The 71,601-nt window shown below is 47.6% G+C and overlaps 2 protein-coding genes across 2 annotated transcripts; both read right to left on the bottom strand.

Annotated features, from left to right (window-relative positions):
* Positions 1-824: 824 nt before the first annotated feature.
* Positions 825-27,620, bottom strand: LOC117708781 (large ribosomal subunit protein eL42-like). Its single transcript, XM_034502629.1, has 2 exons — positions 27,581-27,620; positions 825-1,135 (listed from the first exon to the last, which is right to left on the bottom strand). Exons 1-2 carry the CDS (start codon positions 27,618-27,620, stop codon positions 825-827), a joined length of 351 nt encoding a protein of 116 aa, XP_034358520.1.
* A 1,449-nt stretch (positions 27,621-29,069) lies between these two features.
* On the bottom strand, positions 29,070-31,162 carry Foxe1 (forkhead box E1). The gene has a single exon (XM_034503999.2). It carries the CDS (start codon positions 31,160-31,162, stop codon positions 30,047-30,049), a length of 1,116 nt encoding a protein of 371 aa, XP_034359890.1. The 3' UTR covers positions 29,070-30,046.
* Positions 31,163-71,601: the final 40,439 nt, after the last annotated feature.

Below are 71,601 nucleotides of genomic sequence, written 5' to 3' on the forward strand. Positions count from 1 at the left end.
TACTCTTGTAAAAGTTAAAACGCGGATTGAACAGAAGCAGAGGTTGGTGAACACTCAGAAGGGCATGGGGCAGGTGAAGAAAGAGGGTTTGGATACAAGAAACCAACATATAGGCACAGAAGAGGATGCTGAAAGGAAAATCTACCACAAACCAGCTCACTCTGCAAGGCAATGCCCCTCCCACCCAAGCCTCCCTTGGCAGGCGCCCTGACTCCAATATCACAGAGAAGGGAGGTCACCAGGTTCCTGGGGAAAGTGTCAGGTAGGCAAGGAGGTGTACAACCATACTCACGTCCCCAAGGAAGCTGAGGCAGGAGGATCTTAATCACTGAGCCATCTCTCCAGCCCAAGGCAGGAGGATCTTAAGTTCCCAGTCAGCTTAGGCTATTTAAGGAGACCCGCTTTCAAACAAAACAAAACAAAACCTATATTGCCAGACACATTGGAATTCTGTTAAGAGCATGGCAAACAAATTCTTATTGTTTATGTAAATGGGGTCACACACACACACACACACACACACACGAACATGCAAATACATATGTACACTAAAAAAAGCAGAGAATATGGGGAGATGGCCCAGTAGTTAAGAGCACCCATTGCTCTTCCAGGGGACCTGGGTTCTATTCCTAGCACCTCCATGGTGGCTTACCACTGTCTGTAACTTCAGTTCCAGGGGATCTGACATCCTCTTCTGGCTTTCTGGGGGCACTATGGTCATGTGGCAATTCTGGCAAGGCACTCATACACACAAAATAAAAAGGGCAAAATATTTTTGGGTGGGTTAAAGGTCAAGATTTTATTGTCTTCATAACACAATCAGCTTAGAACTGGATCCCTTGGCTCTTTCTCTTCTTGTCACCTCCCAGTTCAAAATGCTTGCATCTCTTCCGAGCCAGCATTCCCTCACATCTGCAGCTGGGCTCCAGGCACTCCAGGCTCAGCACAATCTTCATTGCAGTTTTAACCTTTTTGCGGAAAAGACTTAGCCTGCCCACCATGCCTCTGTTTCCTGTCATAGCGCGCTTCCCCTGGGCAGACAGAGAATCCTTACCCTTCTTGTACTGGGTTACCTTGTGGGGTTGGTGCTTGCCACACTTCTTGCAGAATGTCCGGTGTGTCTTAGGAACATTCACTATGTTCGCAAGAGCGCTATCAGCTCAAAAAGAGCGTTTTTTTTTTTTTTTTTTTTTTTTTTTTCCTGAGACAGGGTTTCTCTGTATAGCCCTGGCTGTCCTGGAACTCACTCTGTAGACCAGGCTGGCCTCAAATTCACAGAGATCTACCTGCCTCTACCTCCCAAGTGCTGGGATTAAAGGCGTGCGCCACCACCGCCCGGCGGGAAAATATGGAGAATATGAGCTGTGGACGTATTGTAGAGTGAAAAATTATAAAGGCCATCTTATGAAATATGTGTAAATTTTTCGCCTTAGACCTTGGGCAGAAAAGCACCTGCCAGCAGGTTTGGGTCCATCTAATTAGTTACAGAGGAGGGGGGAGTTACAGTACAAAGGCCTGTTAAGAACATCCCAGAAACTGACTGGCCAAGGGAAGAACTACACCCTGCCCCATGGTACGGCCTACTAGTGTTCAAAAGAGGTAAAACAACCAATCCTGTGCACCCGCGCGAAAGTTCGATTTTTCCCTACCCCGCCCATATATAAGCGCTATGCCTCTGAGCCACGAGGTCAGTCCCTCTATCCCCTATGTGAGATATGGGGTTATGGGCTGGCCCAGAGCTCTGATTTAATAAACCACCTCATGTGCTTTACAGCAAGACGGTCTCTCGTGTGTCCTTTGGGTGCGTGCTATCCTGTGACTTAAGTGGACTCCTTTCTGGGGAGTCCCGGACCTTTCATCTTGGTTCCCTGACCGGGAAACTTTCGTCCAGGCTTACGCAGCTACCCCAGGACTTTCGAAGACCCCTTGGAGGTGGGTTTAAGTCTGTGTACTGTCTGTGTGTCTGTGTGAGTGAGGTATATTTGGGTGCACCCGCCGCTGCTTCTGTTTTCTGTTCTGGTTCCGTTTTTCTGGCAGCTGCCATTGTGTGATCGTGAGGTCCAATGGGTGTGCTGCCGATTCTGTTTTCTGGTTTGATTCTAGTTTCTGTCAGCTGCTGTTGTGAGACCGTGAGGTCCAATGGCCTGAAGCTGCAAATATCTGTGAGATGTCCCAGTACGAAGGAGCTGGAGTGCTCCCTGCACGGGAGATGGTTGTGGACGCTTTTCCCGTTGTGACTCGAGTTTAGCTGGTTGTTTAAGTCTAGACGCGGATGACTATGTTTTAATGTTAATGTCCTTTGTCTATATGTTGTCTATATGTTGTTTTGAGTTTCTTTTTAATGCGATGTGGCAGCCTCTCCCCGCGGCTGCACGCTGGGGAGTCCCGGACCTTTCAGTATCACTCCTGACCCACTATATGGCTGAGAAATGTAATAACAACTTATCTAAGAGGCACACAAGCTCTGGCCAGAAGAAGCTTTTTTAAATGCAATCTTATTGAAAACAAAACCACCAAAGACCTTCTTAATGGTATTACTTTGAAAAAACACTTTGCCAATTTCTAAAAATGAAGCCAAGAGAAAACAGACCCGCATTTCCTTCTTGTGCGCCTGTGTCTCAAAGCATCTATTGCCCCAAGGAGAAGGTTTGGAAATCGGATCCGCCCAGCACTTTCTCAGAGCCCAGCGCAGGGCAGGATGCAGAGTAGCACCGAGGGAGGGAAGCTTGAAGCGGCTTGCAGCGGGTCTGTTCTCATCCGCGGCCGCTCATCCCTCCCACGTGTCCAGCCTAGTAGGTCTGTGCTGCAGCACGCACTGCTTTAGCCCTGAGACCCTGGCCGCGGTCCAGCCGGTGTAGGCCCTGCTGGAAGGAGCCAGAGGAATGCCTGCAAGGCTGAGCGCATTCCCGGGGCCTTGTGCAAATGGTGATGCAATCCTTGCAGCTTCCTGGGAGGGGGTGTGCGGAGGGGGGGGGGGCGGGCGCTGTATATAACCCCAAACCCAGCAGGAAAGTACTGGGGGGGGGGGGCGGGGCAGGGTTAGAGAAGCATTTCCACGACGTCTTTGGCCTTTGTCTCCATCAAGGGCATTCTCACTGGAGTAGAAAAAACAGATTTATCGCTCTCTTTGATTTTCTGTGTGGTTGAGGATTTTTATTTATTTATTTATTTATTTTTAAGATCCCTGTGTACCCAGGGTTGGAATGCACTGCTGCCGTGGGAAGTTGTGGGTTCCTTGCCTGGGGTGCGGGATAACTAATTGGCAGCGATGTTGTGGAGGCGAAGAGGACTCCAACACCAAGATGCTATGAGTCTTTGGTGCCCATTGTCCCTAAGACGCTGTCAGAGGTACGCAACCTGACGTGGATTTCACAACTGTCTTCCCAGGTCGGTGATGCAAGCTCCTTCAGGAGAAAGTCCTGGCTGCTGAGATGGACCTTGAGCTGTTGGGGCTGGGAGTGCCTGACTCATGCTTCTTAGCCCATGCCAGCATTTCAGAGGGAAGCGATGCCATCTTCCCCACGGCTTCCTCTGCTCGCCCCCTGAAGGCAGGCGTCTCCTCTCCGGTCCTCCCCCTTCCTTTGACTGCACATCACTCTCTGGGAGATCTCAGCCACACCTCTGACTCCAAACCTCACCCCTGTGTATCTCAAACTGTTTCCAGTCTTGACTTCATTCCTGAGCCCCTCCTCGCCCACAGAGCCATCCAGGAACCCAGTCTCCTCTCTACTTCTCAAACATGGCGTATCCGGAAGGGCACTGTTTATTCTGCCTTCAGATTGGACACTGCTCTCCCAACTTAGTTTGTTTCTATGTGTGTCCAAGCCTCCACGTGCCCCCTCAAGGTGCAGCTTTTTTGGCCTTTCTCATTCTAACTCCATCGTAGTCAATTCCACTGTTTATGCATTGGTCACGAATGTCTGGTCACGTGACTAACCTCTTTTTCCGGCACATCCCTTTTCTCCAAACTCTGTATTCCTCACTACCACCAAAAGGATAGGGATACTGCCTCCACCAGCTGGTCATTCCCTTATGAACAAGTGGAAAGCATAAAAAGACAGATACTACCCAGTGTGGGCAAGCACACAGGGCAACCCAACCCCTGGTGCCGGTTCTTTAAGTGTGTGGAAGGGCAAAACAACTCTGGAAAACTAGGGGCATCTATCCATTCAAGGGGGAAACGCATAACCCACGATCCGATGAGGCTGCCGTGAGATGTGAACCCAGCAGATACACAGCCACTAGAGCAGTGGTTCTCAACCTGTGGGGTGTGACCCCCTTTGGGGAAATGACACTTTCACGGGGGTCACCTAAGACCATCAGCAAATACAGATGTTTACATTATGATTCATAACAGTAGCAAAATCACAGTTATGGAGTAGCAATGGAAATACTTTTATGGTTGGGGGTCACCACAACTTGAGGACTTGTATTAAAGGGTGTCAGCACTGGGGAGATTGAGAACCACAGCTCTGGGGCACCACAGGGCACTGCTGAAAGGCGCTGCTCATGGATAGGGTATTATAGAGCAGTAAGCAGGAACTCAGCTTGTGTGTAGCTGGGTTCTAGAGTCCTGGGAACATTGAGTAAAGGTCATACATTGTAAGACAGAAGGAAAGTGGCTAGGATGGTGCTTTGTCTGTGTGTACAAAGTTTTCGAGAGGGGTCACCGTGGCCTTCTGGAGTTTTAGCAACAATTTGTATATTTTACAAATTATTTTTATTATTTAAAAATCATGTATATATGTGTGTGACTATGTGCCCAGGAGTGCAAATTCCCTCTGAATCCAGAAGAGGGCGCAAGATCCCTCAGAGCTGGAGTTACAGGTGACTCTGAGCTGCCTGACATGGGTGCTGGGAGCCAAACTCAGGTCCTCTGCAAAAGCAGCAAGTGCTCATAACTGTAAAGCCAATCCCTCCAGCTCCAACAACTGTATCTTGTGTGTGTGTGTGTGTGTGTGTGTGTGTGTGTGTTTAAAATTATTTATATGTATGGGTGTTTTGCTGCATGTACATCTGTGCATTGTGTGTCTGGTGGCATATCATAACAGGGCATCAGATCCCCTGGAGTTTGAGTTACAGATGGTTGTGAACCACCATATGGGTGCTTGGAACTAAGTCCAGGCCCTCTGGAAGAGCAGTCAGTGCTCTTAGCCGCTGAACCATTTCTAGTCTCAACATTTACTTTTTACTCTTTCCTCCCGTCCTTTCTCTCCCTCTGCTTGTCTTCTTTCCTTTCACAGAGTCTCACTATGTAGCCCAGGCTGGCCTTTAACTTGAGATCCTCCTGTCTCTGTCTCCCAAACACTGGGACTCCAGGTGTGCCTGGTGATGACTGGTTTCCGTATCTGGATGCTATTTCCATAGGTATCAGTTTCCAAGAAGTTTTGTCAGATATTTATCATACTTCCGTGGAAGCTCACTAAACTCCCCTCCCCCACATACACACGGACAGAAAGCCTCCTCCCTGTGCGCATGCCCAGAGGAGAATCCTGCAAAGCCGGCAGCACACATGAGCTCTCCAGGATGCTCAGAGCCCTCCAGGCCACCTCCTTTCCTCCTGTGACTTCTCTGTCCACCACCTAGGCCACTCCTGGTCCTGCTGGCTGGCCTCCGTGCCTTCAGTTTGCACTACCTCTTTCTACCTGGTTCTATCTGAGGATGCCTCAGTGAGATTTCGCAAACCTCTCTGGTGGCATATCATCTTCTCTCCATGCTACACCTCCCTGTCTCCCAGCTCTGGCCTCTGCCTGTCTGTAATTCCCTTAAAGAAGAGAAACCTGAGGGATGGTGTGGTAGGAATGGTGTCTCTTTCACCTTTGTAAACCCCCCTGGGGCCAAACCTGTGCCTGGTACTGTGCCCCAGCTAATGAGTGTTTGACAAATGATCCCATGTGCGTTCACGGTTAAGCTGTCATTTGTCCTGCCAGAAAGCCAAGGCATCCAGCAAAAAAAAAAAAAAAAAAAAAAAAAAAAAGCCAGAGCTAAGCCCCTTTAAAAGTCAACACATCCTGCTTGAAGGTCCTTCACGGGCTGCTGACAGCCCAATAGAGGGAACCATGTTCTGCAGCATTGTGGGCGTGTCCAATTAGACTCGGTGAGACCGAGCTGCCCTCCTCTAACATGAATAAGCCGTGCAAATATGTGGTTAATGACCATGTCGCTCCGTGTCAGTTCTTAATCCCAGATAATTAGCAGATAGATAATTGGTGGAAGAACGGGAGGTGCTGACAGACGCCCCATCACTTGGGTGAAGTTAATGATCCTCTGTGGATTATGACCCACCCTCTGGGAGTGTTGATGGCTGCTATTTGACATGCTCCTTTTGAAAGGGCCTGAATCCAAAAAGAGGTGTCAAGGGCTCCAGCTCGGGGCGTGGCATCAGAACTAATTCCCTGGGCTGCTTCCCGGAAGGTGGGTGGATGGATGCAGGACTGCCAGTCTGAGACAGGCAGCTAGGGGTCCTGTGCCGAGCCCACCTTCTGACACCCCAGCTGAGCTTTCTCCCTGGATTTGGCCTTGTCTGTAAGGGTGCAGGGTGAGCTGCAGCATGAGAATGGGGAGCAGACACTTTTCCTAGGAGGCTTCTGACGTCAAGGTGGAGTGTTTGCTGCTGTCAAATATTTGCGCAGTCTGACTGACCTGGATGACAGCACCCGAGGAAGGAACACTGAAGGGATGAGAAGAGATATCTGAAGCTAGGCTGTGGGGCCTCATCCCCTTAAGCCCAGCTCTCAGGAGGCAGAGGCAGGAGGATCTCTAAGTTTGGGGCCAGTCCGGTCTATAGAGTGAGTTCCAGGATAACTAAGGTTACATAGTAGAACCCTGTCTCTAAAACTGAGAGAGAGAGAAAGAGAGAGAGAAAGAAAGAGAGAGAGAGAAAGAAAGAGAGAGAAACAAAGAGAGAGAAAGAGAAAGAGAGAGAGAGAGAGAGAGAGAGAGAGAGAGAGAGAGAGAGAGAGCGAGCGCTCTGGCCTCTTCATCTTTCTTTCTTGGAACTCAATTCTCTTTGCTGCCTGATTTTCTAAACAGGGAGCAAGGTCCAAATCACTGCACAGAGCAAAGGGGACCCCAATAAGCATCCATCAACATGGGTGGTCCACCAGGAGGCAGTAAATCCCATTAAGTCAAAAATGTGAAATTCTCTTACAGCAGTTAGAGATGCCCTGGTTGCCTGGATAAGCAGGAAGTCAGTTTGTTTCTGTGGGGCTGATTCTGAGAAAGGGAAATTCGGGTGTGGACCAAGTAAACAAACAAGGACTGTCTCCCCACCCCCCAGGGTTTCTCTGTATATCTCTGACTTTTCTAGAACTCACTCTGTAGACCAGGCTGGCCTTGAACTAACAGAAATCCATCTACCTCTGCATCTGCCTCCTGAGTGTTGTGATCAAAGGCATGCACCACCACTGCCCAGCTGAAGGTTGGAGGTTTTTTGCCTTTTGTTTAGAGAGTCGGCTTTTATGATGTAGCCCAGGTTGGCCTTGCACTCACTATTCTCCTGCTTCAGTCTCTCCAGTGCTAGAGACCCACACGTGTGCCGCCACAACTGACTGTGAAGGGGAAAAAAATCACATTGTCAGACAAGTGTCAGAATCAAAGGAACACAAAATGGTTGGGCACTGCTCCACTCTGGGAGGCTTAGGGACGCAGTGTCTGGAGACCTTTGCCACGTCATCTGTGTGTGTGTGGGGGGATCAGCAGCTAGAGCACAGCACCAGAGAGGCTGCCGTATGTCCTACAGAGCATAGACTCACTCCCCAAACTGTTACCTGGCCCCAAACACCAATAGTGCCGAGGTTGCAAGCTCTGGTTCCATGGCTTCTTGAGAACCACAAGATATCGCTGTGATTCTCCTCACCAGACTTCCAGAGACGCTGGGCACAGTGCAGTGCTGTCCTGGTGTAGGAAAGAGCCCATCTGAGGGGGATTCTGCAAAAGCCCTGGGGTAAATGAGTATTTGCAAGCAATAGGTCAGACTGTTCCATGGGTAACACTGGGGGAGGAGGTGAGGGTGGGAAGTGACATGGGACAACACGTTATGGAACCTCTGAAGCTGGAGGAGACCGGTGGCCAGTGGCAGGTGTGGTCAGGGCAGGTACTGACCTGCAACTCTGGGGAACAGATGTGCAGATCTTTGATAATGTGAAAGGTAAAATCCATCCCAGGACAAGAGAGGAAGGTATGGATAGGAGCTGGGTATTGTACTGGAGGGTGGTTTTGATTCCAAACTATCCTTTAAATTTTTTTTAAAAAATAGTATCTCACTCTGTAGCCCAGTGTGGGCTGAGACTTGTGGCAATCCTCCTGCTCCAGCCTTCCAAATACCAGAATTATAGACATGAGTCAACATGCCTGGCTGAAATTTTGCAGTTTTGGAAAAAGATTTGTTCTTATTTCTATTTGACTGTGTGTGTGTGTGTGTGTGTGTGTGTGTGTGTGTGTGTGTGTGTGTGTGGTGTATATGTGTGTGGTGTGTGGGATGTGTGGTCTGTGTGTGTGTGTGTGCGCATGTGCGTGCCTTGAATGTTATCCCTCGTGTGCCACCCATTTATTTTTGAGATAGGTTCTCTCGTTGGCCTGGAGCTTGTCCACTTGTCTAGACTGGCTAGCCAAAGAGAGATCCCTAGGAACCTGTCTGTCTTCACTCCCTCCATGCTAGAGCCATAAGTGTTTGTCCCTACACCTGACTCATTTTACATGGGTCATTCAGGTTCTTATGTGTGACCAACACATCACTGACAGAGTTATCTCTCCAGGCCTGTAAATGTCTTTGAGGAGCTGTATCAACTATATAAGTCAGGGCATAGACACTACATTCTTGATCATCAATGTAAATTGTAGTTCCCAGAGAAAAAGCCTTACGGATTGAAGACTCTACTCCACTGATGGATTAGAACTCTGAGCTTGTTGAGCATTAGAACATGACAGATCCAGGCATCTTGGCCATCTTTAGTCTCACCAGTAGCTATTTAACACTTGCCTCCTGGATCTGTCTGACCCAGTATCCTTTCCACTCTCAGGTAAAACCTTTGGGACGTAGTATCTTAGCAGACACCAGCTTCCCTGACCCCCAAAGCTAAAATTGTCACCAAATAGGATCTGAAACCCACAGAGAGTGACTCCTCTGCTCTGACCCACCTACCTGCTGTCACCTCCAAGGCTCAGGGGGTACACTACCTCATACTCCCTTTGAAGATTACAGCTGCGTGCTGGATGACAACTACCATCATATGAACCTCCTTTTTAATGATATATTTATTTTATGTGTGTCTGTGTTTGCCTGCGTGTATGTATTGTACCACATGCATGCAGTGCCCATTGAGGCCAGAAGAGGGCACCAGATCACCTGAAGTTGGAGTTAGATGGGCGCTGCTATGTGGGTGCTAGGAACAGATCCTGAGTCCTCAGTGCTCTTAACTGATGAGCTGTCTTTCCAGCCCTAAAAAAAGGTCTTGAACTCACCACCCAGTTTAAAGGCTGACACCATAGACTGACCTCTTTGGTTTCTTCTCCCATAGTTCTTTCTGATTCCTCTCTGCCTGACATAAAGAACGACTAGTTTGGAGAACAAATCATCTTTTCTTTTTAATTAATTACTTATTTTTATTTTATGTGCAATGATGCTTTGCCTGCATGTGTGTCTGGATCCCCTGGAACTGGAGTTACAGACTGTTGTTAGCTGCTATGAATGCTGGGAGTTGAAGCTGGGGAACTGAGAGCAGCCTGTGTTCTCAAAAGGCTCACCCACCTTGCCTGCCCCTAATCAGTGTTTTCTTTCTGCTGTCTGCCTGTGTTTATTGCCATCTTCATCCTTTTTATTTTCTCTCCTCCCCTTCTTCCTCCTCCTCCTCTCCCTCCTCCTCTTCTTCCTCCTGTTCTTCCTTCTCTTCCTCACCTTCCTCCTCATCCTCTTCTTCCTCCTCTTCTTCCTCCTCTTCTTTCTCCTCCTCTTCCTCCTCTTTCTTTTTCTCTTCCTCTTCTTCTTCCTCCTGTTCTTCCTTCTCTTCCTCCTCTTTTCCTCTTCCTCTTCTTCCTCCTCCTTTCTCTTCCTTCTCCCTCCTCTTCCTCCTTGTTCTCCCTCTCTTCCTCCTCCTCCTCTTCCGCCTCTTCTTCCTCTTCATCTTTCTCTTCCTCCTCTTCCTTTTCCTTTTCCTCTTCCTTCTCCTCCTCCTTCTTGTCCTCCTCGTCTTCCTCTTCCTCCTCTTCCTTTTCCTTTTCCTCTTCCTTCTCCTCCTCCTCGTCTTCCTCTTCCTCTTCTTCCTCCTCCTCTCCCTCCTCCTCTTCCTCCTCCTCCTCCTCCTCCTCCTCCTCCTCCTCCTCCTCCTCCTGCTCTTTATTGTCATTATTTGCAGTGCTGGGGATTGATTCTAGGGCCTCCACAATTCTGGGGAAATGCTCCACCCCTGAGCATTCTTCAGAGTTGTACCTCAGGGTGTGGAGAGCAGACATTCTTCAGCTCCTCAGGCACTGTGCTGTTTACAGCAGGTGCCCACTGACTGCCCTGGAGCTGTGCTGGACCAGCAAGCAGATCTTTCTGACATCACTCGCAGGCATGAGATCTCTGGGGTCAATTTGTTTCGTCCAGTTTGCAGTTTTTACTAACAGAATCCTAACCTTCTCATGCTCACTGCTTATCCTTGGTGTTTTTATGATTTGTAGGAAGCAATGCACAGAGACCCTGTGTGTTCTGTACCCAGTCGTGCCCAGGGTAACGTCTTATAGTGTGATAACACGGGTGAGGCCATGGTCACCATGGAAAGGGATCTCTTGGGTCACCTTTTATTTCTTAAATATTTATTTATTTTTATTTCATGTGCATTGGTGTTTTGCCTGCATGTATGTCTGGGTGAGGATGTTGGATTCCCTGGAACTGGAGTTACAGACAGCTGGGTGGGAACTGGAATGTGGGTGCTGGGAACTGAACCCAGAGTCCTCTGGAAGAGCAGCCAGTGCTCTTCACCACTAAGCCACATCTCCAGTCCAAGTCACCCTTTCTATCCATCTCTACTTCCCGCCACCTGCATCCATTCCCACACCTTGGCAGTCCTTAAATGGTTTTCCATTCCAAAAATTTGTTTGTTTGTTTTTCATGACAGTTTCTCTGTGTAATAGTCCTGGCTCTCTGGACTTGCTTTTTAACACCAGGCTGGCCTTGAACTCACAGAGATCCACTTACTTCTGCTTCCTGAGTGCTGGGATTAAAGGCGTGTTTCACCATCATCAACCTTCAGTAATTTTTTCAAGGTAAAAATGTTATGCGCTGGGCAGTGGTGGCGCACGCCTTTAATCCCAGCACTTGGGAGGCAGAGGCAGGCAGATTTCTGAGTTCGAGGCCAGCCTGGTCTACAGAGTGAGTTCCAGGACAGCCAGAGCTATACAGAGAAACCCTGTCTCAAAACAAAACAAAACAAAAGAAAAAAAAAAGAAAAAAAATATGTTTAAAAATGTTATGTAAGTGCTGGAGAGATGGCTCAGCAGTTAAGGGCATTACTAATCTTGCAGAAGACCTGAGTTTGGGTCTCAGCACCCATGTTGGGTCACTTACACAGCTATATATAACTCTAACTCCATGGGCATCTGACAACCTTTTCTGGCCTCCACAAGCACCTTCTATGTGTGTACACCTACACACAACATATAGACAAACAATTAAATATAAAATCAATATGCTATGTAAAGCCGGGTGTGGCACTGTAATCCTAGAACTTGAGAGGCTAAGGCAGGAGGACTGGTGAATCTAAACTAGCCTGGGCTACATATGGAGAGAGCGTCTCAAACAGGTGGACAGACAGACATACATACATTTTGTAAACATACTCATGAAGCACGTGATATATTGATATATTGTAACTGGTCTTTAAAATCATCATTATTAACCATAAGTCACAGGCAATTGTGTCTCAATACTTCATTCCTTTCACTCACTGAGTAATGTTTCGTGGCATGGCTGTGCTATGGTTTATCTAGTCTGTTTAAGAGCATGAGTTCTTTCTTCCAGTTAAAAATGTATTTATATTTTTTGTCTATATGAAAGCACATGTGTTTGTGAGTGCTTGCCACACGTGTGCAGATGCAGAGTCCAGAAAATGACGTCAGAGCCACGGGGCTGGAGTAGCAGAGACTTGTGAGCCATCTAGTAGGAGTTCTGGGTACCAAACCGGAGTTTTCTGGAAGAGCAGCTTCCATCTCATTTCTTTTTGCTGTGGTTTTGTTTTGTCCCCCACCCCCACCCCTGCCCCAGGCAGGTTTTCTCTGTATAACAACACTGGTTGCTGTGGAACTGACTTTGTGGACCATGCTGGCCTCCAACTCTGCTCCCAAGTGCTGGGACTAAAGTCATGTGCCACCATCATCTGGCTACTATCTTGTTTTCTTTCTCATTGTTATTTTGCTACTATGAATAAAACAAATGTAAACACTCGTGAAATGTTTTTAGTGTGAACATATATTTTTTTTTTTCTAGAAGGAATGCCCAGGAGTGTTAACGTTGAGTCACATGGCGGTTCCATGTTTGGTTTTACAGGGAGCCGGCAAGCTGAGTGGCCGTCCCACTCTGAACTCCCACAGTCGGGTCTGAGTGAGCAGTCTCCGGCTCCTTGCCAGCATCTGTTGGCGTCACTGTTTTTATCTTAGCTGTTCTGATAGGTGTGCAGCGATGCCCCGTGGTTTCAATGTGCCCTTCTCGGTGGCTGACAGGGCTGCTACTCTCTTCACCCACCCTTTGTGGTTCTCATGACAGAAAGTCTGTCTGTCTTCTACCTGTTCTCCAGTAGGAATGTTTGTTTTCTTGCTACTGAGTTTTGAGCGCTGTCTGTAGATTCTAGAAGGGAATCTTTAGTCAAGTGTGTGGTTTCCAAATGTTTCCTCCCATTTTGTAGCTTCATATTTCTCTCTTTTGAAAAGATTTAGTTATTTATATTGTGTGTGTATGTGTGTGTGTATACAAATGCCTGCATGTATGGATGCCCCGTTTGTCACCCATGGAAGCCAGAAGAGGGTGTTAGCTCCCCTGGAACTGGAGCTGTGAACCTCCATGTGGGTGCTAAGAATGGAACTGAGTCCTCTGCAAGAGTAGCAAGTGCTCTTAATCACTGGGTCACTTGGTTTTTCAGGACACGGTTTTTCTATGTAGCCCTGGCTATCCTGGAACTCCCTTAGAGCAGGCTGGCCTCGACCTCAGAGATCTGCTGGCCTCTGCCTCCCGAGTGCTGCGATCAAAGGCATGAGCCACCACAGCCTGGCTTTAGACTTTATTTTTAAAGAGTGTTTTGCTGTGTAGCTCAGGCTAGTCTGGAACTCTCTGTGTGGGCCAGGCTAGCCTCAGACTTTTAGTGATCTTCCTGCTTCTGCCTCTTATACACTAGTATTACAGGTATGTGCCACCACATCTGGCTAGTTATAGTTTAAAAAAAAATTTTTATGTCTTTTCTTTGTATCTTAAAACTTTCTGGACTTAGTTATTAGTTCTCTCTCTCTCTCTCTCTCTCTCTCTCTCTCTCTGTGTGTGTGTGTGTGTGTGTGTGTGTGTGTGTGTGCACGCTCAGGTATATGTGCAAGTGTGCATGGGTTCTGGGGATCTGAACTCAGGCCTCATGCTTCTTCAGCATTTCACCGACTGAGCAGCTCCTCAGCACCACCTGTTAAAGGCATTCATTTACTTTGGAGACAGAGTCTCTGGGTAGCTCTGGCTAGCCTAGAACACTAGGCTGACCCCAGCCTCCTAGTAATCCTCTTTCCTTGGGCTCCTAGATGCTGGGAACCATCGTGCTTGGCTTTATGACCAACTTTCTAATCTGGATGCCATTTTTTTTTTTTAAAATCTTTTCTCTCTGACTAGATGGTTGAATGCCATGTTGGAGAACAGTGGACATCTTTGCCTTGAGACTCTGATGCTGAGAGAAAGCTTGAGTCTTTCACCACGTAATACAGCACTGTCTGTGCCGTTTGTGTCTACTCTCTATCAAGCTGAGGAAGTCCCACCCATTCCTTGTTTCCTGAGAGTTTTTCCCCTTCACAAATAAGCATTGCTTTTGTGAAATGCTTTTCCTCAATTAATGGATATAGTCATGTAATTTTCGCTAGCTGCCAATACAATAGATTGTATTGACTGTTTTTACATTATGGATGTCTTGCTTTAGGAATGGAGTAGAGAAAAGTATTGACCATAATTAATTTAAGTCTAAGTTTTCAGGACTGCATCCATCTTTGTACTGAAGACTGGCTGTAATTACTGCTTGAAGTCTATTATTGATCTGGCCACACACATCACAAGCCAGTGAGTACCAGATCCTGAGGAACCAGGAACTGATTGATTATTAATTTTTTTTAAAATACCGAGCCAGCCTTTCATCTCTGAGATAAGTTCTGATCCGTCATAGTGTACAATTCTTTGTATACTGCCAGATTCTATTTGCAAGTATTTTGTTTAAGACTTTTCCATTTGTATCTATGAGGAGTTGTGGTTTTTCAGTTTTCTGGTTTTATATTATCTTTAAATTCTTCACATACATGAGAATGGGCCTTTGTGTATTTATTTAATGACTATTTATCTTCATGTAGATGTGGGGTCAGAGGATAACTTGCAAGCCTTGGTTCTCTCCTTTGACCATGTGGATCTGGAGGATGCAAGTCAGGTGATCAGGCTTGGGAACAGGTATGTCTACCTGCTGAGCTATCTCATGGGCCTGCTGACATGTCTTACGGAAGTCTTAGTGTCTGAGTCATTTTAGTTTCCCAAAATAAAATGGGATTGTTTCTTTCTCTTCTGTTTTTGGGAAGAAATGATGTAATTGTTGTTATTAGTCAATTCTTTAAACAGTTGGTTGAATTTTTCCACAAGAACCATACAGTTGTAGACATTTCATTTGGGGAATTAAAGAGAATTGGAGAATTGGGTGTAGTTGTACGTGCATGTATGTGTGTGTGTATGTGTGTATGTGTGTGTGTATGTGTGTGGTGGTTATGTGTGTACATGTGTGGTGGTTGGTTATATGTGTTTACATGTGTGTGGTGGTTGGCTATGTGTGTGTACATGTGTGTGTATATATGTATGGTGGTTATATATGTGACCATGTGTGGAGGTTGGTTATGCATGTGACCATGTGTGGTGGTTGGTTATGTGTGTATATATGTGTGGTGGTTGGTTATGCATGTGTGCATGTGTGGTGGTTACTTATGCATGTATGCATGTGTGGTGGTTGGTTATGCATGTGTGCATGTGTGGTGGTTGGTTATGCATGTGTGGTGGTTGGTTATGCATGTGTGCATGTGTGGTGGTTGGTTATGCATGTGTGCATGTGTGGTGGTTGGTTATGCATGTGTGCATGTGTGGTGGTTGGTTATGCATGTGTGAATGTGTGGTGGTTGGTTATGCATGTGTGCATGTGTGGTGGTTGGTTATGCATGTGTGCATGTGTGGTGGTTGGTTATGCATGTGTGCATGTGTGGTGGTTGGTTATGCATGTGTGCATGTGTGGTGGTTGGTTATGCATGTGTGCATGTGTGGTGGTTGGTTATGCATGTGTGCATGTGTGGTGGTTGGTTATGCATGTGTGCATGTGTGGTGGTTGGTTATGCATGTGTGCATGTGTGGTGGTTGGTTATGCATGTGTGCATGTGTGGTGGTTGGTTATGCATGTGTGCATGTGTGGTGGTTGGTTATGCATGTGTGCATGTGTGCATGTGTGGTGGTACACATTCACCTATGCATATGGGCAGAGGATGGCGGAGGATGTCAGCTCTTCAGATGTAGGAAGCCGCTGTTAGCGGTGGTATAATTTGCCATTCCAAGATGGCGCGGACATCGTGTCCTCTCCACTAGTAAACTATTAACTGCGCAGCTGCAAAGGCAGAAAGCCTGCCAAAGTCACTGGCCAATCCCAAGGCGTAATATTGGGTGATGAGTGAACAGCCAATCAGAAGTGAATACGTCACTCTAGGGTGTATTTAAGCTGTGCCTCTTCCTGTCTTTGGCCCTTCCGTGGTTTTTCACGTTTGCTGATACAGATTAAAGCCTCGCTGTGGTGATACCCGAATTCTGCCTCTCGTGTTTCTCTTCCACTGGTGAAAAGGGGACACGGGAGGCGCGCACAACATTCAGACACGGGCCACAGGGCCTGGCTCATCCTCCAAGTCTCCAGTTTTATTTGTGAGGTTTTCTCTTCAGTGTTAGCCACTTCTGCCTCTCCTTCTTGTTCTGATGTCGCACAGTTAGGGTTGTTATGTGCTCTTGGTTGACTGACTTGTTTGTCGTCATTTAATATTCCTCTTTGTTCCTAGTTATTTTCTCTGCTCTGAGGCTGCCTTATCTGATTTTGGTGCAATCCTCCTATTTTCATGCGATTAATGTTGCCTGGTATAGATTTTAGATTCTCCTACTTTCAGCTGCTTGTGCCATGATGTTTGAAGTGAGTTTCTGGAACACAACTATGTTAATGTCTTAAAGCCACCAAGCCACAAATTTGGTGACTTAAGACAAGACCTTTTGGAGGTACTAGGGATTGAGCCTGGACCTTGCACACACTAGGCACACAGTCTACAGTGATCTATAGCCACATCCATTTTTATTCTTTCTTTTGAGACAGAATCTCCTTAAGTTACCCAGACTGGCCTTGAACTCTCCACACTCCTGCTTCATCCTCCCCCAGGCCTAGAGAAGACACATTTATTCTGACCATTCTGGAGGTCTGAATCGGTGAGCTAAAATCAAGGTATTCATAAAGCCACGGCATCTTTCCCTTGCTATGGCCACATCTCTCCACATGCGTGGGTGCATCCTCACGGCCCCTGCTTGCTTCTTACGAGAACATTGTGATGACATGCGGGGCTCCTGAGATAATCCAGGACAACCCAATCTAGCCCACACAGTCTCTTTGCCTACAACTTTCAGAGTCTGCCAGTCAGGCTCTGGCTCTCTCTGGGACCACCAGTCAGTCCATCCCAAGGGCACAGAGTTGAGTCTAGCCTCCACGCTGGCCTAGCACTGTGGGTGGGGGCGAAGCTCTTCAGTGGTTTGCCCGAGGGAAGGCAGAAGCGCCCTCCCCACTTGCCTGCTTAAGAACACTAGACTTTGGAGGCCCGTTTGCTCTGTATCCTGTGATGTTTTGGTGTGATGGCGTCATTATTCAAGTCTGTCTTATTCCGGGCGAAAGAATACATATGTATTCACCTGGAACCCTGGGTTGCTGGGACTTCAGCAAAGGCATAAAGACTACTTAGTGTGGCTTTCTTGTTGCCAAGGGCTCACTGCTGTCACTGCAAGGCAAAGGGGGTCCTGAAGTGGTGGAGAAACATCACTCCTGCCTGACTTCTCCACAGACCAAATGCCAATCTCTCAATCCTTTATTACCCAGTACAGTGCAGTGCAGTCTTCTCTCTATTTGTGAAACAGTCTCATGTATCCCAGGCTGGCCTATCATGTATAGAGGATGATCTCAAACCTCTGATCCTCCTGCTCCCCAGCCCATGTGCTGAGATGGGCATCTGTACTGCCTGGTGTTAAGTTCCCTTCTTCTGGCCTTTTCCTGACTGTGCTTTTGGGAGGGTCCTCTGCCCTTGGGTTCAGGCATGATTGCTGGCTCTCCTTCAGATCAGCATAGCCTGCCCCCTGCTGGCCATGACTCTGTAGAGAAGACAAGTGAGCTAAGTGATCAGCCACTTCATGCACAATGACAGCGGAGCCAAGGGATTCTTTACTGGCTCCTGGCTGTTGCCATAGTCAGAAGGGTCCTTGTTTATCCTTTATTTCAAGGCCATTTTATGACTTGTCATTTCATGACTGCCTGTGGACTATTGCTTGCCTTCCGATACATCCGATCTGCGATTGCTTAATTATTTAGGATTGAACTTTGTTGCTTGCAGGCAGAGTATTCTGGCTGTAGTGCTGTGGGAAAAGAGGTCCCTGTTAGAGGGGCGTGGATGCAAGAAATGTGCATGTGTGTGTGCATGAGTCTTCAGTGGGTGTGTGGTATCCCAGAGGCCTGTGTGTGTGCATGAGTCTTCAGTGGGTGTGCGGTATCCCAGAGGCCTGGGGCTGGAAAAGTCTTTAGAAACCCTGTGGGATTCCACCCACGGAGTGGGTTCTCTTACAACATCTCCCCTGACTGTCTCTAGAGCTGCTTAGAGGCCCTTCCAGAAGCAAATGACTCCCGCAGGCAGCCAGCATCACCCTTGGCTGCTTCCAGTCATTTCTTTCCCCCATCAGCTGGAGTCTGATGCCATGCAACACTGATGCTCTTTGTGTACACCCCCCACTCCCACCCCCACCCCCACCCCCCTACCCCCACCTAGGAGGCTCTTCAGAGACTTAAGACAGGAGAATGTGCCCTGGTCTGACTTTCTTCAGGCAGCACAAAGCTCAGGTCCCCAGGATTTAGGTCACCACCCCTAGTGGGGAATCTTTAATTTCAGTTAAATAATATTCACTAACAAGTGAGGGGCAGGGGCAACTCAGACACTCAGCAAAGGTCTTGATCAGGCAGAATCACCACTTCCTCACTCTGGACCCTCTACCTAAAAAAACAAAACAAAACAAAACAAAAAACAAAACAAAAAACAAAACAAACAAAAAAAAAGTATCCTCACATAAGACTCTGCTGTTAAGGCAGCTTGCAGACACTCCTGCCTCTCCTGACTCATGGGGCTTAGTCCTCACAAGCTTCCACACATCCTCTCCCCTAGTTGGCCCACAAGCTCCCTAATTTTTTTTTGTTTTTTTTTTTGAGTTTACAGCCCAAGTTAAAAAACATAACAGAGCCGGCCTAACTTTGCTAAGAACAGGACACAGAGGGATGTTGCCCTCAGATTCCCTCGCGCTGCCTGTGAGTGGAGGAACCTGTAGGAAGCTTGGTATGGCTGTCCTAGCATCCAAACAGCTGGCGGCAGGAAGAGCCTCAGCCGGGATTAGGGATGGCTGAGGTCTCTAAAGGTAAGCCTCTGCTCAAGCCTTAATGATGGTTACTCATTTTCTTTTGGAGCAGCTAATTCCAATCTTAAAGTCAGATTTAACAGCTCAAAGACAGCGGGTTAGATCTGCAGTTATCAACACCATGCAGAAAGACTCATCCAAAAGGGCTGCAAAGTGGATTTGGGTCATTGTGAAACTTGGACCCTGTCCACAGAAGCTATCACATGCTTGATGTCACCTGGCTTTTGGGGGTCAGCTCACCTTATAACACTCCCCTCTCTCAACTCAGGGACTTCCTGGTCTCTGCTCCCTCTGAGTGTGAGCGCTGCAGAAGGTGGTGTCCACAGGTTCTAGGTTCCTCTCCACAAGTCTTGGCCGACCTTGAAGGAGCTAAAGGGTGGGGAAGATGGCTCAACAGGTAAAGGAGCTGCTGTTAGCACAACTCTGATGACTCAGGTTCAGTTCCTGAGAAAGCCGGATGTGGTGGCACACGTCTGTACTCTCAGCACTTGTGTGGCGAGATGGGAGGCAGAGACAAGAGAATCACCCAGAAGCTCATGAACCAGTTAACCTTGAAACAAGAAACTTCCTGCTCAAGCTTCAGGACAAGAACAGACTCTTGAAAGCTGTTTTCTAACCTCCACACATGTACCACAGTACAAACACACTTGTACTTACACACACACACACACAGACACACACACACACACACACACACACACACACACACACACAAAGAAGGATCAAACTCTTCCACTTTAGGAGACAAAGTCCTTCTACCCACGGTGGGGAGTGTGTGTGTCTGTATATGCTTGTGTATATGTGTGTGTGAATGTATGTATGTGTGTGTGAGTGAATGTATGTGTGTTTATGTGTGTGTATGAATGTGTGTATATGTGAGTGTGTGTATGTGTATATGAGTATATGTAGGTTTATATATGTATGTGTATATGTGTGTGAGTGTGTGTATATGTGTGTGAGTGTATGTATGTGTGTTTATGTGTGTGTATATGTGAGTGTGTGTATGTGTGTATGAGTATATGTATGTTTATGTATGTATGTGTGTATGTGTGTGAGTGTTTATGTATGTATGAATGTGTGTGTGTGTATGTGTGTGAGTGTATGTATGTTTTTATGTGTATGTATGAATGTGTATATGTATGTGTGTGTATATGTGAGTGTGTGTAGGTGTGTATGAGTATATGTATGTTTATGTATGTATGTGTGTATGTGTGTGAGTGTTTATGTATGTATGAGTGTGTGTGTGTGTGTGTTTGGGCATCCTGTGAGAGATTGTGGTATGAGTGAGTCACCCTGGATTCAGTCAGCTAGTGCTGCATAACAAGTTACTCTGAAAGTTAATGTACAGCAACAGTTTTTATCATCTCACAGGTTCCGTGGCTTGGTTCTCTCGGGTCCTCTTCAGGGTCTCCCTCAGCCTACATTCATCTTGGAATGTATCTTGGAACCACCAGCTTCCTGTCTCACTCATGTGGCTGCTGATAGTGTCCAGATGCTTGTCTGTGTTTACTTGGGAGTTTTGTGCTGCTGGGGTCAAATCCAGGGTGTTATGCTCAGGAGACAAGCCTTGTTCTGCAGAGCTACATCTCCAGTGTGCAGGGGCCCCAGTTCTTATGAGTCTGGAAGGCCTTTCGTGTCATTATCTTATGAAATTCTCACAAAGTCTCACAAATGAGGGGATGAGGTGGCCTTATCTCACTGACTCTATAGCATAGACAATAGAAATCCAGGGACAGAATTCTAGCCGGCGAATGGAGAGGACCAGGCCCAGCCTTCTCACTGCATTCCTGCAAGAGGCTACCCACTGTGGGTTTAGGATCTCCCACCCACACCTGGCTTGGGACCTTTCCTATAGTGAGTGCCTCAGTTAGGTTCCTCAGATGGGGTTGCTGGAGGGGGGACTGCTTGGGTCATAGGTAACTTGGACCCCACAAAGAAGCCCAGCTTTGAGCGGTCTAAAAACCAGGGAGGGAATGTGCTATTATCCTCCATTTTATTTTATTGCGGGGGAGTTGAGCAGGACCAGGAGCCCGTTCTCCCGAAGTCTAGTAGCCCCTTGGGGAAAAAGTTACAGGTCAGAGATCAGAGCTGGCTGAGTTCTGAGACAGCATGGAGGCCAGGTTCATTTCCTGCTGGTGTGCTGTGCAGGAGGCAATGGCAGTGGCCCTGTCGTTGGACAAAGAATTCAAGAAGCCCTCAGAGAACCCTGGAACCCTGGAAACAGCGCGTGTCAGAAAACAGTTCCTGGCTAGCCAGCCTGGTGGGAGTGGTGCGGTTCTTTCAGAAAGCCGCGCATGCGAATCTCTGGGTAGAGAAAGCTGCTTCAGAGCTTTGCTCTCTCCTCTGGCCCCGCGGCAGGCCCAGACCTGCCTCAGCTGGAAGGAAGTCAGGCCTCCTCCCCAACGGGAGGAAGGGCCCTCCTGCCTGTGGTTGGGCTTTGTGCTCTCCGGATTCCAAGCTGTCAGTCTCCCTGGAGGCAGGGCTCTGGGATGCTGACCCTGCAGATTGTTTTGTTAGGTTTCTCCCACAATTAATTTGGAAATTACCCACCTGCCCGCAACCTCTCCAGGTGTCCTATAAATTACCAGCATCTTTCTGCAGTTTCCGCTTAGGTGTGACCAAGGTAAAGTAAAGCCGGGATGGTCTGCAACCGGGCACTAGCGATGGAAGGAAGGTAGGCTTGTTTTTTGGAAAAGCCAGTCTCCTTCAGCTTTGGCACTAATCATCTAAGGCAACAAGATCCACATACATCATCTTTAAGCCTCACACGCCCTGTGGAGATAAGTCATGGGCGTGTGGAGTCGCCAAGCTCAGAAGCCCAAGAAGAGAAGGCTCCGGGCAGGACTAACAAACACAGGGGTCCCGACTGCACAGCCAGGCAGGGAAATTCCTCAGGCTTCTGATCCACCCTGGCTGTCAGTCCAGCTCTTGCAGAGACCACGTGATCTTGAGCCAGTCTCCCTGTACTTCACTTTCCTTGCCTGAAGAACATATGGGAAACCTGCTCCATCTCAGAGCTGTTGTAAGAATCCAGAGGTCGAAAACCTTGTATACCTCTATGGCAGTGGGCTTTGTGGTAGCGTTTGGGGCCACTGGGCAGGGAAGGGCCCTGGCCTAGGGTCTGTGACTAACATTAATTCACAGAGAAACCATGTTAACCTTGCTGTTCTTTACAGCCACCTATGAGATAGTACGACAGCAGTGGGTCACGACACCGTTGGCAAACCTCTTTCTCCCAAAATATTTATGCTATGATTCATAACAGTAGCAGAATTACAGTTGTGACGTAGCAATGAAAATAATTTCACAAAAAAGAAAAGAAAAGAAGTTTACGTTGGGGAGGGGGTCAACCCAACATAAGGAACTGTATTAAAGGGTCACAGCATTGGGAAGGTTGAGCACCACTGGGCTACAGGATCTTTTGGCTATGGCTCTTGATAAGACCAGCAAAAAAAAAAGTCTTAGGGAAATGAACCGAGGATCAATCTGGCCCGTAGGCCTCTACCCCGGAAGGGTCACCTTCTGCGTCAGCTGACATACATAAGTAGCAGGAAGCTCAAGGACCGATTCAAACTTGATAGATATGGTTTATTTCCAATTACAGAACCCACAGGTAGAATGGTGGCTTCCAGGGTTGGTTCAGCTCAGTGATGTCCCCAGGCTCCATGTAGTGTTAGGCCAGGCACTGTGGGCCTCACACGGCCGCCATGCTTCCAGAGGTCACACGCAATGTCCAGAGGTTTAAAAGAAGCACCGTTGCTCCAGTCTCATCTTTAAGGACAAAGAAATGACTTGCAGGTATCTCACTGGCTGAGGAAGTACCTGTGGCAAGAGTGTCATTATCACCATGTCTGACTTAGAAAGGTTTAAGATTTAACCAGTGGGTACCCTAAGTAAGTAAGACTGCCCCTAAAACATACAACTAAGTGAAATTGAAACCAAATTAGGGCTGTGTGTGCAAAGGAGGCAGGAAGGTGGTCCTCTGGCTCGTCTTCCCTTAAATGTATCAGGAGTAAGATGGAATATTTTATTTTTGTCTCCAGCAGCACCTTGTACCATTGTCCTATATCAGGTCACCCCCAACTATGCCATCAAAAGCCTAGATTAGAAGAGACTGGGATGTGGCATGCACAAGGCCTTGGGTTCAAACAGCCAGCCTTGTGGCTGTGTCTAGTCCCCATGAGTACCTGGGGCGGGGGGGGGGGAGGAGGGAGAGCTGTTTTGTTTCTGTTTTTGTTTTTCAAGACAGGGTTTCTCTGTGTATCTCTGGCTGTCCTGGAACTCACTCTGTAGACCAGGCTGGCCTTGAATTCAGAGATCCACCTGCCTCTGCCTCCCAAGTGCTGGGATTAAAGGCATGTGCCACCACTGCCCTGTGAAGGAGGGCTCTTAAAACAAAGTGGAATAGTGGGGTGAAGTTTTGATGGAAAACTGGAGTAAGAGAAAGCAAAGTGACACACCGGGGAAACCGTGAAAACACATAGAACATGGCTTTGTCACAGTGTGAGGATGCTCAGAACACAGTAATCCCTGTCACTGAACTCTCTGGTCCTTAGGGCCAGCTCTTTCGCTGAAAGGGTCTGGTCCAGCTGAGACTTGAACTGGGCCACACACTGGCTGCTGGGTGAGGACAGATGGACAGATGGGGAGGTATCAGGAAGCTCTGGTAACAGGGTTCAGAGAGAGGAGGGGCTCCCACTGGAGCCAGGATGCAGGGTTAGGTGGTTCACAGAAGGACTGGTCTCAGAATTCATGGTGAAAAGGACTCACAGGATGTTTAGAAATAGCAACTGTCATGGCAGCTGGAGCTTAGGGAACAGCCATGGGGGTCATGGGCAGGGAGAGGGTAGCAGAGGGCATAGATAGAGGTGAGATTGGGGCTGCATGCCACAGCCAATGACACAAGCTTCTGGCAGTGGGAGCAGAGTGGAGGCAGGAGGGGAAGAGTGGAGGGCACCCCTTAGGGCCCTTGTCAGCTGTTGGTGGCTGAGGGCAGAGGCTAGAGAGGGTTAAGCTCTATTGAGCATGGTTCTCTTACTTTCTGTTTCTCCATGCCGGCAGAACCATAGTTGCCCTGATTTGCCCACCCCATCCAGAAGCTGCTCCAGGTTCCCAGGGACTGAGATCACCAGCCTGAGACCCATCCTGTCTCAGCTTCCCCATCCCCACTTCATTCTGGGAAGGACTGATACCCTGATCCCTAGGTCTTTCAGATTCTGCCCTCTGGGCTCAGCTGGAAATCTGAGCTTTGGCTCTTGGAAGAGGGGATATGGAGTTGATGGCAAGCAGGCTGAGCTCTACGGGAGCAGACAGTGTGCCAAGCAATGAGGACCCACTCCACTGAAAAGGCCACTTTAATCTCAGCCGAGGAAACTGGTGGCAGACAAAGGACCAGGGCTGGAAAGACCTGGCACCAACCATTAAGGACCCACCTTTCCCCTCTCCCTCTCTGCCAATCCATCTCAGTTTTCCTTTTTTTTTTTTTTTTTTTTTTTTTGGTTTTTCGAGACAGGGTTTCTGTGTGTAGTCCTGGCTGTCTTGATGCTCACTCTGTAGACCAGGCTGACCTCGAACTCAGAAATCTGCCTGCCTCTGCCTCCCAAGTGCTGGGATTAAAGGCGTGTGCCACCACCGCCCGGATCCTTTTTTTTTTTTTTCATGGAAAAAACTTATTATTTGTCTTTTCGGACAGAGCCTGGCATATCCCAGGCTAGCCTTGAACTTACGATGTAGCCAAGAATGACCTTGGACTTCTGATCCTCCTGTCTTTATCTCCTTAATGCTAAGGGTGCAGGTTTGCACCACCACACCTGGTGTCTAAGGTGCTGAGGAGGGAACCCAGGCTTCCTGCACACTGGCAAGCACTCTTCTCACTGAGCCTCACCTCTTGACTTTCCCATGCTGTTCCCTGCTCCGTCTGCTCCCCTCCAACCCTGCCCCATGTCTGAGTTTTCTTTATAACCAGCCAATGGCTCCCATACAATGAGGGCCTTAACAGGGAAGCCCCCAGCCCTGGAAGTTTCACTCTATTTCAAACCGACAACCCTCACCACTCTCCCGCCCGCCCCCCACAGCTGATCACTTCTTCTTTCAGAATTTTCTTTTAGGATAATAGCCAGACACGGTGTCCCTTGCTCAGATGCCAGTGACAATGGGAAGGTCTGAAGCACCTCTGGGCTCCGTGGAATGCACACTCATGGTTATTCCTGCTGATCCTCATACTTATGAGCACATGTGAGCACTGAGATGTGTGAGCCCGGGCTCTTCCCCATATTCTGCAGTGTGATCCTGGGAGCAGCATTGTCCCACACTGTCCTTCATGGCCATCAGAATTGCTTTCATCAAGCAGTCATCACCCCCACCCCAACTCCAGACATTTTGTCTTGGCCACGCCCATGCACTTCCAAGGAAGAGGATGGCCTCTAAAGAATGGTGTGTGTGTTGTATGTGCATGGCTGGTACCCATGGAGGTCAGAAGAAGACATTGGATTCCTTAGAACTGGAGTTATAGACAGTCATGAGCTGGCATGTGGGTGCTGGGAATCAAACCCAGGCCTTCTGGAAGAACAGCCAGTGAGTGCTCTTAACCTCTATGTCTCTAGCTCACAAATAAATCTGTTTTAAAAAGATGTGTTCAGGTTGGAGCGATAGCTCAGTGGTTAAGAGCACTGACTGCTCTTCCAGAGGTCCTGAGTTCAATTCTCAGCAACCACATGGTGGCTCACAACCATCTGTAGTGGGATCTGATGTCCTCTTCTGGTGTGTCTAAAAAGACAGCAACAATGTACTCACGTATATAAAATAAATACATCTTTTGTTTTTCCTTTTTAAAGACGTGTTCAAGTATATCCCCAGCGAATGTCATTGCTGGCAGTACAGGCAGAAACACAGAGTGGGTGCACACAAAGGTCAGAGACTCAGAAGGAGCACCCAGGGAAGGAGGGGCTGTGCTCAGCCCCAGCCTTGTCCCTGGCAACTCCCACCTGGCCTCTCTTCTCTCTCTAGCTGGTTCCATGAGGCAGCAGCACACCGTGGTGCTGCATTAGGGTTCTCCATCAGAAATGGGGCGGTTGGAAGTTATTTTCGCGGCCTCTGCTCTTATTAAAGTAAAAGAGTTTTTTCTTGTTTTTAAGTTCTGTCTCAGCTAGGGCATTTGAGCCCATGACAGTTTGTTGAAAGACAGGTTCTGGTCCAGTGGGATTCGCTGGGACCCGAGAATGTGTACTTTTAGCAGGGGGTGGGGGGAGGGGATGGGAATTGGAGTGGGGAGTGGGGGTGGGTGGGTGGCATGAGCACTGGCTTTTAGTGGCAACACTGGGGGGCTCCTTCTGCCTCCCGAAGTACACTTCGAATTAGAATGGCCAAGGCAAAAGGAGTTAGAGAACAGGGGCCGAAGGGACCTGTACCTGGTTTTACAGTTGGTTGAAACTGAGGCCTACAGGTGTGAGATGGACCATGATTAACAATCACGTAGCATCTCAGTTCCAGGCACACCCTGGAGTTCGGAGGCTGGCCGGTCTAACAGTCTCAAGTCCCAGGTTCACGGCTTCCACACATGTACTTAGGAATGCTCACCAGACCATACGCCTGCAAACAAATACACTCTGCACACTAGTATCTCTGTAGCTCTCTTACACACATCCGCACCAACGAAAACATCAGGCAGAAACGCAAGGGAAAAGTCAAGATCCCGGCTTCCTACATTGGGAAAACAAAACCAAAAAAATCTACAAAAGGGAACTGCCGGGTTAACTGTGGGCGGACTTTAGGTCTCTGTGTTCTTGTCTGTTCCGGTGTTGTTTTGTTTTGTTCCTAAGACACTCACTGAGTCCAGGCTGCCTTGAAACTCACCGTGGAGCCAGGCTGCCTCAGCCTCCCAAGTGCTACTAGCATTTCCTGTATGAGCCACCTGGATCCTTTTCTTTCTTCCTCTTACTCTGTGTGCGTGTGTGTTTTTTTCCCCAGAAAATGAAGAAATATTCTGATTTTATAATTAAAAACTAATTTTAACAAAAACAATTTTGCACAAACTTCATAGAAAATGGGAGAGTACTTCAGTAAACTGTACTGTAGAAGATTGGAAGAGACGGGCTGACATTTCCGCGGTTGAGCCTTTTTACTCTTCTGGGATACCGTGGGGAAGAGAGGCGCGGCGGGCGGGCAAGGCCGGCCACGGTTTTCTGTATCCCTCCCCTCCCTCAGCAGAGCTTAGGCAGCTGGTCTCTTTCAGCTACTGGGAAGGAAGCGCTCTAACAGTACTAAACTACCCAGGGCGGTGTCTGCTTTTGTTGTTCGTTTCCTCACCTTAATTGCAAAGCAAAATTGATTTGAAAGAAAAGAAATGTTACAGCTCTGGGGCGAATTCTAACGAGCCTTGGGCAATTAGGGAAAAGAGCTTCTAATTACCCGCAGCCCTAAGGCGCCTTCACGACTCTGGGGTGCTAGGCCTGCTGACCTGCAAGCTGGCTTTCTGTGCCCCCACAGAAAGAGGGGAAGGAGAGAAAAACAAGTGCACTTCGGGTCTCAGAACACCTCTCAAGCGGGCGTCGGAGGGTCTGAGACCACAGATTTGGAGGGCAATGAGCTAGAATGTTCTCACCTCGGGAGAGCATCTCACCACCCTGCTCCTCTGGGTGTCCCACGGGACCTACGGACCTACGCGGCCCATAGCAGACGTGTAAGGGCCGCCCGCCATGGCCCTCAGCCCATGGTCCGGATCTTCCAGGACCCCTAGACCCGTCCCGCGCGCCGCGGTCCCACACAGCCAGTTCCCTCAGAGTTGCATCTTTCTGAACACTGACTCTTCCCTTGGCCAGCGTCTCAGCAAGTACTCAAGCCCACGCGTTGTGGATGCGAAGTCTCAGCCTTCCGGTCTGTCTTCTTTCGCCTGCTTTACAGCATTAGGGCACTCAAACTTTCTGATAAGGCAGATTTTTGCCTCTCCCTACCCGCATCAATTGCAATGAGATTTACTTCCCCTTCGCTCTCGTGCATCTGTCTGTCTCTTTCCCCTTTAACTTTTGGAAGGTCTGAGGTAGCAATCACAAAATCTCATTTTGTAAATAAAGACGCTAGAGGAAAGGTGTCAAGTCACCCAGTTTGAGAATTAGGATACAAATACTCAGTACCAGAACTAATATGGGCAAATACTGCTCCTTTTTAGCCCGGAGGAGAACATGCCAGGGCTGATGGTCAACTTTCAGTCTTTGAGAGGTAGGTAAGGTTCCACACCTTCTGGTAGCCTAACACACAGGACCCTCAACCTCATACCTGGGAAAGCCCACCGGAAGAGGAAGGGGCCTCAGCACCTTAAGTACAGAGTTACCGGGCTGAATGCCATATGTCTCCAAATGGGCATCTCTCCTCACAAAGTCAGGAAAGCCTGTTGAGCATTTGCGTGTGGCTAGACCAAGATAAGCTGTAAATTAACATAGCCCCAGCATCCGAAGGCATCAATAACAGAAAACCTGTAGCATTTTAACAATGTCTGTCTTGAGTATGTGGACACTATATTTCAGATATATTGAATTAAATACAATCTACTATTACAACTAATCCCACTGCTAATTTTTATTTTGATTAATGTAACTACTAGAAAAATTTTAAATTACACTTGTGGCTTGTACTGTATTCCTTCTTATTGGAGGTATGATTTAGTTAAATTCTCCTCTGATAGGACCCAATTTCACACATCTTTGTGAACAGGATAGAAAGCCCCCTCCCCACACACAAATTATCACTGCTTTCATGGCATCTTTTCACAGCTTCTCGCTCCCTTTTTTTATCAAGCTAAATACACAGAAAGAGGCCACGTTTCTCCTGTTCAAGTTCACTTGCTCAGATTATTTTTTAATTAAACGAGTCCATCTAGAAACTCTGGTCTGTCTGAAGAAGGGGGCTGGAGCCCCTCCTCAACGCTAGATATTTTTGTTCTAAAATCAAAACTTCTCAAGAGAAAGATGGAGACATGTTGGATTTTTCCCTCTGACGATGAATTTTAATGTCTGTGAACCTGTTGCCTAAAACAAACAAGATGCAGAATGAAATTTAAAAAAATTAAAAAAATAAAGATCGCCTTGTTAACCATCCAATTTATTACTTTTCCTTCCTTTTTGTTCGAGGAGGGCGCTGAAGCAGGAGCGCACAGGAAACAACCGACAGCTCCAGTTAAGGAAGTCTCCCTACCTACATTCTCCTTAACATAAAATCAGGTTTTTGACTGGGTAGTCACTGCTGCAGAATGACCAACACATCTCTCTCAAAAAATTCAATAATTAGGGCACAATCTCTACTTGGAGCCAGTCCTGGGACTTTAGGTTAAATACTTGCCAGTGATCTGTTCCCATTCCTGGATGGCCTTCAGACGTTGAGCGGTTACTGGGAAGACCTGGGTTGCTCACCAATGCTGCCAAACATGGAAGGTTGGCAACCAAGATAATGGGAGGGAGTTTAAAAATGAGAGGATAGAATCACACAGTTCTGTAGAACAGACAGACTAAAATTCAGGTGTTGGGGCTGGAACACAGAGAGGGATTCTCAGTTATGACTGAGACTCAGGCTTGCGGTTCTCCGAGGCAGGGAAAACCAGCCCAGCTGAACCAACTATTTTTAAGGAAGCATTTTTTTTTTTTTTTTGCAAACTTGTTCTCTCTTTAATTATAAAGGCACCTCTGGGTCCGAGCCTTTTATTGGGGTACGGTAGTTAGAAGTACAAGAGGCGAGCATGTAACCCGAGTTTGGCGTAGCGTAGCACATGGTGAAGCTATCCGACTCCACCACCGGTCGGGATCCTAGATTCTGGTGTAGACAACTCTGCAACTCTCCACCCTTTACAGCCTAGGGCCCTCGCTAGTAGAACGGCGGAAAAGCATGCTCTTTAGAGCTCCGCATCACCGAGGGTCCCTTGTGTCAGTCCAAACGCGGATGTGACCTCCCTAGGTCCGCCCACGTCCAAGGCAAATCGGATCTATGAACAGTACAAGACACCGAGCCTCTGCGACCCTCGGGGGGGGCCTCGCAGGTGAGTCTCAGTCTCACTTTTTAGTCCTGTCCGCCGGTCCCCGGGGATTTACATCTTTCAGAACGTCCTGGAGTCAGTGAGGTTTTGTGCCTATCCCCGGCTCACATAGCAGACACGAACCGATCCACCGCGCCGGGGTAGGCGGTGGCGTGGCGGGAGTGGTAGGCACTGCCACCACCGGCTCCGAGTTGCCCACTGGGATTGTAGCAGGGCCCCAGCGCCGCTCCGAACTGGCCTGGCGACGTGCGCCCGTAGAAGTCCACCGCGGTCTCCACGCCGCCGCTGCTTCCTCCCGCCGGGGGCGAGGCGGGTCCGGCCAGGCGGCCCGCAGCAGCGGCGAAGAGCGCGCTGCTCGCCCCTTGCGGGTACGCGCCGTCGGGGCCCGCGTAGGCGGCGGCATAGGCGGCGGGGTTGACCGGCCGCGCGCCGGTGCACACCGCCGGCTGGAAGCTCCCGGTGGCGGCCGCGCCCGCCGCAGCCGCGAAGGCGCACGAGCCGCCGGCCCCTGACGGCGCGGGGCCCAGATCGGGGCTGAGCGGCCGCTCGGGAACCAAGCCGAAGACCCGGCAGGGCCCGGGCGACGCGGCAGGGTAGTAGACCGGCGGGGGCGCGGCAAGCGGCGGCGCGTAGCCCGCATAGACGGCGCCCGGGTAGGCCGGCCTCGCGGCGGGCACGGCGCCCGGGAAGATGGCGGCGGCGGCCGCGGCGGCAGCAGCGGCTGCATCGTGCATGTAGGCCGGGTAGGTGGACAGGTCCGAGCGCTTGAAGCGCTTGCGGCGGCGCAGGAAGCTGCCGCTCTCGAACATGTCCTCGGCGTTGGGGTCGAGCGCCCAGTAGTTGCCCTTGCCCGGGCGGCCCGCCTCGCGCGGGATCTTGAGGAAGCAGTCGTTGAGGGTGAGGTTGTGGCGGATGCTGTTCTGCCACTTCTTGGGGTTGTCGCGGTAGAACGGGAAGCGCTCGGTGATGAACTTGTAGATGCCGCCCAGAGTCAGGCGGCGTTCGGGCGCGTGCGCGATGGCCATAGCGATGAGCGCGATGTAGCTGTAGGGCGGCTTCCCCCGCTGCAGGGGGCGCTTGCGTCGCCGTCCTCCCGCGCCGCGGCCCGCCGCCTCCGCCGGGACCCCCGCGCCCGCCGCCGCCGCCTCACCGCGCTCTTCCTTCACGGCCGCCAGCGCCTCGGGCTGCGGCGCGGGAGGCGGCGCGCTCTCGGCCGTCATGACGCTGCGGTCCCCGGTACCCCCCGTCGTCTGCAGCTGCGGACGTCCGTGCCGGTCCCAGATCCCGATCCCCGGGAGCCGACGCCGGGGCTTTGCGGCTGGCGCCGAGAGCGCTGAGAGCAGGGGACGTCGGGGTCTGGAGCGCCGCGTCCACCGACGGCTCCTGCGGGGTACGGATCCGAGGGTCCTTGGCGCTCTGGTGCCAGGCTATCAGGGGGTCCGGACGTGGCTCGGAGGCTGGGGTGGCGGCAGCTGTTTGAGAATCCCTGCGGGTCCGAGGATGACCGTCGAGGCTGTGTTCGTAGAGGAGGCTGCGGGCTGGGGTCTCGTGCAAAGGCAATCAGTGGGGGCACCGTACACCCCTGCGGGGTCCGCCCATGCCGCACCCCTGCGGTGAAGGTACAGCCCAAGCGGAGGGCAGAGAGGCGAGGCCAGTGGCGAGGCGAGGCGGGCGAGCGGGCTGGGCCAGGTGGCGAGCAACAACTCCGCTCTGCGGCCCTGGACTTCAGCCCGGAGTCCCGCCGGCGAGGCGCTCTCCTGCACACACCTGGGCCAGCTCCTCCCTCCGCCGGCTTCGCCTCCTTAAAGGCACCAGCAAACGCGGGGCGTAGCCGGCTCCCTGCCCGCCCCTCTGCTGCCCCCACCTCCGGCGGGCACACCTCCCCAGGTAGCGGCAGGATCCCCACGACGTCAGAGCGGGGAGGGCGCCTGGAGGTGCGGGGGCTGGCCCCCTCTGCGTGCCAAGCGGGAGACTGAAGTTGCAGGACTCCAGCAGCTCGTCCCAACGCTCCTGAATTACGGTCTATCTCTGCAGAGAGTTGTGTCTTTGCGGAAAGCTGGACTCTCACGTGGAAAGAGGGCTCACAGCATTTTCTTGTCCAGAGAGGGTAAGAACTGGACGAGGGCGGGGCGCGTTTAATTACTGTGTGTGTGGGAGAACTGGACGTTCTTGAGATGCTTTCCAAACCTAGACCAGGCAGGTCTAGGCTGCCTGGTCCAATCTCTGGTCCAGTTCTTTTTCAGACAAGGATTCCCAGGTCCACAGCAACTTCGCTGTCCTCAGGAGCTTGCAGCCTGTGTCTATTTTAGAATGCGCTTCTCAGCTAGTGGTGAGGTAGTGCCACAGAGAGTCGCTTTACCAGGTCCCTGGGCTGTCCTGAGGTTTTGTATCTCAGGAAGTGTTTAGGGAGTGTTTAGGGAAAGCCTCCTCACCGCATCACGGTCGTTAGGTGTCTCCAGACCCTTTTCCATATGCGGGAGAATGAATGCCTGGTGAGCAAGTACTTGACTCTTACTCTGCAGCAGTCTCTGCCTCTCAATCCCTCCACTAACCCGGGGCCAGAGTGGGCCAGCCGCCTCTAGAGGCCTAGGGGTGAAGACCTGGGGGAGGCTGTTGCAGTCAGTGCACAACTCTACGGGTGTGCGTGTGCGTGTGTGTAGACTGTTTCAAAATGTCCGATTTCTGCCTTCCTCTGGTGCTAGAGCTGGACTCCCAGCATGCAGTCCCATCTGCCTGGTTCGCTTTCAGGCCACTTTTGGGGCTGGTTACGTTCCCATCTCAGGAATCTAAGATTTGGTTTTTAAGATTCTCACCTTGAAGCCAGCACCCTTCCTAGTGATGGGAATTGTGGGCACAAAGGGATACGTGTAAGGTGCCGGACTGGAAAGAGACACACTGTGAAGGGTTCAGGTCGAACGCGGGTGGCCCGGCCTTCTGATTTTATTGCTTTCTTCAGTGAACACTGGGTGGCTGCCTTCGGAGAAAAGAGGCAGAGAGCACAGATCCTCTCTCCCGCAGTTGACGTGGCTCGCTTGAAGACCTTTCGCGGCAGGAGTGTGCCCTTGAATTCAAAGGGGCTTTCCACATGCTACGACCCCGACCCCTCGCTCCCGCCCTGCAGTCTTCCAAAGAAGCTGGGGAAATCTAGATTTCTCATGTTTCTTCCCCAAAGCAAACTTTCAGCTAATTATACGATTAGGAACGTCTGTGATTATCTATATTCCAAGATTTGTATTTCCAGATTTTAAATTCTGAGCGGTTATCTCAGTGTGATTCTCTACATTTTTGTGGCTACAAATATCTGCTAACTGTCTAACAGGCTGTAAATGGGCATTCAAGGTGGCTTGACACTTTCCACAAAGCCAGAGGACCTGAAAACGACTCCTAGTAGTCCTCTAACTTCTACAAAAGGTGTGCGTGTGTGCCTGTGCCAGGGGCTTGTGCAACACAGACACACACACACACAATTAATAAATGTAAAAAAAAAGTCACTATATAAAGATGTTACAATTATGGCTTTATGCCTGGATCTTGCTCCACTATTAAAAGCTGCTTCTTTCTTTGGTTTTGTGTGTGTGTGTGTGTGTTTTCTTTTGTCTTCTTTATTTTGAATTACCATCCAGGGGTGTCTTACTGGAAGATCTGGGTCTTAATAAATGCATAATTGCTGTCTTCCTTACTTCCAAAATGTGAGTAGTGGATCGACTGTTTTATAGTGGACTAGAAGACCCTCATTCTTGTGAGTTGTCTAACATTCATCACAGTTTGCTTTAGTGATTGTCCAAGGCTTTCTGATCACCCCCTGAGCTCCTCTGACTCTGGCTAGAATCCTCCAGGCCCCGGGGGGTCTCTGGTCCTGCATCCCCCCATTCTTCCAGAATTCTGATTCCTCCAGACACTGCCTTCCCTCTGCTTGGTGGTATCACATCCTTCAGGATGATCTTAGAATTCTCAAGACCACGACTGCCAGATTTGATGGGGAGGAAAAAAAAAAGACTCCTGAATTTTACTGCGTACAATTTTATTCTACACCCCATAGGGTGAGGGTTCTACCTATGATGCAAAATTCTGACAACCTGTTTGATTAATACAAAGGTCACGAGTTTACCCGTTTGGGTCAAAACAATATGTAAACATTTTCTCCCCCTCTTGCCATGCCTCCAGCAGAGGTAGGTTGGTAGTGGTCAAGTTCCCTCTTACTGGGGTAAAGTCACAGACTCCATTGGCAATTGCTAGGGAGCTAGGGAGTGACGGAATCCAGCAGAAGGGTTGGGGATTTACCTCAGTGGTAGAGTGTTTGCTTAGCAAGTGCAAGGTTCGGTCCTCAGCTCTGATTTAAAAAAAAGAAAGAAGGAAGGAAGGAAGGAAGGAAAGAAAGAAAGAAAGAAAAAGAAAGAGAAAAAGAAAAAAAATATAGCAGAGGTGGGGTTCAGTAGCTGTTCACTGGTGGGCCAATTTATTTCCTTCCAGTGTTCAATCACAAGTGTTCCCAGCACCCCTTGGGACAACTTGCTCCATTAATGGTGTGTGTGTGTGTGTGTTTTGGTTACTGGGGTGTCACAGAAGACCTGGAAGTCCTCTGCAACAATGGCTTTCTCAGATTTGAAGCTCTGGAGAGGTTGTAAATGAAATCCAAGGGTCATGGGAAATTCTTCCATATTCCTTGACTCAGGTGTCTCTGTCTGCAGAAGCAGAGATAACTGGTCTTCTGCCTAATACTCTTGGGGGGTTAGAGCTGGAGAGGGACCCGGTGGACCCAGGGCTTGGGAAGGAGATAGGACCATGGGTCGAGAGGCTACAGACCTCTGGCTCTTACTCTAGCTGGGTGGCCTCTTAGTCTTCTCTAGAGTTCTTAGTGTCTCCCTCCCGGACCCTTCTTTTAGGCCTTCTCATTCATTCAACAGTAACAGAAGACGCTTGCACATCTCAGAGAACACAGCCACCATTATCAGAGTAATTGTAGGGGACACTGTCGGGCTCGCTGGGTTGTATGGCTCCAGAGAGCATTGCCACCAAACCAAACCAAACCAAACCAAACCAAACCAAACCAAACCAAACCAAACCAAACCAAACCAAACCAAACCAAACCAGCTCAGTGTAGCTGGTTGTAACAACTCCAGATCACTCATCAGAAGCCCAGCACCTGGGAGCCAGCCTGGAACCTCATGAGCCCCCAGTTTCCCCTTGGGTGAAATGAAGGTGTGCTTTCTCCTCAGGGTTGAGAAGATGGGGGCGGGGGTTGGGTGGGGTGGGAACTGAGTCCTGCAGTCATTTTCTATATCTTTTGTTTTCAGGTTGAAACAAGGGTGCGGAGAAAAGGCCAAAAGTTCTAGCTTGTGCCACTTGTGGGTGGAGGTTGGAGAAGCCCCCGTTGGAGAAGAACTAAGTAATTAAGTAAAATGTTTTCTGTGTGCTAGCTGGGATTTCGTATCTCCGCGGAGGCTGGGGAGGGAGGCTCCCAGAGTTGTGTGTGGGAGCTTTCTCCAGGCTCATTGGTGAAAACAGAATTATCATTCCAGAAGCAGTGGGATACAGGACCCGAGTCCAGGGGCGGACCCTGCCACCAGTTTAAGGAAGCTCCTTTCTTGGGTGCCTTGAGCCCTGGCTTAACACCAGTCACAGGACCCGGGTACATTTGGACTCTCCAGAGCGGATTCCCAGAGCAGAGCTGGAACCGTCGGGGCTCCGCCGCGCTGCGAAGGAGAAGGAGAGCTCGTGCTCTCGCCGCAAGGCCCGACCGTCTGTGGCAGAGGCGGACCTAGGCCTGGACCTTGCGGGCGCTCCCGCCCTAGGGTGGCGCTCCACGCTTTCGGCTCCTAATGTTTCCACCCAGGACATCAAAGGCGTCAGCTCCATCACGCGCCGCGGGCTGGGGAGGGATAGGGTGGGGTGGACAGCGCCTTTTCAGCCTCCCTCGCCCGCGCACGCCAATTCGATCCTGGAATCCTGGGTGCTCCATCTGCCTTTTGGTTCTTCGGGCTGAGACCGAGGTCTGTGTAATGCCCAGGAGAATCCAGGAAGCCCAGAATTTGCAGGGATGGTTGTTCGTCTTTACTTTGGAGGAAATAAACTTAATTACACAATTACAAGGCACCGTAGAAAGGCGCTTCTTTAAGCTGGAGTTCTGCTCCCTCAACCCCGGTTCCTGTATCCTACCCCCTCCGAAGTGTAATCTGTTTACAGTATTTAAGTGAATAAACAAGCTCCTGGGATTCCTGTACAGTGAAAGCCCTGTGGAAACTCCAGCTAGATCACAGAAAACGTTTTACTAATTACTTGATAATTCTTTGTGGACATCTCACCTCTGCCCACAAGTGGCACAGACTGGAAGTTTTGTCGGCTTGTCTTTTTTTTTTTTTTTTTTTTTTTTTGCTAGGCAGTTTAAAAAAGACGTTACTCCCCTCCCCCTTGAGGAGAGAGTTGTCCAGCACTAGGTTCTAGTTCCACAGTCAGAGGCACAGAAGGATAGATACCGCGATCTGCCTTTTTTTCCGTGGGTCATGGATGCCTCCAGCCAGAGTGGTGTTCTCTGCAGCTCTGTCCCCCGGTGGAAAAGAGGCAGGTGGTGGCAAGGCGAGGGTGGGAGGTTGGGTGGGTGGTGGGCAGGCTAGGTGATGTTTGAGCCGGGATGTCCTGAGGGGTTGGTGGTGATGGTGGTGGTGGTGTCTGTGTATCCACTCTCTGCCTGCCTTTTGAAAGTTTCGTTCGTTCTTCTGTTCCTGTCTGGAGTCCTGGGACCCGTGTGTGTTGATCTTCAGTTATTTTGCTTGTTGTGATTCTTTACTTGGAACAGAAAGAAGAAAGCCAGTCGGTTCTCACAGCCCAAATCATCCTCTCCCCTCCTGGAGGGACAAAACCAGGGCAGATGAATGTCTACCCAGGAGAATGTTGGGAGTCCTTTGCTCTGTGGGGAAGGGAGGGACTCAGCCTACAAGGTACCAGATTTTCCATGTATCCAAGGCTTCAGTCTTCTCCAGAGGGCATTCTGGCTCTGCACAAACTCTCTCCCAGTCAATTACAGGCAAGGTCAAGCGCTTTGTTAGGGCTGCCATTCAGGGCCCTTCCCACACATCCACCTTCCAACTTCCTCTCTCCCCTGTTCATTGATCTTTCCTTCTTCTTTAAAAAAATTGTTTTTTTATTGTTATCTTTGAGACAGTCTCACGGGTTCCAGGCTGGCCTCAAATTCACTGAGGATGACTGGGGTCACAGGCATGTCCCACCACACCTGGTTTCTGCAATGCTGGAGATCAAATCTAGGGTTTCTGCAAGCTAGACAGGCACTCTTCTCCCCTGGGGGTTAAAGACAGCACTCTTAAAGAGCTCTGGAAAAGCACAGACATATAACCCCAATCCCATCAAATAACATGAGAAGGACAAAACAAAACAAACAACCAGGCCCCTCTCCCCAACAAGCTGAGACAGGCCTGAAGAAGGGGTGTTTGGCCTCCTGTAGGTAAACTCAGAGGATTCCCCGAAGAGGGAGATGGAATATTTAAATTCTTTCTGTTTTTCTAAGCTACGGATGGGAAATATAACTTCATGCCATTGGGTGCCAGACCACTAGCGCGCGTGTGCACACACACACACACACACACACACACACACACACACACACACGCGCGCACACACACACACACACACACACACACACACACATACACACTGTGTCTATTAGCCAGCAAGACAGGACTCCAGCTGGGGGCTAGTTGGGGAAGCTGAGCTTGCCTTCCTAGTATGGATATAGTACAGGAGTGAGGAAAGGTGAGAGACTGGTACTGGGCTCCCATTAGGAGGCCACAACCTGGATGGGTGTTGTGTAGCTCCTAACCTTCCCAGCCCCAGAGGGTGGGACAAAGGATCTGCCAGAAGCAAGAACCAGATAATTAGCTATGGGAGGTGTCACAGTGAAGCCTGACAAGAGCCCCTGCTGTTTCAGAGTTTCTGTCACTTTCCCCTTTAAGGTTTTTACTCTGTCCTAGGTGAGCCACTGTATTCTTGTTTCTGGTTGTGTCACCTTTGGGGCATTAGCCAGTCAGAGGTGATTGACATCAGTTTATCTGTTGATGAGCAAAGAGCAAATGATTCAAGCTCTTGTAAACTGCTCCACCTCTATTCCTAGACATTGTTTGCTGGCCCAATCCTCCTCCTCTTCCTCTTCTTTCTCCTCCTCTTCCTCCTCCTCCTCCCCTTCCTCCTCCCTTGGGGGCTGGGAGCTTGTCTCTAGAGCTTGTCACTCACAGTACTGAAGCAACTTGAACAAGAGCAGACATAGAGGATCTGCTTGAAGAGAAGAAAGGGAGCAGCTTTCTCCTCACCATGCAGGCTTGGTCAGCATTTTGTCAATGGCTTCAAGGCAAGCTGATCCGGCTGTGGCTGACCACATGGAGGTGCTGATGCGGATAGCTGACAGACCCAAAGCAGGCAGTAATCCCCAGGTGGGAAGGCCGAGCCAGAACCAACAAGAAGACATTTGAAAACTGTTATGAAAACATTGTAACTTTACAGGAGACAAACCAAGAAGAAAACATCCCCAGCTGCTCGTTACTCAGCATTCATCTTCCATTTCCTTCTCACTCGTGTTTTCTTCCTCTTTGTGTTCTGGTGGATATAAAGAACAGGAGGTTCACACAGATGTCACCATAGTGTACTATAACTCTGTGGTTTCTGCACATGGGGTATTTGCATTATTTTGTAAATATAAATATGCGAAGCATTTCTCTCTCCCTCCCCCTCCCCCTCCTCCTCCCCCTCCCCTCCCCTCCCCTCCCCTCCCCCTCCCCTCCCCCTCCCTTCCCCTCCCCCCCTCTGTATGTGTGTGTGTGTGTGTGTGTGTGTGTGTGTGTATACCAGGGATCAATCTTATTCCTTTGTTGCTGTCCACCCTGTGTTTTTGTGACAAGGTTTCACTGAAGCTGGAGCTCGATTATTAGACCAATTCCAGGATGTTTCTGTCTCCATCTTTCCAGCACTGGGATGGCAAATGCACACCACAACACACAGTTTTGTGTGGGAATTGGGGACTGAATTCTGAATTCAGGTCCTTATGCTTACAGGATACATAAGCACTTCACCCAGTGAACTGTTACACAGTCCCTCTACATTTTTTTTTTTTTTTTTTTTTTTGGTTTTTCGAGATAGGGTTTCTCTGTGTAGTTCTGGCTGTCCTGGAGCTCACTTTGTAGACCAGGCTGGCCTCGAACTCAGAAATCCACCTGTCTTTGCCTCCCAAGTGCTGGGATTAAAGGCATGCGCCACCACTGCCCGGCCCCTCTACCTTTTTTAAAGCTAGGTTTTGCTATGGAATTCAAACTGGCCTCAAACCCACTATGTACCCCAGGCTGGCCTTTAACTCATGATCGTTTGGCCTCAGCTGAAGGAACTAGACATATGTGCTACCACACTTGGCTCCCCCCTTCTCTTTTATTTGTAATTATGAATGAAACTCTTCAGTGTGGATCTATTAGCACTTGCATGGCAGCTGGGCAACTAGGTCATTTCTAGTAGTTTTTGGTATAGGTCATGCTACTAGGAAAATGTTTGTACAAGGGACTTATTTCTTTTGAAATGTCCTTGTTAAAAATTTCTGAGAACAAGATCTATGAGACCACAGACATTTTGTGGTCCTGTAAATTTTTTAGAAATAATTTATTTTTATTTTCTGTGCATATCTTGCAGTTCATCTCAATCGATGTAATTAACATATCTGTTACCTCTGGAAGTTTCCTGCTGCCCTTTTGTGACCAAGTCATTCCATTACTAACTGTAAGCAGCCATTGGTCCACTCACGTTGCCATAGAGCTATTTGCATGTTATAGAGTCATATGGTATGAAACAGTGCAACATCTTACTACTTTTTAATTAGTACAACTCGTTTTGACACTCATCCATGTTGTGGTACCAAGTCCATTCGCTTCCACTGACTTAAGTGGTGTTCTCGCATATGAACCTGCCTCCAGTTGTGGACAGGTGGGCTGTTTCCAGTTTTGGCTGTCATAAATAGAGCTGTGTGGACATTTGGGTAACATCTTTGTGTTGATACATGCTTTCATTACTCTTGGCATGTCCTCTGCTGTGGTCTGCTGGTTTCCCCTTACATAGCTGTTAGGCTCTTGTGCAGACTTTCATTTCCACCACAGGGTGCCAGAGTCCCGTTGTTCTGTCTCCTCATGGACACTCCGCGTGCTCAGTCTTTTATTTTATTTTATTTTTTTATATTTTATTGCTAGACAGTGATGGTACACACCTTTAATCCCAGCACCCAGGAGGCAGAGGCAGGCAGAGCTCTGAGAGTTTGAGGCCAGTCTGATGTATGGAGCAAGTTCCAGGACAACCATGGCTATTCAGAGAAACCCAGTCTCCAAAATCAAAAACAACAAAATAATTTTTAAATAAATTTGTGTAGGTTGAGTGCTTTGCCTAAATGTATGTCTGTGCACTATGTTCATACGGTACCCTTGAAAACCATAAGAAGGCTTGGGTCCCTGGGAATGATGTTTCAGATGGCCCTGTTACAAATGACTGAGAACTGCCACACAGCGTGGAAAATCAAATCTCTGCAAGAGCAGCCAGAGTCCTTAACCACTGAGCCATGGCTCCAGCCCCTGAAGTTATTATCTTAGTTTCATTTAAATCATTCAGCAGCAGAATAAAGGAATGCAGAATGAAGTATGTATGGAATGAAGCTTTCTGAGCAGCAGAGGCTTCACCATGACCAGCTTACACTCATAAGCTTTGGTTTTGTTCTGTTTTTGAGTCAGTTTCCCTGTGTAGTCCTAGCTGTCCTGGAACTCACTTTGGAGACAAGGCTGGCCTTGAACTCATGTACATCCTTCTGCCTCCACCCCCTTAATGCTGGGATTAATGCACCACCAAATTGTCTCGTTCCTCGATTCTTTATTGCGCTTGTCACTCCGCAACTGCGTCCTCCCTTCTGTTGGTTTACTGATCCTTTTCTAGCTTATTTTATTTTTAAAACTTGTACTCATTTATTTGTTTTTGAGACAAGGTCTCACATATTGCCTTGGCAGGGCTGGAGCTGCTCTCAGACTTATGGCAGTCCTCCTGCCTCAGCCTCTGAAGTGCTAGGGTTACAGACCTGAGCAATCATGCTTGTGGTTTTCCTTGCTTATGGTGAAATTTTAACCTATTGGTTTGAGGCAGTTCTTGTTTTAAAACATAGACTTCCATTTTTAGAACACTCTTAGGCTTCCAGATCAACAAAGAGGTTAGTAGTGTTCATTTAACCCCTTTCCTGCCATATAGCTTCTTATATACAAGCAATCCATCCATTACACTTGAGGAGCCTATGTGGATACATTTAGCCAAAATCTACAATATTCAGAAGGGTTTATTCTGTGTTATACAGTACTATGTCTTTTTTTTCCTTTTTGAGAAATCCATGATGTAATATATTTCTTCTTGGGGCGGGGGGATGAGGAATTTGGTTAAGAGCCTTTGTTGTTCTTTCAGAGACTCTAAGTTCAGTTCCCAGCACCATAAAACTGTGCTAAGTGAGGGAACAAGGAGGCATTTGACATTCTGACTGGAATAGTCTCGCACCCACTGACCACCACTAGGTTTTGAAATTAACTTTCTTCTTTTTGAAGATTATTTTAGTTGTTTTGAGTCTCTCCCATTTTCATAGGATTTGGAGAAACTTACTAAATTTTCAAAACAATTCAACATACTGCAGGCTGGGGAGATGGCTCAGTGGTTAGAGGTGCACACTGCTCTTGAAGAGAGCTGGAGTTTGGTTTCAGCACCCATGTCAGGTGGCTTACACTACCTGTAACTCCAGCCCAAAACTTAGTGGTGGTCAGTGGGTGCGAGACTAATCCAGTCAGAATGTTAAATGCCTCCTTGTTCCCTCACTTAGCACAGTTTTGTGGTGCTGGGAACTGAACTTAGAGTCTCTGAAAGAACTCCAGGGGATCTGAGTCCTTCTCTTGCTCGCATGCACTGACACGCACCCACACAAAGACTTTGCACATATACTTTTGTTTGTTTGTTTGTTTGTTTGTTTGTTTTTCAAGACAGGGTTTTTCTGTGTAGTCCCGACTGTCCTGGAACTAACTCACTCTGTAGACCAGGCTGGCCTCGAACTCAGAAATCCACCTGCCTCTGCCTCCCAAGTGCTGGGATTAAAGGCGTGCGCCACCACCGCCCGACATTTTTTTTAATTTTTAAAAGTGTATGTGCACTGGGCAGTGGTGGTGCACGCCTTTAATCCCAGCACTTGGGAGGCAGAGGCAGGCGGATTTCTGAGTTCGAGGCCAGCCTGGTCTACAGAGTGAGTTCCAGGACAGCCAGGGCTACACAGAGAAACCCTGTCTCAAAAACCAAAAAAAAAAAAAAAAAAAAAAAAAAAAAAAAAAAAAAAAAAAAATTAAATTGCTACATATTTTTTTGGTACATAGTTTTGATTTCCATTCATCTCCAAAATATTTAAAAATTTCTTAGTTGTCACATATCTTTAATTTTATAAATCTTGTTTCTGGCATCTAATTTTATTCCATGTGAGTCACAGACTAGACTGTGTATGATTTAGTGTTAGTTGTCCCTCCCCATATCTCCTCCTCTCTCCTGCTCTCACATTCCCGCCCCATTTAACTCTCCTCTCCAGTTTCCTCTAGATCTCTTTATAACACCATATTCTATTTCTGCCTTCTTGGAACTCACCCCTCCCCCATCTCTAGCTACCCAACTTCTGTTATTATTCTAAATTAAATACTATGTCTAATGTTTAACATCTAACATCCATATAAAAGAGAAAACATGCAGTATTTGTCTTTATGTCTCTGGGTTACCTCACTCAGAATGATTATTTTTAGCTGAATCTTTCTTCAAGGCTCAGGGATCTATGCAGAAGAGAAAGCAGAAAGACTATAAGAACCAGAAGTGGTGGATGACCACAAGAAAACATTGTCTTTTAGCTACAACAGGCCTGATACATGTATGAACTCACAGAGACTGTGGCAGCATGTACAAGGCCTATAGTATCCAGTCAGACAGAACTCCAGCACTGAGAAGTGGAAGTGGGCACAGTTTCAGCCTTCTCCCAGAACTTATTTGCAATTGATACTTACTGGGAGAGGGAATACCTGTTTTCTCCAGTTGAGTAACACTGGGTATATCATTCACATCAACCACACTTCAGGACAGGCCCTATGCCCATGAGTGACTCTATGTATTTTGTGAACTTTTTTGTGGGATATTTTGACTTTATTTTACACACACACACACACACACACAGATAGAGAGAGAGAGAGACAGAGAGACAGAGAGAGAGGCAGAGAGAGAGAGAGGGGGGGAGAGGGAGAGGGAGAGGGAGAGGGAGGGAGAGAGAGAGAGAGAGAGAGAGAGAGAGAGAGAGAGAGAGAGAGAGAGAGAGAATGAATGCTGAGGAGGATCTGGGAAGAGCTGAGGAAAGGGAAAAACAGGATCAAAACATACAGTTCTGGAAAGCGGTCCCTATGCATGTGAAAGGACTTGTTGTCAGGTAGTAGATTGCTCCCTGGATATCTTAGCAACCTGGAAACATGATAGTACCATCCTCCAGCAAGCAGATCTGACCCATCTGAGCTCAATTGCTTTAGACTAGGACAATTTATAAGAGAAATGGAGAGATGAAGAAATAAAAGAGCAAAGGTGTGAACACATAGACGTGAAATGAACTGAGAAACTTGAAACAGAAACTTGTACTGTTCAGAACAAGCTACAGATCTTCTATTGGGTGGAGTTTCCCTCTTTTGATAATTCTGTAAATCTAAACATTTATTGAGCAACACACCTGTGTCAGGTTTAGGAGTCGTACATGTCTTGGTTCATTTAACCAAGCTCCCAACAGCCCCATCTTAATCTCCCTATTTTCCACTGAAGCCCCTGCAGGAATCTAGCATATTCCTTCCTGCTGCTGTGTTTGCACTCTCTTCCAGGGTCCACACAGTTTGCATTTCCTAGTGGGAGATAAGTACAGGTTCTCTGATCATTAGGTCTCCATTGTCAGGCTGGAGTGTCCTCAGAGGGTGAGCTCCCTGCTTGAGTCTAACAGGCTCAAGTGGCCTCTGGGCAAGTGGCTCCATCAGTATGAAGATAGGAGTCTTGCTTCTGCAGACTCCATGGAAGCTTTTGGTCCCATAATTGAAGAGTCATCAGGGATACAGCAGTATAAAGCATCCACAACCTGTCGGTACCCTTAACATAATAGTCCCAGTGCAGTCAGTCCTGGGTAGGAGGATGCTTTATGATCGTGTAGTGGAGGACTTGGAGCAGGCTCACTTTCCTCTCTTGCAGGGTCATGTTTTTATACACTGTGTAAAATTTATCCTTGCATTATTCAAATGTTGATTTCTTTACGCTCATATCTTGCTTCAATCCAGATATGGCATTTTAATGCTTATACCAAGAATCCCCTGTCTCAAGTTTGTGTAAAAAATTCTTACTATCTATTCTCTGCCTTGTCAATAAATGCTAACTACTCAATGGCTGGGCAGAATAGAGAATAGGGCGGGATGTCTACCAACCAGAGGAAGGAGAAAACGAGAGGGAGATCCAGATCAGTGGCAGGATGGAGGAATTGGAGCCTCAAAGAAGGGGTCCAAAGAACCAGATCAATAATAATATGCGGGTATATCACGGAGCTGGGCTGGGGAGGTAGCCAGATTAACACAGACAGTAAAGATAGATCATTTAACTGCTCAGTTGTTGAGGTGCAGTTTTTAATGAATATTGGTTGAATTAATCCGTGTGACTACTGGGGAATAGTATAAGGTAAAGAAATACAGCTGCCAGATTAGTTCATTACTAACATTTATAGTAAGAACAATTCATTTATTGATGGCGCCCAATGTGGGGTGCCATCTATAAAAGTTTGGTCCAATTTTGCTTCCTAGCCTCATGGTCCCAGGAATAAGACTCAGACTCAAAATATATTTACAGATACTTTGGCTATAGCTAGGCTCTACACTGGCTAGATTATAACTACAATAACCCAATTATTTTAACCAACATTCTGCCACTTAACTGGTTACCTGTGCTCAGGTATCATGGGTCTGTCATCTCCTCATGTCTTCCTGGGCTGATCTCCAGTATCTGGTTCTATCTCAGAATTCTCTCTCCTCCTAGATCTCTCACCTCCCATTTCCTGCTAAGCCACAGGCCATAGGATTTTTTAATTGACCAGTGATGCAACCATACAATATCAAAGATACTCTCTCTACACTCTCCAGAGTCCATTTCTTCAGCTGTAGAATTGAGGGGAGATTGGGCCAAATAGGCTAGCAGTTCTTCCACAGAAGCAAAATACATATCAAACAAACAAACAAATAATAAATAAATATATATCAAGCTTGCCTACCACGCTCCTTTTTTTTTTTTCCTGTTGCCATGACAGAATTTCAGACAGAAGCAACTTAAGGGAGGAGGGTTTATTTTGGCTCATAGTTTTGAGGGATAAAGTATGTTATGAAGAAGAAAGTACAGCATCTGGGCAGTGCTGTCAGGCAGTGGGAGCTAGTAGCTGTATTCATTAAATCATAGAGGACCAGAGCATAGATAGCTCAGGCTGGAACCAGAAGTGGCTATTGCTTCCCTGAACTGCTTCTAACAACCTGCTTCTGCTAGCGAGGCCACAGTTCCTAAGGATCTACAACCTCCAAAATAGCCCCACAGCTGAGGGACAAATGTTCAAATGCGTGAGACTGGGGGGCATTTTACATTTTAACTGTAACATCCACTGATTAAATCATCCATAGATCTTATATAATATATGCATAAGTATACATATATGGATACACACATGTATATAACTATGTGTGTATGCATATATGTCAAGCTGTGCATGATAAATGAGGTGCAAACCCACTTAAAGATGTTGCTGAAGTTTTGGTCTTTTGTATTTCAATAAAAATTTCTTAATTTTACTAGAAACCCAGTGTCTGTCTTATAACTCTGTGTACAAGATGATGTCTGTGGAATTTATATCCTTACATTTAGAGCAACTGAGAAGCACTAAAATATTTCCCAAGGTCTGTTCCAGACAATGAATTATATTAAAAACACTTAACAATTATGGGCCAGACATGGTGGCACATACGTGTAATGATAGCACTCAGGAGGCAGAGATAGGAGGATTACAAGTTGGGGGCCTGACAATAGGTATTGACCAATCAGAGTGCATATGTTGTATGAAGTATCAACCTTAATGGCTTCCTGCTGTGCCTTTTAAATTAATTAACTAATTTTTAACCTGTTTACTTGTAACATTCCGAGGAAGGCTCAGGAGTCACATGAAGAAAAACCAAGACATTTGTAGTTTATTGGTTGGAGTTTGGGCTGCAGCTGTTTGTCTATGTGAAGGTGATGTCTGCATATCTCAGTGCACAGGGATCACATATAGGCTGTTCTTCTAGGGGAACACAGTGCGTAGCATGCAGTGCCTGTGGCATACAGTGCAGTGGCATGCAGTGTCTGTGGCATGCAGTGTCTGTGGCATACAGTGCCTGTGGCATGCAGTGCCTGTGGCATACAGTGCAGTGGCATACAGTGCAGTGGCATGCAGTGTCTGTGGCATACAGTGCAGTGGCATACAGTGCAGTGGCATGCAGTACCTGTAGCATACAGTGCAGTGGCATGCAGTGCAGTCACATACAGTGCCTGTGCTATACAGTACAGTGGCATATAGCACTTGTGTCATGGGCTTGGCTCTTGCCTCTGTTGCAGCTGATTCTCCGTGGTCACAGGCTCACTTGGTATGCACCCCTTTTGTCATAAATTTGACTTTAAAATGCTGTATCATGCCAGGCAGTTTTCTGCCCAGGTGGCAAACTTATGACCTCCGAGTTGGGTTGTGAACGAGCTCGTCTCCTCTTCCTTGCATGAGCACAGATGGACTGTATGGAGGAAGAAGACCAACTCTGGGTTTGTGTCTCAGCTCTGTGAGGCTTCTTCCCATTTGCTCCCAGGGAGTTCACCTCATGGTCAGTAGGCTGGGTGGAGACCTGTGCCCTCACAGGGCATATCACAGAGCCATGCTGAGGCTTGAGTAAAAGAAAGGAGAAGCATTGTAACTGTAAAGCACCATATCTGCAGGAGCATCTGTGTTCCATGGACCAGAAGACATAGTTGCTGGAGTGCTGTTGTCTGATTCTCAGTAGCCCAGATCATGGCTGCCATCTCCTGTGGCTATTCCAGGACTGTCCTAAGATGTGACCACAACATAACTTCAGCTTTGATAGGAAGAGAGGGGGTTGGGCTGCAAACCTTTGCAGAGTGACAGCATCAGAGCAGAGACAAGCTGCCCAGAAACCCTGTTCACATCTCTGTATGTATAAAGTGGGGCCACCGGGGCCAGAGAGCGCCAAGAGAGGCCAGAGGTCACACAGGGAGCTGCTGGTGTGGCTGGAGCCAGGTCTTTTAGTCCTGTATCTTTTCATCACCAGAGGCTTCCATTCACCCAACAGCATTTACGGTGTCTTCACTGTGTGGTGGTTTCTCAGCTGACTATTTTTTGGGTAGATTGGGAAAGTGGGGTACAGTTCTGTTTAGGTTGTTCAGAGTCCTGAGAGAACAATAGTTGAGGTGCCATCTAGACAAGTCTCCACTTTTTCTGGAAGCAGAAATGATTTTTTTTTAATTAAATTTTTTTTAAACGAGCATTGGTGTTTTGTGTACATGTGTGTCTGTCTGAGGATATCGGATCCCCTGGAACTGGAGTTACAGACCGTTGTGAGCTGCCACGTGGGCGCTGGGAACTGAACCCAGGTCCTCTGGAAGACCTAGTTAAGAGCCAGTACTCCAGGCTCTGAGGTGATTCTTGATTGTGGTGAAGAAGTGTGGCCACAGAGCCAGTGGGCAGTGGAGTGTCCTTACCTCCTTATCTCATTTTAACATCCATCTTAACTGGAGATGCTGAGGCTCCCAGGAAAGAAGGAAGATGGGTCACAGAGCTGTCAAATGATGGTCTCCCATGGGAGATGGTGATTGCAGGCTCTTGCTGTTGTAAATGGGCTCAATCAGGGAGAAAGAGCAGGGTTCAGGTGCTTATGGGATCCGGATTCCAACACCAACATTGCCCTTTCCTGGCGTGTGACTTTGGCTGGTTATTCATGAGGGACTGTGGTCTCCTCATGTGCAAAACAAAGGCAGATGTCCTTCCTTAATGGGCTCCTTTGAAGGTGATCAGGTGGCTGATATAAGCAAGCACTCAGCAAAGGATCCATTGCCCTGGGCTGGCAGCTTGGGCAGAAAAGCAGGGTCCAAGAACTCCTTACTCAGGCCTTTGCTTCAGAGAGACGGGCTGGGGAGTTTTTCCTGAATGAAGCAGTAACTAGGGCAGTAGCAGAAGTTGGGCGTGATGGCACTCAGCAGGCAGAGGCAGGGCAGACTCCATGAGTTCGAGGTCAGCCTCATCTATATAGTAACTTCCAATCTAGAAAGGGCTACATACTGAGACCTTTTCTCAAAGATAGAAAACCAGGGAGTGGCAAAGGTGGGTGAAGGCTGAGGCCTGGATGCTGGGTCCCTCTCCCAGAGTTGTGTCTCCGTCAGTCTGTGTCTCCTGGATGGGGATTTCATGCCTGACTGCACAGGGCTTGGGTTCTGCAGGGTGCCTGCTGCATTGTGGTCCTAAGTCAGGAACTCATGAAAATCCTTTGGCTTTGAATAGCCTCATGGCTGCTGGGAGGCAGGAGACTGGCTGTGTTTTGCCAGTCAAATCATTTGGCTTTGTCTGTTCTTTGTCACAAGCAAGACAGATATCCACACTGCACCAGGAGCTGTGGGTGTCAAGAGGTGGAGGACCCTGGTAGCCTGCAGCCGAAGTCTATACCCTGGTGGAGCTGAGTGTAGTGTCCACCCGCTAACTCCTCCTTTCTATGCAGAGCTTAGGCTGAAGGCCTGGGTCCTGGGCTCCCTCCTGCTGGACCTTGGCCACAGAAGCTGCAGAAACCAGAAGGATGAAGATCTTGACTCTCAAGGTCCTGGAAGCACTGGGAGCCCCAAAGCCTGCCTGATTCCATCTTTTGCCTTAACTACGATGAGACTAGAACAGACTCAGAACTGAAGGTGATAAGTAAGGCATCCCAACTGCTTGGCTACAGACCAAGAGGTTCACTTAGGTTTTAACTTTTAAAAAATTATGTTAAAGACATATATAATCTAACACTCAGGGTATGCTGTAACAGGTCGAGTTCTAGAAGTCTGATTAGAAAAGCAAACTCCTACCCTCTTAAGAGCCCCCTCCTCATTTAGCTTTGAGGCATGACAGCTGTCCTTGTGAAGTGAGTAGACAAATGGGTTCTTTTTGTTTGTTTGTTTGTTTTTTTTTGAGACGGGGTTTCTCTGTGTAGCCCTGGCTGTCCTGAAACTCACCCAGTAGACCAAGCTGGCCTCGAACTTAGAAATTCACCTGCCTCTGCCTTCTGAGCACTGGGATTAAAAGTGTGTGCCACCACTATCTATGGGTTCTTATAAAAAGTAAACAAAACTAATAGTGAATACCTCATAAGATTTATGGTGTTGCCTGGTTCACTTACTTACTTTGTTTTTGCATTTTCATGGTTGCTTCTTTCTCTGTTCAATTTGGGACCGACCTGTTGAGGTTTCCAGTGTGTTTGAGACATTCCAAGTTCCCTCTCCTTCCTCTTCCCCTTCTTCTTCCCCTTCCTCTTCCTTTAATCTTTATGATTGGTCTCTTGTGGTCTGTTTGCCTGTCCATCTGCTGTCAGTTTCTGTCTATCTATCTATCTATCTATCTATCTATCTATCTATCTATCAATCATCTATCTATCTGTAGGTGTGGAGGGTAAAACCTCTTGCTGGGTAAGCCCAGTAACCTGAGTTTGATGCCAGGAATCCAAATAAAAAGTCCCAGTGCCGTGGCAAGGATCTGTTACAGCGGTACCACTCCTAGAGCAGGAAAGGAGCTGGAGACAGCAGAATCCCTGTGTCCATCCTTAAGTAAGAGACACCCATTCTCAACAAAGGGGAAATAGACAACCACTCCTGGAAGTTCTACTCTGGTGTATGTGTGCGCATGCTATGTGTATTTTCATCTATATGTTATCTACCAGCTATCTTTTTACTCCCCAGCTACTTAACCAATTGTTTTCTTTCTTTCTTTTTTTTCTTTTCTTTTCTTTTTTTTTTTTTTTGGCTTTTGGAGACAGGGTTTTTCTGTGTAGCCCTGGCTGTCCTGGAACTCACTCTGTAGACCAGGCTGGCCTCGAACTCAGAAATCCGCCTGCCTCTGCCTCCCAAGTGCTGGGATTAAAGGCGTGTGCCACCACCGCCCAGCCCAATTGTTTTCTTTTGCAGCACTTTGTGTCTGTGAACCAAAGGCTTTGCTCATAGGTATGCATCCTACCACCGAGACACATTCTCAGCATTCTTTTACCTGCCTCCCTGCTTTTAAAACAGATTTATTCTTATTTACATGAATAAGTGTTTTGCTTGGATGTATGTAAACCACATAGTTCCCTGCTGCCTAGAGAGGCCAGAAGAGAGGGTCAGATCCCCTGAAACTGGAGTTAAAGACAACTATGAGCTGCCATGTGGGACTGGGAACCAAACCCAGATCCTCTGCAAGAGCAACACAGGCTGTTAACCACTGAGCCATCTCTCCAGCTCCCACCTTTCCTGTATATAGAAAGCCTCACAGAGTTTCCCAGGTTGGGAATTCTTGAATTCTCTCTCTAACTCAAGCAGGTCTTGAACTTACAGCCTTCCTTCCCCAGGGCTCCAGAGTAGCTGAGAGTAGGTGGATGCACAATCAGGCCAGGTTCTCTTAGCCTAGAGCTCTGTGCTCATAAGTGCTAACTGGGGAAGCTTTTAAGTCTATGGTGGTGGTCGAATGGTGACCCTTGGTGTCTTCCGATCTGCATATGTTTAAAGTCCTCCAAGATGATTCTGACCAACAGCGCAGGTTAGGACTTTCTTAGCCTCTGCAGAAACTTCTTATTCTGAGTTCTGGATTCAGCCCGGTGTGTGTTTTTGCTTAGTGGGAAGTCATTACATCTACTGATTTATAACCTGCTCTTTAACCACATGCATAAAAACCTTGCTATGTGCTTAAATATAATGCAGTCTAGGATTCTGTGGACACACAGGAGTGTTACATTGTTACATTTATCTTATCAGTCTCCTGTTGGGATTGTGACTAGGATTGTCCTGAATCTATAAATGAATTAGGGAAAGGTGTTTTTTGTTTGTTTGTTTGTTTGTTTGTTTTTGTTTTTTTTAAAAATCTTTGTTATTTAGGTTAAACACCCTTTAGTAGCATGAGGCATTCACAGTGGGAGAGGCTGGGTAGGAGCTCTAACAACAACCCACAGGAAGGAAGTGAATTCCCAGTTTATAAACATGTTTATGTTCTTATTTATATAGACTTATTCATATATTTGTATTGCTTAAATTCTTTGTTTATAGAAGGGTCTCTGAGTTCAGCAGGTAAGTGAAGGTCCTAGATTGGATAGTATGTCTTAATTTAGGAAGCCAATCCTGTCCTTTCACCCTGCCTTGAAGCTGCTACATGCTAGGAGTTTAGCAGCTTAGGGAAGGTGCCAGATGGGCAGTAGGCATCCTCTACAGGGCAATCTCTGTGATCTAAACACATACCCTATGGAATGGGAGGTAGAGCCCGAGGGGTTTAAGGGCATCAGCTTTACTTCTGGCTATTTTTTGTTGACCTTAGAGCATCACCGGAGCTAAGTCCCTTCCCTTCCTCTTTTTTTTTTTTTTTTTTTTTTTTTTTTTTTTTTTTGAGGCAGGGTTTATATGTGTAGCCCTTGGCTGTCCTGGAACTCACTCTGTAGACCAGGCTGGCCTCGAACTCAGAAATCCGCCTGCCTCTGCCTCCCAAGTGCTGGGATTAAAGGCGTGCGCCACCACCGCCCCGGCCCCTTCCTCATCTTGCACCTGACAGTCAGTTGGTGATCTTTGAGTAAGAGATTATATCAAGAGATGCCATTCATGTGGCTCCATTGATATGCTGAACAATGGTCTGGATGAACTGAGCTAACAGACAGATGAGACAGGAGCCTCTTAGGCATAAGGGTTTTATAACATAGGATGATGGTGGTGGTTGGTGATGATGGTGGTGATGATGATACAGGATTTCACTCTGTAGCCCTTGCTTGGCTTGGAACACACTTTATAGGCCAGGCTGGCTTCGAACTCAGAGAGATCTGCCTGCCTCTGCCTCTTTCCTGAGTGTTGGGGTTGAAGGTGTTCCCTGGCACATCATGTGCTTTAAATAATAGTGATTTTCTTTAGTTTAGCAGAGAGAGGCGCTGAGACAGATTACAGGTAAAATATTTTTTTAGTAGCTACTGACACCCACAGAAGGGATGCTGGGATAGAAGATCCAGAAACAGCCCCTTGGTCTATATTTTTAATTTAATTAAACATATTGATATTGCAAGCACATATATAAAACACATAGTATGACACACCTCAATGTAGTAATAAATACGTTTGTATGTAACTGGTCATAATGTTTTTTAGAAGATGGTCATACATTTTTTAGAAGAGTCCCAGAAATGGAATCACTAGGTCATAGGTATAAACATATTACATTGGTTGTGTATGTGTGTGTGCGCATGCCTCAGTACATAGGTGTAGGTCAGAGGTTATCTTTCCAAGTGTGCTCAGGAGCTACAACATCCCCTATCAAGGCTCCCCCATCCCCCACCCCCTATCAAGGCTCTCCCATCCCCCACCCCCTATCAAGGCTCCCCTATCCTCCACCCCCTATCAAGGCTCCCCCATCCCCCACCCCCTATCAAGGCTCTCCCATCCCCCACCCCTATCAAGGCTCCCCCATCCCCCACCCCCTATCAAGGCTCTCCCATCCCCCACCCCCTATCAAGGCTCCCCTATCCTCCACCCCCTATCAAGGCTCCCCTATCCCCCACCCCCTATCAAGGCTCTCCCATCCCCCACCCCCTATCAAGGCTCCCCCATCCCCCACCCCCTATCAAGGCTCTCCCATCCCCCACCCCTATCAAGGCTCCCCCATCCCCCACACCCTATCAAGGCTCTCCTCATCACCCCATCTCTTCCCATCTCCTGGGCTTTTCCTTCCTTGTTCTTCCCCAAAGATCTCTGTTGCTTTTCTTCCCCCTGACCCTGGGCTGCCCTCACCCCTCTCTCCCTCCTTATAACAGATGCCTATGCCACCCTTTTAGGATAGTTGTTCCTCTCTCTATAGTTGGAGGCCGATTTGTCTGAATGAAGCTGCTACGGTGCAAATGTCAACTAAATGGAGAACCGTGAACAGAGCATGGCTATCACCAAAATGAGGATTTGCTTGAAGCTCAGCAGTCAAATACTTCAAAGCCCATTCCCTGGGAGAGTTAGGGAAATGAGCTGAGAGGCAGGCAGACTGGCTGCCAGGGCACCAGCTCTGCAGAAGCTTCCTTTTCACACCTGCGCTGGCCAGTTTGTTTATTCAGAATTTTCTCATTTCCATGTGAACCACATTCCCTGATGGCCATTTGGCCTTGACCCTGCATCTTCTTTGCTTTATTTGGTTAAAAAACAATCACGTGTGCATGAGCATGCACACACACGTGTGTGCACACACAGAGACACATACACACACACAGACACACACACACACAGACACACACACACACAGACATACACACAAACACACAGACAGACACACACACAGACACACACACATACATACACAGACACACACACATACATACACAGACACACACACATACATACACAGACACACACACAGACATACACACACACAGACACACACACAGACACATACACACAGACACACACACACAGACACACACACACACAGACACACAGACACACACACACACACACACACACACACACACACCCTCCACACACAGTGGGCTCTTGGGTTTAACATTCTGCCAGTTGGGAGAGCTACTGTGTACCAAAGCTTTCTGCTCAGGGGATCAGAAGACCCTGGAATCTGCTCTCTAGACCCTCGCTGCTGAGGCCCATCACCCCCACTTAGGTGAGAAAAGAAATACAGAGATGCTAACCGTTTCATGGTCACCTAGGGAATGAGCTGTGAGGCTGAGACTCGAACCTACAACCTACATGGGATCTTTTCTCACATCAAGTCTGTATCTACTACAGATGGGGCCCACGCCCATCATTTCAGTAGCTCCCAAAGCCACTTCCATGAGGGAGGAGAGCTGGGCCTTAATCTCCCCTTACCTGTGTGGGAGATGAGGGGTGGTCAGGTCTCTATCCCCAGTGTGGTGCTGATGGAAGGACACAGCCAGTCCCCCAAATGCTGTCATTCACAGGACATCTCCCAACATAGCAGGGACACCTGGATCATATGTAACCACGTGGACGTGGCTTTTCAGTGTTCAGGAGTGTGAACCACTGGGTTTCTGCTCACTGTGCACTTCAGGCTGTGATGTTCAGTTGTAGTAACCAGAATGGACTAAGATGGGGATTTAATAGCAAACTTAGAGACTGAACCTTTCTGGGGACTCTGGCTCAGTCCCTCTAAGGGTGAGACTGTGGGCAGTGTTTACGGCCCTCACCCAGACGTGGGATCCTTAGGAACAACATAGTGGAGGTGACAGAAGGGCTTACCTGCACAGTTTCTGGTGGGATGGAATGAGACAGTGGAGTTAGAGCTGCCAGATGATAAGTTGTCTACAGGAGCCAGAGCCTGTCAGTGAAGGGAGGAAAGCAGACCGGACACCAGAGTGGGTGGGGTGTGCTGGGGTGGTGGAGCAGCCAGGATGGGTGACTGAACTCTGGGGCTGTGTGGATATCTCCACCCAGGACCCACACTGTGCTGTCTAGAAGGGGTCAGAACTGAGAGAATGATTAAATCCAAGCTGCCACAATGATATCAAGAAGAGCGGAAGTCTAAGTCCTATCTCCTCTTGCTTCTCCCTTCTCCAAGTTCACACTCCCCTCATCAGCTTCCTAAGTGCATGTGCGTGCATGCTCACTCACTCACTCCTAGGATTTGGATGCTCTTCCAAAAAAACAGCCCACCGTTTCTCCTAACAGATAGCATGGGGCAGCTTCCTGCATTGCTCTTAGGGCCCATCCACCCATCCACCCATCCACCCATCCACCCATCCACCCATCCACCCATCCACCCATCCACCCATCCACCCATCCACCCATCCACCCACCCATCCACCCACCCATCCATCCACCCACCCATTCATTCTTCCATCCATCCATCTATCCATCCATCCATCCATCCATCCACCCACCCACCTACCCATCCATTTCTCCATTCAACCACCTATCCACCAATCCATTCATCTATTCATCCATCCACCCATCCATCCATTCATCCATCCATCCATCCACCCACCTACCCATCCATTCCTCCATTCAACCATCTATCCACCCATCCATTCATCCATTCATCTATTCATCCATCCATCCATCCATCCATCCATCCATCCATCCTTCCTTCCATCCATCCACCCATCCACCCACCCACCCACCCACCCACCCACCCATTCCTCCATTCAACCACCTATCCACCCATCCATTCATCTATTCATCCATCCACCCATCCATCCATTCCTCCATCCATCCATCCATCCATCCACCCATCCATCCTTCCATCCATCCACCCACCCACCTACCCACTCACTCACCAACCCATTCCTCCACCACATCTATCCACCCAGGCACCCACTCACTTTGCTTATTGTCCTCATTAGCTGAAAAATTTATTCCTCAAGTTCTCAGAGCACTTTTCCCCTGAATTCTGTCTCTAGAATCTCTTCTGCTCCCACCAGCATTTTCCTTCTTATCCTCAAAAAGACTTTGTAATTACCACTCAGTATTTTATAAGATGATTAACCCTGTGCCTATCCTCTAGCTGTCAGGTTTTGTCTCGCTGTATCACTCTCCCTGTAAAGCTGATTTTGCTGGAATGATGACGTCAGAGAGGGAGAAGTCTAGCATAGACCACCTGGGTTAGAGTCATGCTGTATAGCATAGCAACCAGAGCGTGTGACTTACCTGCTACAGATCTTCAGTCTTTTAAAGTGTATGATGAGATGTTCATACTTGATTCCAAAGCCATATGGATTATATGAGATAATGTTTGTGAAGTGCTTAGCATGCAGCACACACTGATAATTATCACAGGAGTCCAAGTGTGCAGGCTTTTCCGTGACCCACTTTCTCCGCTTAACTTCACTTCATACATTTCCTCTCTCGTTACTCATTGCTCATGTTTTTTTTTCTTTTGATGCCCACAAAACCCTTCATTCACCATCGTTACAATTAAGTCAGGCATTTCCTTGTCGTTGGACGCTTAAGCTATTTCTAGTTCTCTCCTATAAATAATGTGATTAGTATTTTAGAATGTAAATATTTTTTAAAGTAGTCAAACATGGTTTAGTCCAACATGCTTTTTGTCTTAAGCCCATGTAGAGTCCTGTGATGAATTCCATAGGCACAGAGAGGACAGACTGTTCCTTGCTCAGGGAGCTTCCAGTGCTGAGTGGGGAGTGAGCAACAGCAGGCAAGGAGGACTCTGTGCTTTATGGCAGGAGTGAAGTGGACATGACATGACCAGTGCGAGCATTTAGCCCCCACCCAGACATGCTTCTGATAGGCATTTTGTTCTCTGGAACTTGTACACTATTAGAGGGCTGAACAGAATGAGGGACAACTATTCTCATAGACAGGAGAACCAGTGTCAGCAGTGGTGGGAAGACAAGGAACGTGTATTTCTACCCCAGGGGCTTGGACTGTGAGGACTGAGGAAGATGGCATCTTGGGGAGTGAGTTACAGATGGCTGGAGCACTGGATGGGAGCACTCTCAGGGAGAGAGGAGAATGGCAGGAGTCGTACCAAGCTGTTTCACTCCTGGATCTCAATTTCAGGTGCTGGGAAAAGAGGAGGGACTTCTGTGAGTGAGAACTTCTGTGAGTGGGAGTCTGAATGAGCCACTAATGATAAGGGTATGGGCTGCCAGGTCACTGTACCCATCCACTCTTCACCTCAAATCTAGACAAGTTGTTGCCACACTCCCAAGGACCAGGCATCTTTTATTAGTTATTATTATTGTGTGTTTGTTATGTGGTGAGTGAGTGTAGGTGTGTACATACAAGGTACATGTGAAGGTCAGAGGACAACTTTCATTACTGTCAGTTCTGTTCTTCAGCTATGTAGTCCTACAATTGAACTTTACAACCGAGCCATGTTACTGGCCCACCAGGCATCCAAAAATTAGTCTTGGAAAACAGAGGCAAAACAACAGTCTAGCAGCATCAGACATATTCACCACCCTCTCACAAAACTGAAACTAAACACAGCTCCTCCTTCCCTTTCTCAGAGCCCCTGGCAACCACATCTAAATTTCAATATCTATGAATTCCATTGCTGTAGATTCCATAAGTAAACAGCATCCTGCATATGCAGCCTTTGAGACAGGGTCTCACTGTATAGCCCCTGTTGGCCTGGAACTCACTATGTATTAAGGATGGTCTCAAATTCCTAGAGATCCATTTGCTTTCATTTGCAGAAGCCTCCTGAGTGCTGGGATATTAAAGATATATGCCACCACACCCAGCAAACATTTAGTTTTAAAAGAAAAAAAAGTTTCATGTGTATGAGTGTTTGCCCTGCACCATGTGTATGCTCCTCAGGCATGCAGTGTTTATGAAGGCCAGAAGAGGGAGCTAGATCCCATGGACCAGGAGTTACAGAGTGCTGTGAGCTGCTGCATAGGCTCAGGGAAACTATATCTGGGTCTTCTGTGAGAACAACAGGTACTCTTAATTTCAGAGCCATCACTCTAGCCCTCACATTCTGTATTTTGTGATTGTCATATTTCACTAAGCATGTCCTCAAGGTCATCCAAGTTGAAGTAGGAAGTAGGAGGGATTTTCTTCTCTCCCAACATGCTTTGAGGCCACTTATACATGTTTCTTTCTTTCTTTTTTTGTGGCAGGGTCTCATGCAGCCCTGGCTTTGAATTCATTATGTAGCCAAGGATGTTCTTGAATTTCTGATATTGCTACTTCCACTCCCCAAGATTACAGTTGTGGACCACCAAACCTTGTTATGCAGTGCTGGGGCTCCAACCAGGGCTTTCTGCCTGCCAAGCAAGCACTCACCTACTGAGTTACATCCTTAGGCCCCTGTTTTGATTTAGAAACAACATCTTTCTATATAATTACAAGTTGACCTTAGACACTCTGTAGCCCGCTAGACTTTGAACTCATGACTCTCCTACTTCAGCATCTTGAATGCTGGGATTGCAACCTTGTTGTACCACATCTGGATATCTATATCATCTATACTATATCTATATATACCACACCAAGTGTTGAAATCCTTTCAATAACCAGGCTCTGAATCACTGCTCTGGTGCCCTCCCACTGCTCAGACTGAGAAACACATGGGTATCAGAGATCCCTTTAATCCAATAAGGTAATACCCAAGGGTGGTGATTTGAATACATATGGTTGTCCCCATAGACTCACATGTTTGAATGCTTGGCCCCTAGGAAGTGACACTATTAGGAGGTATGACCTTGTTGGTGTAGATGTGGCCTTGTTGGAGGAAGTGTAACACTATTGGGGTGGGCTTTGAGGTTTCCTATGCTCAAGCAATGCCCAATGTGGTGTGGCATACAGTCTCCTTATGCTGCCTGTGCATCAAGATGTAGAACTCTCAGCTCTTTCTCCAGCACCATGTCTACCCATGCATGGTCATGCTTCCTGCCATGATGATAATGGACTAACTAAAACTGGGTGCCCAGCCCAATTAAATATTTTCCTTTTTAAGACTTTCCATGGTAGTGGTGACTCTTCTTAGCAATAGAACACTAACTAAGATACCAGATCATCAATGCTTTGCAGGGTAGAGCCTGCAGTTGGTCCTGGTTTCTGAGTCCTGTATGTTGTTAGCATGAAGAAGCTTTCTTACTCCCAGTCCCACAGTAGCTCAGGTCTCCATTGACTGGCCAGGAAGTGAGACAGGATCACAATCCTATTCTGTGGACAAGTAACCTCTTACAAGTACAGCCTCTTACAAGGCTACTGTAATGACAATGGATGGTTAACGAATCTCCACTGAACAAATGTAGTTTTCTTAGTGATAAATTCCCAGAGCATGGTGGGAGGACAGAAGAGAGGGAGCAGGAAGAACACATTCCTTTCCATCACATGAGGGAGCAGATGGTCCATAGCTGAATCCTCAGCAGCCACTCCCTTCCTCTGTAGAGCCAGTGCTCAAGAGATGCTTGAGTGTGCCTGGAAACCTGAGTTTGGCTGGTCAGAGGACACTGCCAACTTATTTTCTCTTGCTGTCCTGCTGAGACACACTGCTGACATGGCACTCACAGGAGAAGCTGCTACAAAGTGACACATGCATATCAAACATCTTCCATGATCCAAGGGCAGGGCTACTGGAGAGAGAGAGAGAGAGAGAGAGAGAGAGAGAGAGAGAGAGAGAGAGAGAGAGAGAGAGAGAGAGAGGTGGAGAGAAAGAGAGAGAGAGAGAGAAAATGAGGGAATAAGTGTGTGTGTGTGTGTGTGTGTGTGTGTGTGTGTGTGTGTGTGTTGCCTGCAGAGGCCAAAAGGGGGCACTGGGTCCCCTGAAACTACAGTTACAGGTGGTGGTGGTTGTATGCCACTTGAACCTGGGTGCTGGGCACTGAACCTGGGTCTAGAACACCAGAGACTCTTGACTATGGAGCCATCTTTCCAGTCCAAGATTCGTTTTAAAAAACAAAGGTACACTGAGTACAAACCTCAAATTCATCATTTTTGTTGTTGTTGTTTTGTCTTGTTAGACAGGGTTTCTCTGTGTAGCCCTTGGTGTTTGTAGATCAGGCTGGCCTTGAACTCACAGAGATACACCTGCCTCTGCCTCCTGAGTGCGGGAATTAAAGGCATGCACCATCACCACCAATTCATCCAATTTAATGTATACAGTGTAATGTTTTGGTACATTCACAGATGTGTGCAGTCATCTCCGTAATCAACTTTAGAACATTGTGACAACCCATCCCTCAGACAATGTTACACAAATGGTCTCCAGTTCAATCACCAATAGTTTCTTCATTCCTACCTGTAATCTCTTGAGCAAGCTCCTTACTGCCTACATTTCTTCAGGCATTTTGGTCTTCTGAACGCCCACCAGAATCACTCATGCAGCAGAGCTTACAGTATTCTAATGTTTCTCTAGTACACATCTTCAAACATCTCCACATTACTCAAGAAAATAAGTTCTAAAGGCCTTAGGATGATGTTGTGAAGTTTATCACAGCAAAACCCCATTCCTGGTAACACTTTTCTATATTAGTGACTTTTCTTATTGTTGTGACAACTTAAGGGAGGAAGTTCTTCTCTTACTTCACTGGTTTAGAGATTTAAGTCTGTCACAGTGGGGAGGAATAGGAAAGCACATGGTGGCAGAAGCATATGGTGGAGATGTGCACATGGGACAGAGAGGAAGCAGGTGGAGATGTGCACATGGGACAGAGAGGAAGCAGGTGGAGATGTGCACATGGGACAGACAGGAAGCAGGTGGAGATGTGCACATGGGACAGACAGGAAGCAGGTGGAGATGTGCACATGGCACAGACAGGAAGCAAGTGGAGATGTGCACATGGCACAGACAGGAAGCAGGTGGAGATGTGCACATGGCACAGACAGGAAGCAGGTGGAGATGTGCACATGGCACAGACAGGAAGCAGGTGGAGATATGCACATGGCACAGACAGGAAGCAAGTGGAGATGTGCACATGGCACAGACAGGAAGCAGGTGGAGATGTGCACATGGGATAGACAGGAAGCAGGTGGAGATGTGCACATGGCACAGACAGGAAGCAGGTGGAGATGTGCACATGGCACAGACAGGAAGCAGGTGGAGATGTGCACATGGCACAGACAGGAAGCAGGTGGAGATGTGCACATGGGATAGAGAGGAAGCAGGTGGAGATGTGCACATGGGACAGACAGGAAGCAGGTGGAGATGTGCACATGGGACAGACAGGAAGCAGGTGAAAATGTGCACATGGCACAAACAAGAAGCAGGTGGAGATGTGCACATGGCACAGACAGGAAGCAGAGATACAGGTCGGAAGCTAAAGCAGTTACTACCTTTAAAGACCTGCCCCCATGACCTCCTTCTGCCTGGCAGGCATCACTTCCTAAAGGCTCCACAGCCTTCAAAGTCATGGCACTTGCTAAGTTCTTAGAACATGGGCCCATGGCAGGTATTTCATAACTAAGCCACTACAATTCCCTTCAAGAAAGGAAAAACTCAACTTAAAATTCATATAGAATTCCAGAAGTAAAAACTATTCAAAATTATATTTAAGAGGAAGAGAATTGGAGGGCTTTCTTACTGGTCCTAGTTTCAGAACCTGCTATAAAATCACAGCAATCAAAATATTAGGGCAGTGGTATACTGAACAATGAGATAGGATAATAGGTATTTATAGAGTGCCTATATTCTATTCTATATTCCTTGTAGAATGGAATAGTATTCAGAGTCTGGAAATAAGGCCACACATATATCTATGTATAGGTACATCTACATGCAGACACATATATGGTGCTAAATCTCAGACTAGAGCCTTGTACACACACAACACTACTGAGCCACATTCTCAGTGTATCCCAGTGTATCTTAGTGTATTCCCAGTTAATCTGATTTTTCCCCTCAAGAGGTTTCTCTGTGTAGCTCTGGCTGTCCTGGAACTTGCTGTGTAGATTAGGCTGGTCTCTAACTCAGAGACCCACTTGCCTCTACTTTTCAAGTACTGAGATTAAAGGGGTGGGCTACCACTGGCTGTCTTAATAGTATTTTATATTTTTGGAGACAAGATTTTACCATCCAGGGCTGGAGAGATGGCTCAGTGGTTAGGAGCACTGACTGCTTGCTCTTCCAGAAGTCCTGAGTTCAATTCCCAGCAACCACATGGTGGCTCACAACCATCTGTAATGGGGTCCGATGCCCTCTTCTGGTGTGTCTGAAGGCAGCTACAGCGTATTCATATATATATAATAAATAAATAATTCTTTTAAAAAAAGGTTTTATTATCCTCCCAGGCTATCCTCAAACTCCTGAGCTCAAGCATCTGGATGACAAGTTTGTGCCACCTGTCATTTATTTATTTATTTTCATTATGTATCTGACTGTGCATCTCTGTGTTTGTATATGCATGTAAGTGCAGTTGCCCTCAGAGACCAGGGATGTGGGATCCTTCAAGCTGGAGTTACAGGTTGTTGTGAACTGCCTAAGTAGGATTGTGCTGGAAACACAATTCTAGTCCTCTACAAGATCAGTATTCAGTCTTAACCACCGTGCTGTTTTTCTAGCCCCAGGCTTCAGTTGAGTTTTGACAAGAACACCAAGAATATCCAGTGCGGGTAAAGAACAGTCTCTTTAACAAATGGTGTTGGAAGCTGCACACGCACACGCACACGCACACCCCACCCACCACCACAAGAATGAACTGTCTCTTACCTTACATAACATGGAAAAATTAAGCCAGAATCCACCAAACACCTAAATGTAAGGGACAAGGCTGTAAAAATCTTAGAAGAAAATATATGAGGAGGTATTCACGTCCTTGGGTTTGATGCTGGTCTCCTAAACCTAATACCAAAGCATAAGCAACAGCAAGGACAAAAACTGATAGTAGGCTTTCCCAGAATTCAGAGCTTCTGTCCAGCAGAGGATGCTACTGAGTAGGAAGATAACCCACAGGATGGGAGAGAATATCTAAAATAGATCTGATATGGGCATATGAAGAACCCCTACAACTGAATAACAACAATACCCCAACAAGCAGACTAAGAATGGACTAAGGACTCCTGTTATGGTTTGTATTCTCGGCCCAGGGAGTGCCACTATTAGAAGGTGTGGCCATGTTGGACTAGGTGTGGCCTTGCTGGAGTAGGTGTGTCACTGTGGGTTTGGGCTTTAAGGCGCTCATCCTAGCTGCCTGGAAGTCAGTCTTCTGCTAGCAGCCTTCAGATGAAGACGTAGAACTCTCAGCTCCTCCTACACCATGCCTGTTTGGATGCCACCATGTCCTTGCCTTGATGATAACGGACTGAACCTCTGAACCTGTAAGGCAGCCTCAATTATATATTGTCCTTATAAGAGTTGCCTTGGTCATGATGTCTGTTCACAGCAGTAAGACTCTAACTTAGACAACTCTGATAGGCATTCTTCTAAAGACGATACACAAACGGTCAATAGGCACATGAAAACAAATTCAACCTCAGGTGGTTACTGGGAAAGTACATATCAAAGCTACAGTTAGCAAATAAAAACAAAATTGCCACCACCACCACTACCACCCCACCACCACCACAATCACCACCAAAACTCTAACAGTTAGCTAGTACTTCCTGCCTACTAGGAGAAGTAAAATAAAAATATGGAAAATCAGAAGTATTAGTCACACTGTCTTAATTTATTTTCCTGTTTAAGTGATGAAAATCTTCTGACAAAATCCATTTAAAAGTTTATTTGGTCTCGTGGCTCAAGGTCCTTCATGGGGCTGCGGGGAGAGTCAAGGGGGCAGGAGGCAGCTGGCCACACTTCATTCACAGCCAGGAGGCAGAAAATGATGAGTGCAGGCTAGCTCAGCTCCTATCCTCCACTCAAGCAGCACAGAATCAATCTAGGGAATAGCACTGCCCATGGTAGGCAGGTCTCACCACCTCAAATAAGCAATTGGAGGCCTGTCTTTAAGGTGATTCTAGATTTTGTCAGGTTGACAACACTAAGTACGTGTTACTAAGGGGTGACATGAAGAAATTAGGAATGCCATTCCTTGTTGGTGGGTTGTGAAATAGTACAGGTGCTGTTGAGGATGGTTTGGTAGTTTCTCAAAAAGCTAAACACACACAGCTGTGGTGGGACACACCTGTAACCCCAGTACTTGGGAGATAGAAGCAGGAGGAGCAGAAGCCCATGATCACCCTTGGCTGCATAGTGATGTTGAAGCCAGCCTGGGCTACATGAGATCCTGTCTCAAAAACTTAAAAAAGCCAAATGCTTGTATTTAACGCACAACCTACAATTCCCCTCTGAGGAATCAAAGAATAGAAAACACATTTTCAAACAAAGTAAAGAGGGTTTATTGTATTGTGTGTGTGCGTGATTGTGGTGTGTGCATGGTGTGTATATGCATGTGTGTGTGCAAGTGTGCAGGTGTTCCGTGCATGTATGTGCATTTGCATGTGGACTTCAGGGGGGTAACCTTGAGCATTGTTTTTCAGAAGTGACATCTATCATATTTTTTTGAGACAAGGTCTCTCATTGGGACCTAGGGCTCTCTGATTAGGCAGAGCTGCCTGCCATTGAGCCTTAGGGAGGCCCCATCTCCATCTTCTCAGTGCTGAGACTATCAGCAGGCATCACCATGCCCTGGGTTTAGGTGGGTGCTGGGACTGAATTCAAATCCTCACACTCACATGGAAAGCACTTTATTGACCTGAGCAATTTCCTTTAACTACCACAGTGCCACTATTTAAAAACAGCTAAGATAGGGACTGGAGAAATGGCTCAGTGGTTAAAAGCACTGGCTGCTCCTGTGGAGAACCCAGGTTTAATTCCCAGCGCCCACATGGTGGCTAACAACCATCAGTAACTCTAGTCCCAATGCCCCGTTTGGCTTCCCAAGGCACTGCACATACTTGGTGCATGGACAAATTCTCATATGCATAAAATAAAAAGCAATAAAAAATATAAGATGCACACACAAATGGAAAATTACACAGCCAAAAAAGGAATATAATTTTGATAGATGCTACCACTTGGATGAGCCTTGAAAAATGCTCAGTGAGAAAAGCAAGACACAAAAGGACAGCTAAGCTATAACTCTCTCTATATGAATATATATTTGTAGATTTGTACCAGGGTGAGACTGGTAGGCAGGGGGTTAATATCTGAAGTTACACAGTTTGCAGTGAGGAAGACTTGGGGATTATAGATAGCTGAGGGTCGTAGACCATTGTAAATAATTCATGTTATCACTCTGCTTTCCAAACACGGGTAACATGGAGATATATTATGAAAAGCAGGCATTTATCCATCTTTGCTTTCCACCCCCTCATGGCTAACACAGCCCTTAGCACAACTGTAGCTATTTAATAATGTTTGAGTTGAGTCAGGTCTGAGGCTGGAAGGTCTGGAGGTGTGGCTGATACTGCACACTTTGTGCTCTAGACGACTATTTCCTACACAGCATCGTCTCCACCAAGTGCAGTCAGCCCCTTTCCTTCTCAAAATCGCCAAAGGCAAGATAGCAAATGTGAATTCTTCTCTTTCAGGTAGATGTCTGGTCTCTTAGGCTACCTCATTCTTTGTTGAGACAGGGTCTTATTCTGTACCCCACATGGGTCTGGAACTCCTGGACTTGCTCCTGCCTCTGCCTCTGCCTCAGAGTGTCAGGATTGTAGGATGAGCCACCATGGCCACTTTTCATTGCATCTTGCTGTTACCCTTTTCCTGCTCATCCAGGTAATTCAGCCATTCAGGACTGATGAAAGCAGTCAACTCCAGGGGCAATTAGTCACTGTGGCTTTAGTCAGAAGGAGAAGGTCAGAGCAGATTCAGAACAAGTGGATGGTGAGGCTCAGGAGCCAGCAGATCAGTTACTGCCAGTCATGGGTGTATAAATAAATTTAGACTGGGGTCATTGGCAGGGGGCATGAGCGTCAGTACCCAGCCCTCAGCTGCCCAGGAAGACTAGGAAGTTTTGGCTCATTGTGGAAAGGCATTTGATCTCTCAAAGTGATTCCTTGGCTTCTTGCTGAACACCTACTATGTACCTAGTGCCGGCAGGATGCTGGGGCTACAAAACAAAGAGCTGAAACACTCATGCATGCTAAGACATGGATAATTCACAACAAAATTATGCTAGAAAGCCAGGCACAGGATTTTTTTTTGATCACATGAAATGTCCAGAGAAAGTAACTGTATAGAAGTGTGATCATCTCTTACCTCTAGAGCTAAGATTGACTGCGAATGCAGAGGGGGTCTACGTGGGATGATGGGGAATGTTCTAAAACTGTACTGCAATGGTGGCGCATACAACCCACAAATGCACTAAAATCAGTATTGTGAATTTGGGTGAAGTCTATGGTTTGTACATTATAGGCCAAAAGCTTTTGTTGTTTTTGTTTGTTTTTTAATCACAAGGCTCCGCCTCTTCAATGGAAATATGAACAGCCATCAGGGACAAATACCCAGAGAATCTACACTTAACTCTGAGGTGAAGCCAGCATGTGTCAGCACTCAGGGCAGGAGGGAGACAGCCATTTCTACTTTAGAAAATACCAGCTGCCCTCACCGAGCCATCCATACCAGCCCCCAAGCCTTTTGTTCTTTTTCAACCTGGCCGGCTAGCCAGAGGGAGGTACACTGGGCTAGAGGGCATCTGGTTCCAGCCATGTCCTCAGCAATGGATGGGGGCCAGGAAGAGAAAACATGGAACTTGGCAGATGGGACCTGGTATTGACACAGCATATCTGCCTTCAGCTTCTAATGCGATGTGACTTCTGGGTACCTGAGTGGCCTCTGGATCTACTTGTGCTGTTCCCTCCTAAGGTCCCTGGGCAGCCTAGCAGGAAAAAGTTAACAGTGGCCCAGTAAGGGACAACCAGGACTGTATCAGTGTCTGCACTGTATAATCTGTGCCATCCTGGTGAGTTTGTTTGCTTGATTGTCTGTTCCATTTTGGAAAGCAGTTTTGGTTATGGTGCCTAGGCTGGCACTGAACTCCTACCTCTGCCTCCAGAGTATCTCGAACTATATAGTGTACGTCACTTATCCAGCCTCTTGCATTTTAATTAATTAATTTTTTTATGGTCATTCCTCCATTTTCTTGGTCTTAGGACTCTGAGGTCTAGAGGTAAATGGTTTGGGACGTGGTTCACAGGGTGACAAACTCTGCTCTTCTGCTTCTTCTTGGTAGGTAGCCTCTCAACTCTTGAGCTTGCGGCTGACTCTGACGGTCTAGCTCCTTAGATAGTAGGATCTGGACCTCAGGCCCAGTTCTGATGTTGGAGAAGTTGTTTCTTTTCGTAAGGGCCAAAGGGTTTGCAACATGGGCGTGGGAAGACGGAGCTGGAGATGATCTCTTTTGAACCAAGGCCTTTCCCCATGGAGCTGGGTGGTTCCCACCTGCCCAGGAGCCTGGGACACCCTTGCTATGGGCAGTGCCCTGGAGGTGAGTCACTGGGAGGAAGACTGTTGTCTATGGAAGGAGGCCACCCACCAAGGCTTCATTATCCAGCACAATGTAAAGTAATTGCCTTCATTTAGCCAGTGCCTAATATGAACCTGGCAGTGTGGGAGGTGCTTCCTCCGCTTTATCCCACTTAATCCAGCAGCATAGCAAAAGGTGGGCGGTAGCATTCTTGTTACTAAAGAGGAAACTGAGGCTCAGGGTGAGGCAACCTGGTAGCATGCAGTCCTTACCCTCTGCTGGATAGAATCTCACTCAGAGCTCAAGATCCATCTCCTTCCCTGCCTCCTCCCAGGGCCATGTCTGTCCTGTGTCTCCCTATCAGCTCCTGGTACTTCCTTGCCTCATGGATTATGGATCTCAGAGTGTCAGTTGCTGGACTAGACGGGAGCTTCTCAAACCCCTCCTGATCCTACTGGGCTCTGTGTGCCCCTAGATCTCCAAACTGGACCAAATAATAAAGTTTAGGAGGAACTCAACCAAGGGGTAAACTGAGTCCTGGCCCTCACATTGCCCTGGGAGGTCAAAATGGTGACCCTTTAAAAAGTCATAAGGAAACAATCCGGTGAGACTGAGAATGAAGTCACACTGCTGGCAAGTAGGGGACCTGGAATTAAACTGTGGCCTATCTGGGGCCAACGCCCATGCTCTTTCCCACACGCCAGGGAAGCCGTCTAACCTTCTAGTCTTTAGGGTCCTTCTTTATAGTTTGTTTCTGTATCCAGAAGCCACCTGTGAGTTTAGCCAGTAGTTATTTACTTAAAAAAAAAAAGAAGTAACCCTCCACCTGTATTCTAAAAGAAATGTTGTCTGGGAACTCACTGTCACTAGGCTGATTAAGTATTGTAACAAACAGGTTCATCTGTGTGCGTCGCTGTTGTTCTGGGTGCCATGTGTAAATGTTCTGTGACTGCACTCTCTGCCCCACATGTTCCCAGCGCTCCCAGCGACCCTTTAAGGCTCTTCCCTCCACCTGGTTTACTGAATTTGTTTTGTTTGTCGCATGACGCTTAGAATTCTGGAGGGTGAGTGTTGGAAGGGACAGTTTCATCATGTTCTTGAAACAGAGAACATTTACAGCATGTGACAGCTATAATGAGCGAGTGACTATGGGGTCCAGGTCCTGTGTGTGTGTATGTGTATGTGTTTCCTACTGCCCATGGTTGGTTGGTCAGAACTGGCCATACGATGCAGCCTTACTGCAAGGAGACAGGAAGTACAGACTCCCCGGTGCTCAGGAACACCAGCATTCCCAGAGAGGAATGAGCACATCTGTTCTTTTACCCAGGAGAGAAGTGGAGTCCACAGAGGTGAGTGGACCAAGGCCATGGTGATGAACAGTAGTTAGGTCAGGATTTAAACCCAGAGAGGCTGATACAGGGTTGTTTCCCCATATTAAGATTCCTAATATAACCATGCCTATGAAAATTCTATTGCCACACAAAGTAAGATTCACAGCACCAGGGATTAGGGAGAGGATATACTTGGTGCTGTTATGCAGCCTACACAGTCTGGGAGAGCACTTACCTGGAGTCTAGTTATCTGTGGTCTGTCCCTTTCTTGGGGTCCTGGTCTCCTTCTGCATTGGTGAACGGCCATTTGTCCTGGTTTGCTTTTTTTTTTTTTCTGCTGGAAACGCAGCTTCATGGGTAGGAACTGTAGTTGATCCATCTTCTCGGTAGAGTTGGGCAAATATGAACAATACAATTGTGAAAATGGCAGAATGGGCCGGAGAGATTGCCCAGTGGTAAGAGCACTGGCTGCTCTCACAGAGTTCAGTTCCTAGCATCCACACTGGGTGGCTCACAGCTGCCAGTAACTCCAGTTCCAAGGGATCTGATGCCTTTGGCTTCCATGAGAACCGAACACATGTGTGAACACCCCCATACAACACACACACACACACACACACACACACACACACACACACACACAATTAAATGTAAGGCAAATAAATCTTAAAAAGACAGTGCTAGACTGAGCTGAAAGTTTCTTTAAGGAAGCCAGAAGCTATCACAGTAGCGAGGGATAAGGTAGCCAGTGGTGCTGCCTGTTTAGCCATCACTTTGAGCATGAAGAACAGGTGGGTAGCTGTCTCCCAGGTCTCCTGTACACATCCTGCCTTGCCATTGCTTCATGCCTACACATGGAGGAGATGAGAGCTGAGGAGAAAGTTGGCAGGCTTCTCCCTAACACCTTTGATTCATTGACTCATTTGGTGAATGTTTATTGGCTATTTCCACATTAGTAACATCGTCGGCTGGGGCAGCCGTGGCCTCAGGAACCTCTTTTTGGTGCCACGTGGAAAGACTTCAGATCACGCCTACATGTTCAGTGCAGAGGCAAATTCCAAACAGCGAGGAGGAATAGAAGCAGGCTCAGGGGAGCTGGGCTCCATCCGCAACTCAGCCAATCCCTTGGACAAGTGACATTCTCATGTATGCTACTGAATCTGCCACATTGTTAACTTCTGATTATGTATGGCTTCCAGACAATCCTTCCAGATGCCTTCCTCCAGGAAGACACATTGTCTTAGCAGTCACCGTATTTTTTTTTATTATATTTGCTTGTGTGTAGTGAATTATGTGTGCATGTACATGTGATAGCATATATGAGACAACCTGAGGAAATTGGCTCTCTCCTTCTACCACATACAAGGATGCTGGGGATTGAACTCATGCTGCCAGGCTTGGCAACAAGCCGCTTGTCCTGCTGGGCCATCTCTTTGGCCCTTATTCACTATCCTAAGATCCAAGTGCTTCATAATAATAACAGTCTGATAAGTGATAGTGACGGGAATGCACTTGGAAGAGCTCTCCACGTGCCAGGCACCGTTTCATGTGCTTTCATGTTGGAACTCACCGCATCCTTCTCTATCTCTATGAATTAAGGGCTGTTATTACCCACCCTCTGCACAGGAGAAACCTGAGGCACAGAGAAGCTAAGTAACTTGCCCAAAGTTGCACAATACCTAGGTGGAAGAGCCAGGATCCAGCTTGTAGAGGTCATGCTTTAACCCCCACACCCAAACACAGCTTAAATACTGTAATGCGACATGAAGTGGAGACCCGGAGGACTTTGAACCTCTCAAAATCACCTCTCTGCCGATCTAAAAACAGACCCTGATCCAGGCATGGCAGTGTGGTCCAAGGAAGTCCCAGGCAGGGAGGGCTTTCCTGGGAGGACTTGAATTCTGGTTTTAATACTTGACCTTGAGAAAATTACTCCTTTGAATCTCAAGTCCCTCACAGAGCAGAGGATGTTCATGCCTCTTTCATAAGGGGAAGCCAATACAACACACACCATTTTAAAAGGGACAGTTAAGGAAGAATGCTTGGTGACCGCTCTGCAGGTAACTGTGAAGCCGGAATGCCAACAGCTGCAGAGTTTAATGTTTCTCTCTCTCTCTCTCTCTCTCTCTCTCTCTCTCTCTCTCTCTCTCTCTCTCTCTCTCTCTCTGTGTGTGTGTGTGTGTGTGTGTGTGTGTGTGTGTATGTGTGTGTCAGGCTCATGACCGGGGATGGGTGGGAACATATGCTGGAATGAGCAGTAACCAGGGAGTGAGGGAACCCATCCAAATTCCAGCTCTGCCATCACCTCCCTGTGTGATCCGGCAGGCCTGGCAGGCCACCAAGTCTTTGGGTTCCAAGGTGAGGGGGTGGAATTAGAAGATCTCCAAGGCATTGACGAATACTATCAGTTTAGAAAGCCCCTGGCTATGTTCTTCAATGAATGAACATTCTTACAGCATCCATTTCTACCAAAGCAGCCGCTGCCTTCTCTTCCTGCTGTGTACTTGAACCGGGAACAGAAGGCATTTTACCTTGGCATGGAGACCCCTCTCATGCTGGCAAGGAGCACCAAAAAACCAGACTTACCTTAGCCAGGTTGCCTTAGGCGTGTGATTACAAATGGCCAGTCAACGAACTTTTCTTTTTCATTTATAAATCTCATGATTAGATAAATGCAGAAGAGACAGGTAGGCAAAATGAATAAGATTAAAATATCTCATAATCCCATTATTCACAGAGGATCACTGTTAAGGTTTTGGCAGATAGCCTTTCAGATACTTTTCAGATTTTTTTTTTCTAGATGCATTGAATCCAATTTTAGCTTTATTTTTGAGATGGGGGTCTCACCCTGTAGTTCAAGCTGGCCTGGAAGTTTTAGCAAGCTTCCTGCCTCTGTCTCTCCAGTGCTAACTTTACATATGTTCACCACTGCACCTCACTCTTTGTATGAATTTTAATGAAAACTTAATCTGTATAACTGTATCCAAAACTTTCAGCATAAGAGCCCAATTATTGTTACTTTTAGAGCAAATAGGAAAGATGCCTAGGTGGTTAGGGGTTGGGGAGGTCAAGGAAAATCTATGTTCAAGAAGTGTCTGGATTAAGATTTATAGCTGGGCGGTGGTGGCGCACGCCTTT

The sequence above is a fragment of the Arvicanthis niloticus genome, chromosome 5, assembly GCF_011762505.2.
Source record: "Arvicanthis niloticus isolate mArvNil1 chromosome 5, mArvNil1.pat.X, whole genome shotgun sequence".
Classification (NCBI taxonomy): Eukaryota; Metazoa; Chordata; class Mammalia; order Rodentia; family Muridae; genus Arvicanthis; species Arvicanthis niloticus.

What these genes read in the sequence shown, in the direction of transcription:
- LOC117708781 (XM_034502629.1), bottom strand. Translation starts at nt 27,620, where the DNA reads ATGGCGGGCGGCCCTTACACGTCTGCTATGGGCCGCGTAG. An exon ending in GTCTGCTATGGGCCGCGTAG is followed by an intron (nt 1,136 to 27,580) that starts GTCCGTAGGTCC and finishes TTGCGAACATAG; the next exon opens with TGAATGTTCCTAAGACACAC.
- Foxe1 (XM_034503999.2), bottom strand. Translation starts at nt 31,162, where the DNA reads ATGACGGCCGAGAGCGCGCCGCCTCCCGCGCCGCAGCCCGAGGCGCTG.